Consider the following 72,089-nt stretch of genomic DNA (forward strand, 5'->3'; position numbering starts at 1 on the left):
CTCTGCTCTTAGTGTTCAAACTGTAATCACGTTTATGTGACAAAGACAGGAAAATAACAAACAAACAGAATATCTTTTCAGAAAGAACACTGACATTTGGCCCACTATCAGCAGAGGGACACGGTCAGAAGTGCTGCTGGTCTTGGTTACAGTAGAAAACACTGCTTTCCTTCCAGTGATTTTTCACAGATACTTGCAGTAGTAGTGTGATATTCTGGTGATATCTCAAACCCCACCCTCTGTCTCCTATCTCAAATCCCACCCTCTGTCCCCTATCTCAAACCCCACCCCCTGTCCCCTATCTCAAACCCCACCCTCTGTCTCCTACAGTATCTCAAACCCCTCCCTCTGTCCCCTATCTCAAACCCCACCCTCTGTCCCCTATCTCAAACCCCTCCCTCTGTCTCCTACAGTATCTCAAACCCCTCCCTCTGTCCCCTATCTCAAACCCCACCCTCTGTCCCCTATCTCAAACCCCACCCCCTGTCCCCTGTCTCAAACCCTACCTTCTGTCCCCTATCTCAAACCCCACCCTCTGTCCCCTATCTCAAACCCCTCCCTCTGTCTCCTACAGTATCTCAAACCCCACCTTCTGTCTCCTATCTCAAACCCCTCCCTCTGTCTCCTATCTCAAACCCCACCCTCTGTCTCCTATCTCAAACCCCTCCCTCTGTCCCCTATCTCAAACCCCACCCGCTGTCCCCTATCTCAAACCCCTCCCTCTGTCTCCTATCTCAAACCCCACCCTCTGTCTCCTATCTCAAACCCCTCCCTCTGTCTCCTATCTCAAACACCACCCTCTGTCCCCTATCTCAAACCCCTCCCTCTGCCTCCTATCTCGAACCCCACCCGCTGTCCCCTATCTCAAACCCCACCCTCTGTCTCCTATCTCAAACCCCACCCTCTGTCTCCTATCTCAAACCCCACCCTCTGTCCCCTATCTCAAACCCCACCCTATGTCTCCTATCTCAAACCCCACCATCTGTCCCCTATCTCAAACCCCACCTTCTGTCTCCTATCTCAAACCCCACCATCTGTCCCCTATCTCAAACCCCACCCTCTGTCTCCTATCTCAAACCACACCCTCTGTCTCCTATCTCAAACCACACCCTCTGTCTCCTATCTCAAACCCCTCCCTCTGTCCCCTATCTCAAACCCCACCCTCTGTCCCCTATCTCAAACCCCTCCCTCTGTCCCCTATATCAAACCCCACCGTCTGTCTCCTATCTCAAACCACACCCTCTGTCCCCTAATCCTCTCAGCACAACTGTTTGCTTCCCTCCGCGGCCAGGGGGCGTGTCCAGCCGAGTGTTCTATCCTAACGCCATGGCAACAATACCCCTTCGTACTAGCAGTGGGTGATGGAGAGGAGTCTATAAATAAAGTAAACACATGAAAGAGTTTCACAAAGACCAGGACCTCCGTACATATTTACAGCGTATGGACTTATTTACAACATAAGACATTCATTAAATCAACACCGTAGGCTATTCATTCTTTAATTTCACATGCGTACAAAAAGCAAACTTTTTTTTCTTTTTAATTATAAAAACGTTGAAAGTGCAGCTAGATTATTAAACAGAACGACGTTAAACAAAGACAGTGTTTCATCTTTTCCTCCTGATCTCTCACAAGCCGCCCCGGGGGTTAGAGAGCCTGTGTCTCCAGCCATGTGGTGCTGTCCACCTGTCGGTCGGGGGGAAGGGGCGTGGCAGCTGGAAATAGGCGGGATCCCATCAGCCCTTGACACGCAAATCCCGCCGTAAGCCGCAGGTCGCCATGGAGATGCCAGTTATTACCGCGGTAAGACGTGGACAGTCTGGTTAACCTGTATTAATGTGGTCCTTTGGCTCAGGGCTTTGTCATGGCTGCTCTGCCAGTGTCAGGCCTCCTACGTAACGACGCCATGTGCCCTCACCGAAGGAGACGGCAGGGCTCTAACTCACACCATGACAGAATGACCCGCTAACCGGAAATAAACACATGACTATCTGTCCGCTGCAGCCATGCACACAGACCACAGCTTCCTACACAAACCCCCTTTGTGTGTGATAACGTGAATTTATCATTCCTTGTGTAACGGAGGTCCGTGAGTAATATCCACAGTCACGATGGACGTGTGTTGTGTGAAGGGACTGTGGCAGTAAGCGGTACTGCGAGTTAAACTCACTCCCCCCTTATTAAAAGACACATAAGACACGTTACCAAGAAGAAGTGAATTCACCTCTTGGTATAGCGTGTCTATGCTGTCGCCCCGCCCCGCGGCGCGGCCCGACCCCGGGTTCGAAACTCCCTCGGGGGGAATCGACATTTAACACACAACGCAAGAGGAGTCACATACGATCGGTCACACTTGTATGATAAACTAGTCGAAAGTAGTAGACCTCTAAAATATCCCTGTGCAGGTAGAGACACGGCTGGGGCTATGAGGGCTCAGAGGAGAGACAGCTGGGGCTATGAGGGCTCAGAGGAGAGACAGCTGGGGCTATGAGGGGCTATGAGGCTCAGAGGAGAGACAGCTGGGGCTATGAGGGGCTATGAGGGCTCAGAGGAGAGACAGTTGGGGCTATGAGGGGCTATGAGGGCTCAGAGGAGAGACAGCTGGGGCTATGAGGGGCTATGAGGGCTCAGAGGAGAGACAGCTGGGGATATGAGGGGCTATGAGGGCTCAGAGGAGAGACAGCTGGGGATATGAGGGCTCAGAGGAGAGACAGCTGGGGCTATGAGGGGCTATGAGGCTCAGAGGAGAGACAGCTGGGGCTATGAGGGGCTATGAGGGCTCAGAGGAGAGACAGCTGGGGCTATGAGGGCTCAGAGGAGAGACAGCTGGGGCTATGAGGGCTCAGAGGAGAGACAGCTGGGGCTATGAGGGGCTATGAGGGCTCAGAGGAGAGACAGCTGGGGCTATGAGGCTCAGAGGAGAGACAGCTGGGGCTATGAGGGGCTATGAGGGCTCAGAGGAGAGACAGCTGGGGCTATGAGGGGCTATGAGGGCTCAGAGGAGAGACAGCTGGGGCTATGAGGGCTCAGAGGAGAGACAGCTGGGGCTATGAGGGGCTATGAGGGCTCAGAGGAGAGACAGCTGGGGCTATGAGGCTCAGAGGAGAGACAGCTGGGGCTATGAGGGGCTATGAGGGCTCAGAGGAGAGACAGCTGGGGCTATGAGGGCTCAGAGGAGAGACAGCTGGGGCTATGAGGGGCTATGAGGCTCAGAGGAGAGACAGCTGGGGCTATGAGGGGCTATGAGGCTCAGAGGAGAGACAGCTGGGGCTATGAGGCTCAGAGGGGAGACAGCTGGGGCTATGAGGGGCTATGAGGCTCAGAGGAGAGACAGCTGGGGCTATGAGGGGCTATGAGGGCTCAGAGGAGAGACAGCTGGGGATATGAGGGCTCAGAGGAGAGACAGCTGGGGCTATGAGGGGCTATGAGGGCTCAGAGGAGAGACAGCTGGGGCTATGAGGCTCAGAGGAGAGACAGCTAGGGCTATGAGGGGCTATGAGGGCTCAGAGGAGAGACAGCTGGGGCTATGAGGCTCAGAGGAGAGACAGCTGGGGCTATGCGGGGCTATGAGGGCTCAGAGGAGAGACAGTTGGGGCTATGAGGCTCAGAGGAGAGACAGCTGGGGCTATGAGGGGCTATGAGGGCTCAGAGGAGAGACAGCTGGGGCTATGAGGGGCTATGAGGGCTCAGAGGAGAGACAGCTGGGGCTATGAGGGGCTATGAGGGCTCAGAGGAGAGACAGCTGGGGCTATGAGGGCTCAGAGGAGAGACAGCTGGGGCTATGAGGGGCTATGAGGCTCAGAGGGGAGACAGCTGGGGCTATGAGGGCTCAGAGGAGAGACAGCTGGGGCTATGAGGGGCTATGAGGCTCAGAGGGGAGACAGTTGGGGCTATGAGGCTCAGAGGAGAGACAGCTGGGGCTATGAGGGGCTATGAGGGCTCAGAGGAGAGACAGCTGCGGCTATGAGGGGCTATGAGGGCTCAGAGGAGAGACAGCTGGGGCTATGAGGCTCAGAGAGACAGCTGGGGTTCAGAGGAGAGGAGCTGGGGCTATGAGGGCTCAGAGGAACATCCCACAAGTCATCCATTGTCTTCACATACAAAGCAGCAGACAATTGAACCGTCAATATCTTCCAATTCACGCCGATAATGGCTCAGGTTTAGCTCTGCTAGTCCATACTGTCAAGAGTAGGTAGATAGCATCAGAGGAAAAGCTGCTTTATACATCCCATAATGTTCATATTCCTCCAGCACGTAGTTCACAGCACAGACTTCACTAATGCCAATGAAGGTCCAGGGAACAGGGAATCCTATTATGTGTCTTGCAATCCTCAGGGCAACATCAGTCGCGTCCACGCGGCTGGTAAATCTGACCCTGTGTCTGAGTCCTTTGTGTGATAGAGGAGCAGGTAGAGGGAGCAGGTAGAGGAGCAGGTAGAGGGAGCAGGTGAAGGAGCAGGTAGAGGGAGCAGGTAGAGGAGCAGGTGAAGGAGCAGGTAGAGGGAGCAGGTAGAGGGAGCAGGTAGCCCCTCGATTAAATTCAAATACTTGCAATATTTAGCTTTTATTTGTATTTGTTATTTAAAAAAAAACAATCTGTACACCTTTATGGTGCATCATGAACAGACAAGACAACCAGGAAATGTATTAACTTTAAATAAAGAAACTACATGTATTCAAACCGGTAGTTGCCAATATAGGCTACTCATTTATATTCACAATTCTTAGCCGTTATTCTGGTGTTTGATTCTGCACAGATTCAATAACCTTGTAGAGCATTGGATAATGGGATACACTTCCTGCTGGAAGCTTTTTTACCCTTCGTGGAAGAAAGGAAAAACAAGGGATCAAGGGAATGTGAAATCTCCCGTCCATCACTGGGAGTTGGAACCGAACCCCGCTTTGTTTGGCGGCCATTTTTCACTCTGGCGTTTTGGGGGATACCCCCTCGATGGAAGACAACGGCGAGAAGAAAGCATTTCACCTGCAAGCGGACAACCTTTCTCCCTGGACTTGAGAGGCAGCCGTTTTGGCAGGGGATGTAGTAATCCATTCCTGTGGCAACGTTGGGAACTGTAGTTCTCTGAAGGACTCTGAATGTAGTCTTTAGTTGGGAACTGTAGTTCTCTGAAGGACTCTGAATGTAGTCTTTAGATGGGAACTGTAGTTCTCTGAAGGACTCTGAATGTCGTCTTTAGTTGGGAACTGTAGTTCTCTGAAGGACTCTGAATGTAGTCTTTAGTTGCAGGGCTGGAAGGGGGACTTGGTGACCCCCCCGTGCAGCTCCACCGAGGCCTCGGACCAGGACATGACGTCCCCGGCCAGGTGGCCCCCACAGCTGGCCTGGCTGTAGACCTCGTTGGGAGTCAGAACTCTGGACCACACTTGGAGGTCTGACATCTCTCCCACAAAGGACTGGGTGGCGTCGAAACGACCTCCCAGGGTGTCCTGTTTGGATGAAGAAGCAGACGAGTATAAAATAGTTAGTTTAACCTCTTAAACATTGGACGGCCCACGTCGCGGCACTTTGCCCTCGACTGTCGGCTTCGGGCTGCGTTTTTCCCGATCTACCAATACATTGTTGGAAAGTAAAATTTACCGCCGTTCGATCTACACCATACTCGACCTATTGCATGCTTCCAGTCTCGGGTTACAAGACCAAACAACGTCGAGCGTCATTTTACAAGATATTCGGACAAGTGACCACGTCTGGTTTTTGCCTGGACCTGAATGGACCAGTCACCTCTGATAGTGAAAATCATTGACCGCCCTTGTAGCCAATGGCATTCTGCAGCCAACGGTATCCCACGCGAGGGCTGATTGCAACGACAAGGGGGGCAGAAGAAGACCAACAAGTTCTTTGTTTTGACTCACGTGTCTGAATGAATGGCAGCGGACGGCCATTTTGGATAATCATGCCAAATTATTGCCGGTACACACATTACAAAAACATGTGTAAAACACTCATTTTCTGTGGGATTGTTGTTGGACCTGTACTAGATAAGACTTCAGGCTATGGAACCGTTATGTTTTCCAGCTCCTACCTCTGTCATTCTATTACAGTAGCACTCAGAGTGATTCTTGTGGTGGAAGAAAGTTCAGAATGTTTCCTTTCAAACGAGACCAGAGTCACGCATGTGCTATAAGTGCTTCGAAAATAAATTACAAATTACTTTGGGTATGCAATCGTCAGGCGTTTTATGCAAAACTAGACCCATTTTTTGCTGATGGATAAGAGGTTAAAGATTATAAAATTGAGCGGCTTGGTGGCGCAGCGGACATTACGCTCGTCACCAATGCAAGAGACACCGGGTTCGACTCCGGCTGTCAGCGTTGCCTCCGGCTTGGGCCAGCCGTCATACTAACTCAATTGGCAGAGTTAGCGGGTGGAAGTCGATGGGTGGTAATCTGGACGTTGTGGACAGCGACTCCTACAGGTCGGTTGGGGGACGCCTGCACAGCAGAGGCAGGAAATGGCGGGGGTAGTGTGAGCCTCCCACACGTTACACCTCGCCAATGAGAGTCCGCGCTGGCAGGTGAAAAGATGTGACAGGCTGCCTCCTTGTGTATCGGAGGGGACACGTGATGCAAGGCTTCTATCCTCCCTACAACCGGCCAGTGGGGGGCATATGCGAGCAACGAGCAAGACAGGGGAGGGGAGAATTGGCACAGTGGAATTGGGATGGGAGAAAAATAGAAAAAGAGGAGAACAAGTGGATAAAAAAAAAGATTATACAATTGAAGGGGTACAGTACCAATGGGTAAACCATTATATTTATGAAATAGATACTAGATAGAAAATAATACACAGAGCTTTTAGGAAGGTGCGGAATAAAAGTATTGCTTTCCCCCCCAAAAAACGAAAAGAATGAAAGAATTCATAATAAAAAAAAGCACTACATCCCTACCTAATTTGAGCATTTTGTTTGCATTTTGTACTTTAATTTGTACTTTAGTTTGTATATATCCACAATAAAATCAATCAATCAATATTGTATATGTTGTATAGTGTTTGGTCTTTTTACTTGTCTTACTGTATGAAGCACAATCTCAGGAGGCTCATACAGAGCCAAGCATTTCACTGTAATGTACATGTATTTTATACGTGACAAATAAAACACTTGAACTGGAAACTTGAACAATATTATAAAAAAAAAAAAAAAAAAAAAAAAATCGTCTCTCTACCTGCTCCTGACCCAAGAGGAACACCCCCCCAGGTCTGATGGCGTGCCAGGCGGAGAGGTCCCCCCCGGAGCCCTTCTTCACCCCGTCCTGGTAGGCCTCCCACAGGCCGTCCCGCGTCGCCCACGTCACGCACACGTGGTGCCACTTGCTGTCCGTCAGTGTCACCGGCAACGTCACCGCCTATAGACAGGACGTGGTTAGTTAGTGAGGCGTAAGGATGAAGAAGAACACGGTTAGTTAGTTAGTGAGTCAGCTCTATTTTTTATCTTTCAAAATGTTCAGTTGCTATTGCATGCACTTATCTGTGTTTCATTACACATATGAGTGCATGCTTACCAACTGTTTTGCCTATTTTATTGCAACACTACTATCACCAACATCTAAGAAGGGAGATCCCCCCCCTTGAATGGCCCTTCTAAGGTTTCTCTCCTCCACATTGCCTGTGGTGCATTTTTTCCTATTGCTAGGTTTTAGTGAGTTTTTCCTTACCTTCACGTGGGGTATGTCTGGGAGTGTTGTATTTATTTATTTTACATGCATTTATTTAAATTTATTTTGACTTTATGGTGTTTTGTTTTGTTCTTGATTTATTGTGATGTTTCTTCTTGACTTGTTTAACCCTTCTGCCTTGTTAGGTAACTGACAGAGTTATCAGTGCATGAAAAGATTGCATCACGTTCAAGGTAATAAAAAACGTAATTTGTAATATTTCGTTCCAATTCTTTTTTTATGAATACCACTATGAACCTAACTCAACATATCTATCAAAGATTCCAAAGATTTCCAAATTGTAACCCCTTATATTCCCGTTTGTGTTAGGGTTAGGGTTAGGGTTAGGGTTAGGGATAGGGATAGGGATAGGGATAGGGTTAGGGTAGGCTAGCTGTCGATCAGCGTTGGAATTATTCAAAACTACACTTCCTGAAGGGATCTATGGGGTTCAAGGTTCATAGTTTTGTATGAATTTCTTTAATAACTCTTATTATATGGGATAATATACCACAAAACGTAACGTTATTGACAAATATTGAAATGCAGTTAGTTTCTCGTCCCTATTGTTAGCATGCAGCAACAATTAGATCTGAAATTAGTTTCAAAACGGTTGCACCGTGGTGAAAATAAAAAAGTACAGTAGATTACAGTCGATTTCATTATCTGTTCTTATGCACGCCTGGTGATACTAAATCCAATTTGAACTCGGCCATTTGAAAGATAATATATGTATATATAAATGTGTATATATATATAAAATATTAATTTCCTTAGATCTTTTGTACCCATGATCTCAAGAAGGTACTGAACGAGATCAGTGGCAGTTCTCAATGTTTGGTCATCATTAGCATGGTGTTATTCACTGTCAAAGATGCAAAGAAAAATCATAATTCATATTCTCCTTTGTTTCATCACAATTTAAGCAAGCCTAGTAATAGACACAATATTTCTGACACTGGGAATACATTCCCTGAGGTCCATAGATGTCCCTAGATACCAAGAATATGCAAATGGCCTAGTAGAAGTGGAGCAATATTCCATTTACTTATGTATGTATTTTAGGCGGATTTTCAGAAAATAGGCTCCGGGTGGAAGAGGTTAATGGCAATATCGGCCAATAACATCGGTAGGCCGATAATATCGGACATCCCTAGTTGTAAACCATCATCATTTTTACCTTGTCATTGATTAGCAGCTCCATAGGGTTGTGGCCCCATTCGATGAGGACCAACTCGTTGGCCTGTCCCGGGACGGAGTAGGAGAACGGGGTGCCGAGGCCGGGGCTGGACCCTGCCTTCAGCCACAGGCAGATGGTGAGGGCGAAGAGCTCGCTGACCACGCCCCGCTTCATCCGGGCGTGCATGTAGTTGGTCCTCATGGGGAAGCCTATCTGGAAGCCATCAGGACCCGGGGGCTTCTTACTGCTGCTGCCTGCATGGGGAACACAAGAGGAACACCTGTATCATCCACTGCTGCCTGGGGAACCCAAGAGGAACACCTGTATCATCCACTGCTGCCTGGGGAACCCAAGAGGAACACCTGTATCATCCACTGCTGCCTGGGGAACCCAAGAGGAACACCTGTATCATCCACTGCTGCCTGGGGAACCCAATAGGAACACCTGTATCATCCACTGCTGCCTGGGGAACCCAAGAGGAACACAAGAGGAACAGAAGAGGAACCCAAGAGGAACACGAGAGGAACACGATAGGAACACAAGAGGAACACGAGAGGAACACAAGAGGAACACAAGAGGAACACAAGAGGAACACAAGAGGAACACGAGAGGAACACGAGAGGAACACAAGAGGGACAGAAGAGGAACACGAGAGGAACACAAGAGGAACACAAGAGGAACACGAGAGGAACACAAGAGGAACACAAGAGGAACACAAGAGGAACACAAGAGGAAAACGAGAGGAACACGAGAGGAACACAAGAGGAACACAAGAGGAACACAGAGAGGAACACGAGAGGAACACGAGAGGAACAGAAGAGGAACAGAAGAGGAACACGAGAGGAACACAAGAGGAACACGAGAGGAACACAAGAGGAACACAAGAGGAACACGAGAGGAACACAGAGAGGAACACGAGAGGAACACGAGAGGAACAGAAGAGGAACACAAGAGGAACACAAGAGGAACACGAGAGGAACACGAGAGGAACACGAGAGGAACACGAGAGGAACACGAGAGGAACACAAGAGGAACACAAGAGGAACACAAGAGGAACACAAGAGGAACACAAGAGGAACAGAAGAGGAACACAAGAGGATCACAAGAGGAACACGAGAGGAACACAAGAGGAACACAAGAGGAACACCAGAGGAACATGAGAGGAACACAAGAGGAACACAAGAGGAACACGAGAGGAACACAAGAGGAACACAAGAGGAACACAAGAGGAACACAAGAGGAACAGAAGAGGAACACAAGAGGAACACAAGAGGAACAGAAGAGGAACAGAAGAGGAACAGAAGAGGAACACAAGAGGAACACAAGAGGAACACGAGAGGAACAGAAGAGGAACACGAGAGGAACAGAAGAGAAACACGAGAGGAACAGAAGAGGAACAGAAGAGGAACAGAAGAGGAACACGAGAGGAACACGAGAGGAACACGAGAGGAACACAAGAGGAACACAAGAGGAACAGAAGAGGAACAGAAGAGGAACACGAGAGGAACAGAAGAGAAACACAAGAGGAACAGAAGAGGAACAGAAGAGGAACAGAAGAGGAACAGAAGAGGAACAGAAGAGGAACAGAAGAGAAACACGAGAGGAACACAGAGGAACACAGAGGAACACGAGAGGAACAGAAGAGGAACAGAAGAGGAACAGAAGAGGAACAGAAGAGGAACAGAAGAGGAACACAAGAGGAACAGAAGAGGAACACAAGAGAGGAACACAAGAGGAACAGAAGAGGAACAGAAGAGGAACACAAGAGGAACACAAGAGGAAAACGAGAGGAACAGAAGAGGAAAACGAGAGGAACAGAAGAGAAACACGAGAGGAACAGAAGAGGAACAGAAGAGGAACAGAAGAGGAACAGAAGAGGAACACGAGAGGAACACGAGAGGAACACGAGAGGAACACAAGAGGAACACAAGAGGAACAGAAGAGGAACAGAAGAGGAACAGAAGAGGAACAGAAGAGGAACACGAGAGGAACACAAGAGGAACACAAGAGGAACAGAAGAGGAACACAAGAGGAACAGAAGAGAAACACAAGAGGAACAGAAGAGGAACACGAGAGGAACAGAAGAGTAACAGAAGAGGAACAGAAGAGGAACAGAAGAGGAACAGAAGAGGAACACGAGAGGAACACAAGAGGAACACAGAGAGAGAGCGAGAGAGACAGAGAGAGAGAGAGACAGAGAGAGAGAGAGACATAGAGAGACAGAGACAGAGAGAGAGACAGGTAGAGAGAGAGAGAGAGAGAGAGAGAGAGAGAGAGAGAGAGAGAGAGAGAGAGAGAGAGAGAGAGAGAGAGAGAGAGAGAGAGAGAGAGAGAGAGAGAGAGAGAGAGAGAGAGAGAGAGAGAGACACTACATTACCAGTCTCAGGTTTCCTGGGGTGCAGGTGACTGAGCACCGTGTCCAGTTTGCTGCCACCGTGTGGCGCTGCGTGTTTACTGGGCGGCCGGGGAGGAGGATGGTCGCTGCCGTCGTCATGGCCGTCGTCATGGTGACCGGGACCAAGGTGATCGTCGTGGTGATCGTCGTGGTGACCGGGACCAAGGTGATCGTCGTCGTGGTGATCGTCGTGGTGATCGTCATGGTGGTCGTCGTGGTGATCGTCGTGGTAGCCCTCGTGCTGGTCGTGGCTGTAGCGATGATGAGTCCGGTCGTAATGCCGGTCGTAGTGGTGGTTATTGTGACTGTTGTGACGGTTGTATCTGTGGCTGTTGTGGTGGTTACCGCGTCGACCGTCGTGGTGGTCGTCATGGTGGTCGTCATGGCGATCATTGCGATGACTGTTACCACGGTGGTCGTCGTCATGGTGGTCGTCATGGCGATCATTGCGACGACCGTTGCCACGGTGGTCGGCGTGGTGGTCGTCGTCGTGATGGTCGTCGTGATGGTCGTCGTGGTGATCGTCGTGGCGGTCGTCGTGGTGGTCGTCGTGGTGACCCTGTTGGTCGTCATGGTGGTCGTCGTGGTGGTCGTCGTGGTGGTCGTCGTGGCGGTCGTCGTGGTGACCACGCTGGTCCTTGTGGTGTCCGTAGTCGCGGTGTCCTCGGTAGTGGCTGTGGAGCTGCTCCTCTAAGGCGTTGATCTTCCTCTGGAGCAGCTCACGCAGGGAGCTGGAGTATGAGCTGGACGAGTTCCTCGCCTGCAGAGCAGTCGGCACAGCATTACGGCAAACATACCCTAAACAAATCAGCAGCTTAAGCTTATTTTCAATCTTAACATTTTTATTTTCGGCGGAAAAAAAACTGTCAATGAGGTGAGATAATAATTGACTTGTCTCAAGCCCCGCCCTGTTCACTCGATCCTCCAATCACAACTGTTGCCTCCCTCTGACAAACTTTGTTCGGCAAACTTTGTTTGTCCGAGGGAAGCAACAGTTGTGATTGGAGGATCAAGAAAGGAGGGCAGGGCTTGAGGTCAGTTAACTCATTGACTGCCAAAAACAAGTATATTCGTTTTTGGCGCCCATGCGTTGAATGCCAAAAACTAGTATATTTGTTTCATGTTTTAAATTTTTTTATGATACTAGACAGTAGGGGTGGGAATCGCCAGAGACCTCACGATACGATACTATCGCGATACTTGCGTCTGTGGTATGCTTGACTGTGTATTTCATAACAAAAGTGTGTAATAATTAGAAAACCATAATGCAAAAGCCAGGTGTACCTTTTTAACAGCAGAGTGGATTTACAGTGCTAAGTAAGGAAGTGATACTGGTGTTACAGAAACAGTCATTTCAACAAACCCCGACTCTAAACAAATGTACTCAACTGCTTGGAACAGAAGGAAACAGCCACTCAACCCCCACTCGTGTGACTGAGGATTGTATGTAAATGTGGCCACACCCAACAGATTACAGGCAGAGAAACAGAGGTCTGGTCACAGACCTAACTTGCTTTTGCTAAAGGTTCATGAAACTAATTCACAAACAAGATCATATTAATTAAACTGACTTAGTAGATAAAAGGTATTTGAATATAATTTAGAATGTCAAACTGGTTATTTAAGTAATAATGCTATTTCACTCTGGTTGTAAAGCTTGCTAGAACCTAAATCTTAGAACTATTAATTCAGTCTGGAAAAAACAGGCTTGTGATACTTTATATATGAAATCTGGTAGTAAAATATAGACAAACTCCACATTGGGTTAATGCTGAATACATATGTAACTTCTTACATTTAAGGTACAGATTAGAAAATGTTTTAGTGTTAAACTGTCCATTCATCAAAAAGCCACATGAAGACCCCCCGCTGTTGATACTGGAAGAAGACCCAGAGGAGGAAAACAGGGGGGGGGGGGCGGACCGCCCCCCTAGAAGACAAACCTAATTGGACCAAACGTATTATTAGAATGTGCTAGGATTGGTTGAGATCAGAGTATATAACAGAGAACCCATGTTTAGAGAGACAGGCCAGACCCCCACCAGGGGGTTCTGCATCTCTCACTACCGCCCATCCAGAGACTACTGTGAGCTGATTGCATGTGAGTAAATCATGGAAACACCATTGTTGTTTAGGTTAGAGTAACATGTATACAGATATCCATCTGTTGACCAGATTTGTGTAATGTGTAATGCTCAGTAAGATTCTCTATTTCATTGATGATAACCATGACTACTGTTTATGTACATACCAGGTTTGATGTGCAAACCGTATTAAGCCTATGTACAATATGTTTGATGTACTATGAAATAATCCTTGTATGTAAACAACAACCTTCTGAATTCACTCTGAGCCCTGAGGCAAAATAAACGCTTGGAGTTGAACTATAGTTCCTTTTGTCTGGGCTGCATAGTTTATTTCTCTATCAGTAGAGAAGACCATTCTATCATTATGATCCTTCTTCCTTTCCAGATAGCAACCTCATTGTACTGTAAATAACCTGAGTTATGTATAGAATATACGACACGTCATGATACGATAGTATCGCGATACTAAATATATTGCGATACGCTTTTATCAAATTTAATTTATTACCTTTTTTCAACTGCAAAGTAAAACTTTGTCAACATGTTTTATATAATAAAATAAAGTTCAGTCTGTTCATCTCACTTCAATAATTTTTATTGCAGAACATGGTATTTTCTCAAGCAGACAGATGTAAACACTGTAATCTGTGTTGCATGTACCTGACAAACTGAACTGTTTGTATTACAGTCATATTCCAACTTAACTGAATGCACACGTGTGCGTGTGTGTGGACTACTGTACTATTACAGGTATTGAAATGAACAATGCAACTTCCTTATAAAAAAAATATATAATAATTTCCCCCACCCCTACTAGACAGTCCCCCTGACCTTCTGTATGGATTTTGTAACATTGTGATGACGATCGAATCCCGATAGGTGGCAGTCTCGCTTACTTTTTTTTTTTCATTATTATGTTTTTGGTAGATTTTTATTAGTTTATTGGACAAGTCCGGCAGAGAGGAAGTATGAGAGAAGAGATATGGGCAAAGGTCGCCGGGTCCGGGAGTTTGTCTGTATCTGATTTTTTTATGAAAACCTTTTGTTATTAATTAAAAAGCGTTTCTCTAAGATGTTTATATTTTTCACATTTGGTGAGGAAGTGTATCTCTATTTCAGGCTCATTGAGGAACACAGTAGTATAATACTTTTTTATACTACTTTAAATCTTTTTCCTCCTTTCTTTTTTTTCCGTTTTTCTCCGATCCCAATGTTAGTCGTTATGCCAATTTCCAATCCCCTTCCTGGCGCACTCTACCCTCTACCGTCGGTCCGGGAGGGCGGAGACTATCACATGCTTCCTCCGACACATGTGTACCCTATGTAACCTAATGTCGTTCTATTGGATTCTTATTATATTATTATTATTGTATTATGCACAATCGTTGCGGGCAAGACCCCCCCCGCATTTCACTGCCGTGACAAATAAAACTCTTGACTTGACTTGACTTACCCAGCCCACAGCTTCTTTTTACCTAACGTGTGGAAGGTCACACTACCTCTCTTAGATCCTCCCCTTGCTGTGCAGGCGCCCCGACCGAACTGTAGGAGTCGCTGTTTACAACGACCAGGACCCACCCTCGCCGGGTTTCCCACCCTCTAACACTGCCAATTGTGTTAGTATGGACGGTCGGCCAACCCGGAAGCACCACAGCTGGATTCGATCCCACTGTCTCTGTGGTGGTGGGCAGACGCTTAGTCCGCTGCGCCACCCGGCCGCCCAATAATACTACAACTCTGTACATACATCTGATTAGCACTATTACTCAGTAGTACTAATTTATATATTTTATACGCAGTTTAATCACCTGTACATTGTATATTACTATTGCACTTTACTGTTACATTTGTACTCTGATTAGATGTCAATCTTATTTCCGTTGACTGTTCAGTACTTTGTTCAAGTTTGTTTTAATTTGTCACATATAAGGTACATGTACTTTACAGTGAAATGCTTGGTTCTGTATGAGCCTCTGAGAATGAGCTTTATACAGTAAAAAGTAAGTAAAAAAGGAATAACACTATACAATATACAATATACAAACTAAAGTACAACCTAAGTACAATGAGTAAAATGCAGACAATGAGGTACAAAAACGTTAAGGCAAGGTGCAAATGCAAATGAGGTATGAATGTAGTGCAAAATAAATAGATAAATATAATGTAGTGTTAAAGTGTTAAATATTTCAAATGAGCCAAACAGTGACGCTGTAGAAATTCAGATGAATCAATTTGTATATATAAAAATATAGAACATTGTTTATTTCTGTGGCCACAGAGCTCAGTTTACAAACAGACACACGAACGTCTGACCAGAAAGTGAGAAAGAGCTCTGGTCAGAACTTACATAAATACATAATCGACATGATGTACATAAGATACCAGATATGACAAGAAAGGTAAACAAAAATGCCCTAGTGAGAGAAATGAAAACAAATAATGGGTCTATGGCTTTGTTATGTCTTTACACAAAGAACTGGAAAAACTGGACAATAGGCCAAATGTCACATCTCCTAAACCTTGGCTGCTGTTATAAGAACACCGTCAGACTGCCGCCTAGTGTCTTTGAGCTGTAGCTAGTTGATCATATTAACGTTAGGTTATAACTATAACCAAGTTCTGTTAGTAATGGTGACACTCGGCGTTACTCACGCACTGTACCTCGCTTGTGCACGCGCACTGAATAAAATTCCACAATGTACCTTTATCCCAATATTCGTCTGACCACACCCCTCATCAGCTTACCTTCATAAGCAGGTGTGTGGCCACCTACTCGCCTCCTTCCCAAGCTTTCACCACAAGGTGAGATCAAGGGCTGCAGCGGCGTCGGACGCCGAGCGTCACCATTACTAACAGAACTTGGTTATAGTTATAACCTAACGTTCTGTATCGTAACGGCTCTCGCTCGGCGTCACTCACGCACAAGGGAGGCCGAGCGAGAGCCATCGGCCGACAAATATACCCCGCTGAGGCCCCCCACAACCATCAGATCAGGGAGGACCGAGCCCCCCCGACCCCCCCTAATGGAGGGCACCCCCCCTATTGGGGGATCACGGGAGGGCGACGGACCCGACCGTGCGAAGAGGCACTCAAGCAACTCAACGCACAGGGTGAGCAGACCGTGGCCTGACCCCACGACTACCCACACGCACAACCCGCATGCCACCCGGGAACGAACGGAAGGAACGACCTCGTTACTGCCCCCAGAAATCACGGGGTCAAGAGCAAACCCAACCCCGTGGCAAGGCCGTAGCAGCGGAGCGCGAAGGAAGACTCAGACCCACCAAAGGCACTGGACCCCCTGGAAAACGGGGGCCCGGAGAAGTCCATGATGCCAGCATCAAGACCCCACCAGGTGGTCACCTAGTGACCCCGCCCCCCACATCGCCAGCATATTCGGACAAAGGCCCCTCACAAGAGCGGGCCCTGTCCCCCCAATAGCACACCGCCTGGCACACTGACCCTGCGGGACAGGCAGTCAGCATGGCCGTAAGAACCAAAGGCTTACCACGGAAACAGGCAGCGCACCGGGGAAACCAGGCAACAGGCTGTAACCCGAGCCTGGAGTACTGCGGACGAGACAGGCGCCAGAGGGGTCAGCTGAAACAGCCGCCCCGGCGGAAGGGGCGTATGCTGGCGTTGTTGACCACCATGACAAAGCCTCCCTCAATGAGGCAGCGAAGGCTGACACGATTGGCAGACGTCATGAACGTGCAGGGTCACACTCAATCGGGCAACCTGGGAGTTGACACTGCACCAACACACCAGAGAACCAACCACCCAGTCATTACCCTATGCGGTGGTTGGTCCCATAACCCCTCAAGAAAAAACTCCAAAACGTACCTGCGGGCACTACCGCAGTACAAGTGTTTTAGTTTCCAACAGGGTTATCCCAGGCCTACGGGTCGACGAAACATTACTTCGGACCGGGCCCGGCGATACAGGGAGCACAGGGTCCCCCGAGGAGGTCAAAGACCACCCCAACAGGCCCCTCTTCGCCATGCGTAAGAGAAGAGCGAAAAGAATGGAGAACCAGCCCCAAGCACCCCGTACTTGGTATTCCCAGGAGGTCTCCCAACCAAGTACTAACCAAGACCAACCTGCATAGCGGCCGAGATCTGACAAGATCGGGCGTGTACAGGTTGGCACGGACGTAAGCCATTACGACAGTGCAGAGTACAACGTACCCAACAAGGGTCTCCATAGCGCCTAACCCTGTGACACCCGGACCGACCTGGCATTTCTCCCCCTGGAAAAAGCCCAAGTCCCTCAGAGTACCAGAACAGCAGATCTGCATCCCCGGCGGACAACGGGTTCAACTGATCCGGACCAGCGTGACCAGAACCAGTCCCGTGCCCTAACCACGCCGACATGCCAACTCCAGGAGAAGGGGCAGATATGCGTGTTGACCTTAAACATGAAAAGAAGGCGCCACCCAGCCGTTCGGTGCGAACCGTGCCCGGTGGCCCACCCCCAGGGCGTGAGACCCTTCTACGTATGTTCAGATCCATTCCGTCATCATCCCCCTGATATGAGCGAGAATCCGTCGACAACCAACATAGGTCGTCGGAAGAGGAAAAAAACCCCATCCCAGTTGCTTTATAAAAACACTGTTTTAACCCCAAGCAACCAAGGTGCACCAGTCAGTCGCCTGATCTTCAACAGAACACTCCGAGCTAGCACTATGCGTGCGTCGGGACACAACCACATCAATGAACAGGCTATTTAGACCGGTCATTGAATCCCCAGGGCGCTCAGGGGAACGACAAGAGGGGTGTGATGCCTCCTAACTCCAACTCTTTTTAATAAAAAAGAAGGAAGCACCAACAACATGAATCCCAGTCTACACAGCCGGGGGTAATTTTTTTTTACATTTTTACATCCCACCACCCTCCCATAGGGAGGAGATGGAAATCCCCAGAGAGACTTCCCACGCGAGCTGTACAAATTGAAAAGAACATATTGCAACCTTGAGCCATGTACAATTTTGGTTTTAGGGCTCTCCGGGGAGGAGGCACTGAACCCATACACACTCAATCGAATTGAATCGAATACACACACAATAGAGTAGGACTCCTTTTTGAGGTTCCACTCACCTTGACAATCTGAGGAGGAGGCTATGCACTCTGAGGAGGCTCCCTCACATGGAAGGAGAGTCCTAACTCACAGAAGGCCCGAATAGGAGCTTCGTGAGGAGGAGCCCTGACCACCCCCCGAAACAGATCCATCATATGGACCCGAACAGCTCACGGAAGTCCTACCAACAGAGTGACGTACTCTATGGCGGGGGAATTTCTGCGGTGCACACGCCCAATATTCCAGGGCGTGGGACCAGGAAACTCACTCCCCCCCCCCCCCTCTTACCCTGTAACGTGCCGAACAGCAACGTGACAGGAACCTTGAAGGACAGGAGGTCTTAACCCCTGCCCATCAAAGAAGGGGAGAAAAGGATTACCAGTTCACCCCTTTATAACCCCACACCCATGATACGATGTAATGACAAAAAAGAGTATGACGCAGTCATAGTCAGCTCCATGAAGCGTCGAACAGCTTCACACAGCGCATGTGCTAACCTGCTATATGCTTTTTACGAAGGAAAAAACACAGAATAGAGAGGGCCCTCTCAAGAGCCCCGGTACCAGACTTACCAGTGCTTCTGTGGCCAACCCAACCCAGTTGTAGGTCACACGACACACACAACCCATTATCACCTACAAAAAATGGCAAAAACACTCTACAGAGGAACGCCGTTTTTCATAATGAGAGAATACATAATTCTCGATTAGTATCGGCCACAGGCCTTGCTAAGCACACACGAAAATTGACCAAACAATCTTTTCTTTTAGGAAAATACAGTTCCTCAAGCAGTTTTAGCACAACCCCAGCAATCAAGCTAAGGGTTACATCGTATCCCACCACACAGTGACACAATATATTGTAACAACATGTCTGAGAGGAGGGTGAGGACTGAGGAAGTCCCCAGGGAACCGGGGGGAAAACACCCCTCCTACTTTCCCCTTAATACGGCCAGTTGAACAGGTAAACCTGTTTAATATGTGAACACACTGTTCATTGTCATTACAGGCTGAGAAAAGAATTCATTCTTCACTCATATGTCACTAAGCATAGCTTTATAGGTTAGTTTAACCCCCTTAGTTGTGAGTACACGGTACATAAACACACATGATGTTTCTCAACACAACAAACCAGATCATTTTCACATCTGTAACAAACAACCCGATTTGCATGGAGAAGCTAAATACCAGTGACAAGACAATTCACACATAACTCGCATCGTATCCTAAATGTAGTGCAGCAACACTCGTTTTGGAAAACATCGTTATTTACAAAACATTTAGAAGGGAAAGAAAGAAGAAGTGTTCAAGGTCTGGTCAAGACGCTTCCTACCGTGAGCGCAGATCAAGCAAAACTGCAGTCTCTAACAAGGCACCGATAGTAACACAGCATCCCTGTGTGGTCGACATGGGCATCGTCGCCGCTCCATCCCGCCGCTACGGTTCCCCTTGTTGACGCAGTCCTCGCCGGCCGGCCTCAGGGTAGGTTCGACTAACATCCTCTATCAAAGATGACGTCGTAGTAAGAGTGTTTAAAGCATGTTATAGTCTCAGAACGTTCAACAGTGTAGCATTAAGCTAACGGCCACTCTCGGCCGATAGCAGCAAGCTAACGTTACCTAGCCTAGTGACACAACGGGCTAGCGCCTGCAGCTAACAGCTGACTGGCTAACAGGTAGGCCACAACTAGCACGCAAGCTAAGCAGCTATCACCTGAACTTGTACACAACGATATAACAAGCCACACTCAGACAGGCCGCCGTTCTGAAACCCTCCTCACCTTTTAAGAGAGTAGAGAAACGAGATGTTAACACAGTTTTACAACGGTGATTTTACCATCCGGCGGAGCCAGCACAAGTCCCATCTGGGCTGTAGCCGACTTGAACATGGATTTTCCGATAACGATCATCCATGCCCACATTTCCTCGTTTAGGGTATACTCTCATTTGCATATGAAAGACAGGGCCTATACGGTGACAGAGAAGTACCCACGCGTCCAGAGATCCTGGGATCACCAGTTCTACTGGTCGTGGCCCACTAGTTGCTATAATGGGCTTCAAACCAAGATCCTCCGCCGTCGCCTAAAAGGCTGAACAAAGGACCCTAATCTGGGGCCGGTTTTCGTAAACATTGTCAGCTAGCCCCCATAGCACTAACAGACAAGTGGAGCTCGCAAGCAAACATTACTCACCAAACCTGGAACCCACCGCTTCTCACAACAGCGGCGCGTCCTACAGTCCAGCTGTGTCGCTGGAGGGTTTTACCCCAACCAGCCACAGCAAGGAGGACTGCAGTTGGGAGGCATGTAGCGGCGTGAACTCCCAATACGAAAAAACCGGCGGAGGTGTAGAATGATCATCATCTTCCAGACACTCCAGTACGAAGACAATATCGCCGTATTTTCTCGAATATAGTGAGAGAGAAAATAAAGATATGATGTCAACGTATCTTTTGTTTTCCAACTTTCTCCTACTAACAACCTCGTCAAGTGGGGATCTACCGAAGGCACTTTCTTGTGGTGAAGCGAAGAAGGAGGCGAGTAGGTGGCCACACACCTGCTTATGAAGGTAAGCTGATGAGGGGTGTGGTCAGACGAATATTGGGATAAAGGTACATTGTGGAATTTTATTCAGTGCGCGTGCACAAGCGAGGTACAGTGCGTGAGTGACGCCGAGCGAGAGCCGTTACGATACAGAACTAGTCAAGGCTATCGACATAGAATATGTATTTTAACACAGAACTATATGACATGATAATATTTTCCCATCAGTGTCTAAAGTGAGTAAGGTGAGTGTTAAGGTGAGTGTTTGTTAAAGTGAGTGCAATGCATGCATGTGAATGTGTGTGTAATGAGTGTAGATGGGTTGTTACATAGAGTCATTGAGCATCCTGATGGCCTGTGGATAGAAGCTCCTTCTGAGTCTCTCTGTACTGGCCATGAGACTCCGGTAGCGCTTGCCTGACCGCAGCAGTTCAAAGAGGCAGTTGTTTGGGTGACTAGAGTCTTTGATTATTCTCTTAGCCTTGGCCCTGCAACGCTTGGTGTAAATGTCCTGGAGAGTGGGAAGCCCACCTGCGTGAACACTTAAGGTAACGCACTTGTGCTTCCGCATTGCTCTGATTGGCCCACTGACTCCACGTGACGCTACGCTCGTTTTCGCCCGCACGCCCGTTACGCAAGCGAGCCTTGTAATGTTAAGCGACCTACTTGCGGAAATGTAATGTTAATCGGCGGAATGTACATATTTATCAAAACAACTACCAGATTCACTCTACCAGATTCACTCATAAACGTTATATAACATAACGTTATATGCTGTTATTTCGCGTTTTATTCATAACGTTATATGCTGTTATTTCGCGTTTTATTCATAGCGTTATGGGTTTGAATCACTGTACATTGAGGGGGGTTGAATCACTGTTTACACTCCCCACTACATTCGTCACTCAGTTTTAACATCGACGGTTAGCTCAACTCGTTTATCAGCTTGCTGTGGAGCCTATGGTCAGTTGGTGACAAGTTCGAATCACTTCAATTATTTTTCTGCAACATATCCACTCTTGAACAATGAAAAACTCCTTTTTCTTCTATTTACAAATAAGAGCAGCTCTGAAGGCTCACGGAGATTAACGTTATTTCGATTGATATGAATAGCTAGTTACGTTTATATAGAGAGATGATAAATTAATTAAACGTAAAAAAGAAAAAAAATTCAAGTGATTCAAACTTGTCACCAACTGACCATAGGCGAGTTGAGCTAACCGTCAATGTTAAAACTGAGTGACGAATGTATAATTTACAATTGCCTACTTATTATTAAGCTAGGTATTGTGCGAGCGTTGCTAATTAACCTGCGTGGATCTTTCCCACACTAAATCAGACAACTAAATTTAACTTAACAGGTACATATAATAAAAATACATCAGGACCTAGATAGATGGTCGAGCCTTCCTAATTCGTTACAGATTGATTGATTGATTGAATACTTTATTTTGACACAAATCGTATGACAAAAAAAACATTTTAAAAGACAAGACAATAACAGTGTCAATACCGCAGGTCAAAAATGGATAAAACACAATAAAGCCAAGGCTTGTTTCCATTGTGGTCCATACATGGAACATAAAAAGGCACAGAAACACAAATGGACATGTACACTGACAGGACGCATTCTAAAACTTTCAAAACTTCACGACGAGGTAAACAAACTCCAGGCAGCTAATGTTGACGCGGCCATTTTGGTCTTGGGGGATTTCAACAGCGCGCGTCTTAAAAAGGTGCTGCCGAATTTCTATCAGCATGTGACCTGTCCCACCAGAGGCGAGAACATATTAGACCATGTATACTCGCAATTTAAGAATGGGTACAAGTCACAGGCTCTTAGTCCATTCGGTAAAAGCGATCACGCCGCCATCTTTCTTTTGCCGAAGTACAGACAGAGTCTCAAGCGAACGCCGGTGGTCTCGCGAGAGGTTAAGCGTTGGGCCGTGACGTCAGTGGAGTCACTCCAAGCAGTGCTGGGAAGCACAGAATGGAGTGTATTCCGTGATAACACAGCCAATATTAACGAATACACCGAAACGGTGATTGACTATGTCTGTACTCAGGTAGAAGTAATAATCCCCTCCACCAAAATTAATATCTACCCAAATCAAAAGCCCTGGGTAGACAAATCCGTCCGTGAGGCTCTGAAAGTGCGCACATCAGCATACAACACCGGGCTGGTGACAGGCAACATGGAAGAACACAAGATGGCAAGATACAACGTCAGGAGAGCAGTAATAGAGGCAAAACGGCGTTACAAGGATAAAGTTGAACTTCAGTTTGAACAGGCTGACTCTAGAGGCATGTGGCAGGGCCTCAGAACAATGACAGACTACAAAGGAACCCCCCTCAAACTGAACAGTGACATCTCCTTAGCAAATGATCTCAACTCCTTCTATGCGAGGTTTGAGGCTGTGAATAACAACACCAGCCTACAAACCACGGCAATGGGGGGGGGGGGGGTCTGCTGATGGAGACTCAGTGTTCAGGGTAACAGAGCATGAGGTGAGACGGATCTTTAAAAAAGTGGATATCAGGAAGGCAGCAGGACCGGACGGCATCCCCGGCCGCGTCCTAAAAGTCTGTGCCGACCAACTGGCCCCGGTATTCACTGACATCTTCAACCTGTCCTTGGAACAGGCCGTCATCCCCACCTGTCTGAAGAAGTCCACCATCATCCCTGTACCCAAAAAATCTACGCCCGCTTGCCTCAACGACTACCGCCCTGTAGCCCTCACCTCCATAGCCATGAAGTGCTTTGAGAAGCTAGTGAAGGGCTACATCTGTTCCTCCCTCCCCATCAACCTGGACCCTCTGCAATTTGCATATCGCCCCAACAGGTCCACGGAGGACGCCATAGCCCATGTGCTGCACACAGCAGCATCACATCTGGACAAGAGGCAGGGGAACTATGTGAGAATGCTGTTCATCGACTACAGCTCAGCATTCAATACCATAGTCCCCTCCAAACTCATAGCCAAGCTCAGGGACCTGGGCTTGAACTATGACCTGTGCCAGTGGGTCCTGGACTTCCTGACGGGCAGACCCCAGGTGGTAAGAGCCGGCAACTGCACCTCCTCATCCATCACGCTCAACATAGGGGCCCCCCAGGGCTGTGTTCTGAGCCCCCTCCTCTACTCCCTGTACACACATGACTGCGTAGCACAGCGGAACAACAACACCATCATCAAATTTGCTGATGACACAGTAGTGGTGGGCCTGATCTCTGCCAACGACGAAAGGGCCTACCTGGAAGAGGTAGAGAACCTGTCACAGTGGTGTCAGGAGAACTGCCTCTCCCTGAACGTCAGCAAAACAAAAGAGATGATTGTGGACTTCAGGAGGTCGGGGGTCAAGGACTACAGCCCCCTCAGCATCGACGGGGCACCAGTTGAGAGAGTGAACAGTTTCAAGTACCTCGGAGCCCACATATCCGAGGACTTGACATGGACCACACACATTGACAGTGTTGTGAAGAAGGCACGACAACGCCTCTACTTCCTCAGGCGCCTAAGGAAGTTCCAAGTCAGTCAGAAGATCCTTAGGAACTTCTACTCATGTACAATAGAGAGCATCCTGACCGGCAACATCACCTCCTGGTTTGGGAATAGCACTGCACAAGACCGTAGCAGACTACAAAGAGTGACACGTTCAGCCGAACGCACAATTAGAGGGGGGCTTCCCACCCTCCAGAACATTTACAACAAGCGGTGCAAGGGGAAGGCTAAGAGAATTATTAAGGACTCGAGCCACCCGAACAACTGCCTCTTTGAACTGCTGCCGTCAGGCAAGCGATACCGGAGTCTTATGGCGAGCACAGAAAGACTCAGAAGGAGCTTCTATCCCCAGGCCATCAGGCTGCTAAACGAACAATAATCGCTAAACGAACAATAATCACTATGCAACAACCATCAAATGCACACAGCACACACACCCACACGCACACACTCACTCAAACAACAACACACTGCAGCACCCACTCTCCACACTTTAGATCACACAAACACACTTACACTTTATATTTATTGATAAAGGATTTGCACTACAACTCGTACACCTACTGTGAATTGTACCTAAACTGCACCTCGTCCATTTATGCCTTGCACTATATAGTATTGTATATTAGCACACTGCACAGTATTGTATATTGTATGGTAACTACGTCTACGAACATTGTACATATGTCTAAACTGAACACTGTGACCTCTTTTTTACTTCTAATTTTTACTATGTTTTTATTTCATACTTACCTTGTCATGCACAGTCTCTGGAGCGCAACAGTAAGAAGCATTTTGTACAAAAGTATTCTGTACTTCTGTATGACAACTATTAAAGAAACTTGAAACTTGAAAAAAAAAATTATAAAAACACCTAACCTGACAACTCATACAGTTAACTAATGTTAAAAGAAAATCCGCAAACCCTTAAAAGCAACTCATGATAGGCGGTTAGGTGGTCGAGCGGAGATTGCGTTCGTCACCAGCCCCGGAGCTGTGAGCTTGGTTCGCCTGTTCGAATCCAGCTCACAGCTCCGGGGTTGTCACCAGCTTGGCTGGCCGTCTGCACTGATACAATTGGCTGTATCAGAGGGTGGGAGAAGCTGGCGGGGTGGGTCCGGGTCGTTGTAAACAGCGACTCCTACAGTTCGGTCGGGGCGCCTGCTAAGCGCGGATTGGACGTGAGGGGGATTGTGTGGTCCTCCCACACGCTACGCCCTCTCAATGAGAATCCGCGCTGCCAGGTGAAAAGAAGCGGTGATTGGCTGGACGTGTGTCGGAGGAAGCACGTGGTAGCCTCCACTCTCCCAAATGATCTGACTGTGGGGGGTAAAGCGCAGCGACCAGGAAGGGACTGGGTATTGGCATACGACTAACATTGGGATGGGAGAAAATCGCAGGAAAATGGAGGGGGAAAAAAAGACCAATAAAAAAAAAAAAAAGCAACTCATGATAAAAGAAATAAAAGCCAAGTTATGATAAAAGAGATAAAAAAAACATTTTAAGACCAATTTGAGTTGCTGCTGAGCCATGTTTTTAGGGCGGATTTAAATCCGAGAGGGGAGTTCAGGAGTTTTATAAATGTTGGCAGGGCATTCCACATTACCGTAGCCGAGTAAAAAAATTCATCTTTCCCCATGCATGTCCTGACTCTCGGCGGGACCAGGTCCGTGGGGCTTCCTCTTGTGGCGTGTTTGTGGACATCTCCTACTTTATTAAAATAATTGACTAGGTACTTGGGGACCGTTTCTTTTAGTACTTTAAAAACCAGTAGCATTTTAAGCTGGTGTACTCTTTCTTCAACCCTAAGCCATCCCAGCCTGCTAAAGTGGGCTGGCGTTAGGTGAGTCCTAAAGTGAAGGTTGTGCAGGCCCAAGCATCCATAATTAAAATTAACATACTACATAGGATACATTTGGTCAGCTCAATGCTTCCCCTTCCTCCTCCAATAGACCACTGGCGTAAGACTCAAACTATGATATCCAAATTCATTTGGAATAATAAATGCCTGTGAATCAAAATAACTACTACTCAACGTAGGAAACAGGATGGGGGCTTGGCAATCCCAGATCTTAAGTTATATTTCTAATGCTTCTCGCTGAGGCCCCTGATAAACTGGCTGTACCCTAAATGCCTGTGGCACCTCGACTCTCCAATTTTTCATAACCAGCAACTACTTGTTGGGCACAAACCTGTTAATATTCCTCAATGGGAGAGGAGGGGAGTTCATACTCTGGAAGATATATATGATAAAAACGGTCTTTGAGCGTTTCAGAACCTAAAAGAGTTTTATGATATACCTGGCGAATCATTCTTCCTTTACCTACAACTAAGGTCGGCGCTCAGGGCGCCTGTACGTTAATGCCAAGCAAGCAGTGCAAAAATGCTTCCGCATTCGTCACCGCACGCTAGTGCGGTAAAGCGCCCTTCTTTTCAGACAAATGCTACCGTGCGTGCACCGGCGGCGGCGTGCTCGCTCAGGTGCGTGCGTGCGCCGGCGTGCTCGCGCGAGGTGCCCGCGCATGCGCATGAGATCCCGCCTTGGTTGGAGCTCAATATATATAAGTCACCGCCTCTTATTCACTATCTGGCACTAGCTCAATTGGCAAGGACACATGGCTGTGGATCCTATGGCTTGTTTGCTGGCGAGTTCGAATCCCATCGAAAATATTTTTTAACGTGATTTTTTTTTAACGTGTATTCTTTCGCCGGTTAAGGTTAGGCATTGTTTCGGAGTTGGTTAAGGTTAGAACGGTTAAGTTTAGGCGCTGTTAAGGAGCTGGTTAAGGTTAGAGTTTGTCAAAGAGAATGGCAATATAATTTCTATGGTTAAGGTTAGGCATTGTTTCGGAGTTGGTTAAGGTTAGAACGGTTAAGTTTAGGCGTTGTTAAGGAGCTGGTTAAGGTTAGAGTTTGTCAAAGAGAATGGCAATAGACAGCCTATTTCCGCGCGACCTGGGCGCTGGGCGGCGGAAAATGAAAGGCGCATTACTGCATGCCACTACGGTAAGTTTTTGCACTGCTTGCTTGGCATAAAGCTACACGCGCTCAGGGCCCACGGTGTACCATGGGCTCAGGCGTTGCACCCACACCCTTTTGTCAGGCATATTGGTGACAGGGCAACCACAAGAGGGTTTGTCTCAGATTTGTATATACGTTTAATCAAATCCACATATAAAAAATTAACATTAGATACAGTCTGGCGAGGGGACATCCCAGAGTTAGACCCTGAGTTTGACTGGGACGACGTTTGGACAAATGCTATATTAGCCTCCTGCAACCCTAATCACCAACAAATTCATTATAATTATATTATATTCATAGGACGTATCTCACACCTATAGGAAACTTTGCTATGGGACTGGTGGCAGACTCCCGGTGCACTTTATGCTTTCTAAGTGCCACCGGCACATAATTATATGCATATGGTCTGGGATTGCCCACCAGTAGCCTATTTCTGGAAATATATAGGAGCTAGACTCTCGGGCAACTGTAACATATCGATTCCACTCACGGCAGCAACATTACTTCTAAACGATATATCTTCACTACCAACATCCTTACAACAGAAAATAATTATTCTGGCAGGCATTACAGCAGCCAAAAAGCGTATTGCTATGAGATGGAAAGAACCTGAGAATCTCACGGTAATTCACTGGTCCCTGACATTGCTGGATGTTATTTATTTGGAGATCTCGCTGCGGAGTGGGGGTGGGGTGTTGGTGCTGGGGGATCCGGCGGTCTTGGGGGGGGGGGGGGGGGGGGGGGGTTGGGGGAGGAAGTGTGAAATGTCTAATGTCTACTCTAGTGTCTAAGCGCTTTTGTGTTTTGTGTTGTTTGTGTTGTTTATATTGTTGTTGATTTTGTACTCTATTACTCTATTATATATATTCTATATTTTACATTTGGTTATTCATTACTTAACAAGTGTTAAGTCTGTATTTATAATTTTTATTGTCTTGTCATTATTATTATTATAATTATAATTATTATTGTTGATGTCAATGTTGTGTTTGTTGTTGTAAAAAAGAAAATAAATTGGAAAAAAAAGTTGATACAAAAACAAAAGATATTATATCAGGCCTATAAATGACCTTATTATAGCCAACTTGCACATCTATGGATCGGGCCAAATCTACTCTTTCCAATGCCAGAGTTCAATTAGGATTTAGTATCACCAGGTGTGCAGGAAGAACCAAGAATAAAATCTACTGTATGTACAGTTCCATTCTTATAATGGATACCTACACTGTAGCACTCAACACTTTGATGAACATTGTTACTCAGCTGATAGAGTTGTGCCCTTCCTGATGACTTGTCGTACAGAACTTGTAAGTCGCTTTGGATAAAAGCGTCAGCTAAATGACTAAATGTAAAATGTAAATGTATAATGGATATGGCTCCGCCATTTTGGATTGGATTACAACAGGGATTGTTGCTAAATGTTCACAGAAGGGAGACACACTAACTGCGCTCCAATCTATGCCAATAGCGTCAGTTTTGTGGTAGATAATCCAGAGAAATAAGAGAAATAAAAAATTATAATCAGGAAGTCATTTGCTTGAAGGAAGCTGGAATCGGCTGGGAAAGGTCGTTTAAAAAAAAATGTCAACGCTCATTGAAAGCTCTGGATGCCCTCTCCTCAAATGACTACAAAACCTTTGGCTACGCTAATTCAAAATGGTGAATATTCACTCAATTATAAAGACATTCCATAAACTAAAATCTCACTAATAACACTTTAACCTATTGGTAAACAAACATATTGCTGAAAATATACACTATCACTGCTGGTGTGACATGGTTAGGGTCTTTACTCTTGGATATATTTGAAAAAAAGGCAACGGCGGACCGCACAGGCTAAAAAGGTTAAGGATCTTCTGACTAACTTTGAACTTCCTTAGGCGCCTAAGGAAGTAGAGGCGCTGCCGTGCCTTCTTCACTACACTGTCAATGTGTGTGGTCCATGTCAAGTCCTCGGATATGTGGACTCCGAGGTACTTAAAACTGTTCACTCTCTCTACCCTTGTGCTGTATGATTAGGTTAGTCAGGGTCAGGGTTAACTGAGGCAGCAGGGCTTGGCACGCAGGCCACCCCAGGCAGCCCCCCCCCCCCCTGCAGCACCAGACCCCCCCCAGCCTCGACTCAGACAGCCAGCCAGCAGGTAGGTACAATAGGTGGGCCGGTGGTGGCTAGAGACCTTGAATGACGCACAAAATGACCCACTTAAGTCAAATTATAGGCTTTGGTCGGCTCCTTCAACCAGCCCTTCCAAACACATTATAGAGACAGACATAATGTGTGTGTGTGTGTGTGTGTGTTCATCCTACACTCTAAGCATTAGGGGTAAAGTGGTGTTCATCCTACACTGTGAGCTACATGGCTAGAGTGGTGTTTCTTTGTTTAGCCAGGTGAGCTTGGTTGTGTCTTATGGCACTTATGATTATTTGTGAGTGAGATGGTGAGATCTCACCATGTTTTGAAAACAGTGTGCATACAGTAGCCAGTATGTGCTACATACAGTTTTCACGGTTTGATGGACTCGGCCTTTCATCATGCAGGCCTTGTTTGCCAGGGTGAGGTGACATATAGCCTCCGGTGATCCTGTGGTTATGCCCAGGGACGGCCCGGTGCGGCTTCTAGGTTGCTTTGTTTATATGCCTTGGGGAAGTACTGTGTGTCCATTTTCCTTTTTGAAATTTGACTCAATATAGTGCGCTGGTGTTTGCTGCATCGGCGGGCTGGATTTTGGATTATATATGCATTTCAGAATTCCCAGCATAACATTTTGGGTAGGGATTGGACCCTAATGGCCTGATGTACCCGCTGCATGTGGGTGACGTCACTGCACGTCTATTTTACATACATGCATTGTTGTGCACATTGTTGTACATGTGCATAATTCAATTGTTATGTTGTCTGTGTTTTCCAGAACGACCATCCTGGAGCACGGTGTTCGTGTTGGGAGTGCGGTCTCCCTTAAAGCAATACGCATGTCAGTGTCCGGTGGCGATGAGGGAGGTAGTGAGAGGAGAGGCTCTGTGCACCCTGGACAAGGGGCTAGCTGAGCCTAGCCATGGTCCCTGGAGCTCTCCTTGCCTTCTGGCTCCCAATGCTAATGTGTCTCTCCGTTTTCTGTACTACAGGAGGGTGAACGTAATAACGGTGCCTGAATTGTTCCCGTTGTCCAGGATGGGGCCCCATCATGGCCTTCGGGATAAGGAATGCACCGGCCACGTTCCGACGGCTGATGCGTCTGGTGTTGGGTGATGTGCCTAGGGGCATTGTGTGTGTGTTTTGGGTGAGGTGGTGGTCGACCGTGTGGGCCCGGAGCGGGGCCTGTGTGGTGCTGATGTAGCCCATTTGGTGGGTGATTTTGTGGAGGGAGAATTTTTTTTGTTTTTTCTGTTCTCCCTGGTATGTGGTACTAACCTCATGTTGGTAATAGGTAATAATGTTTTGCTAACCCTACAGGTTCGCTCTTATGGGGGGAGGTGTGACGTACGTGGGTTGGTCATTACCATTATTACTGTATTTATGACACCATCTGAACATCAGGTTAGTATATGTAAATATGTTATGTTTTGGATGTGATGTGTGTGTGTGTTTGAATGATAGCTAATGCTGTCTCTTTTTCTCTATCAGGTGCCGCCCGTCCCTACACTGAAGAGTGCTGATTGCCTAATGGGTGACAGCTGATGGCAATCACCTCGGGAGGGACGGGTGGACAGATATACCAGACAGCACACACTCCTCCGGGCGCCTCTCTGTGTCAGTTACCAGTGACCAGGCTGTTGGAGGTTGCCACTGTTTTGCCATTTACCACCGTGTGTGGACAATTGTATATTGTGTTGGCCTTGTGTGTTCCACTTCCACGGTTAGGTGGTAAGTTAATTTGGGTTCACACTGTTGTTTTGGTACTGTAGTTTCACTGTATTATACTGCCCTTTGTTTTCACTTTTGTGTGAGTTTATATGTGTAGTTGGCCTCTGGGCCTATTCTCTCTTCCATGTTAAGGGATTACTACACATACTGTTGGCTTTTAGGCCATTGTTGCCACTGTTTCCCCGTGGGAACTATATTACTCACTTTTGTGTGAGTTTGTATGTGTAGTTGGCCTCTGGGCCTATTCTCTCTTCCCTGTTAAGGGATTACTACACATACTGTTGGTTTTTGCCATTGTTGCCACTGTTTCCCCGTGGGAACTATATTACCTGTGTTGGCTCTTGTGCCTTACTCTTATTATATTACTTGTTTGTTCGCCCCTTACCCTTTTCCCCTGTTAATTGTTTGTGGGTTGTTTTTTCCCTTTGTTAAATACTCATATTACAGGTGGAGGTTTGAATTCCTGCCACAGATAATAAATATAATTTACCTTTTGAAAGCGCGTTTGTGTTGTTTTACTATCTGCCGGGACCTTGCTTTAAAAGCATCTACTGAGGGGGTTGTTTTTGTTCATGTGCAGCCTGCCTCAGTTTCTATTCTATGTGGTCATTAGACCTTGGTACATGACAGTGTGTGTGTGTGTGTGTGTGTGTGTGTGTGCGTGTGTGTGTGTGTAGGTGTGTGTGTGTGTGTGTGTGTGTGTGTGTGTGTGTGTGTGTGTGTGTGTGTGTGTGTGTGTGTGTGTGTGTGTGTCTTGTACCTCTTCCATCTCATTGTGTTGATAAATGTACTGTGGCATCTTCCTCAGAGAGAGGAGCTGGACCCTCCGCCCCAAATCAGGCCAAGAACATTTACTTAGAAAGAACTGTTGAAGGGCGGTTAGGTGGTCGAGCGGAGATTGCGTTCGTCACCAGCCCCGGAGCTGTGAGCTTGGTTCGCCTGTTCGAATCCAGCTCACAGCTCCGGGGTTGTCACCAGCTTGGCTGGCCGTCTGCACTGATACAATTGGCTGTATCAGAGGGTGGGAGAAGCTGGCGGGGTGGGTCCGGGTCGTTGTAAACAGCGACTCCTACAGTTCGGTCGGGGCGCCTGCTAAGCGCGGATTGGACGTGAGGGGGATAGTGTGGTCCTCCCACACGCTACGCCCTCTCAATGAGAATCCGCGCTGCCAGGTGAAAATAAGCGGTGATTGGCTGGACGTGTGTCGGAGGAAGCACGTGGTAGCCTCCACTCTCCCAAATGATCTGACTGTGGGGGGTAAAGCGCAGCGACCAGGAAGGGACTGGGAATTGGCATACGACTAACATTGGGATGGGAGAAAATCGGAGGAAAATGGAGGGGGAAAAAGACCAAAAAAAAAAAAAAAAAAAAAAGAAAGAACTGTTGAATAGTTTCGGTCACCAAACTCCAAGCCTGTATAGAACCCTGTGGTAATGAATGAAACCAACAACTCTACGTAGCTCTCAGACACAATATCTTTTTTTTCTTCTCTTTTTGCCTTTCTCTCTTTCCTCCCATCCCCCAATTTACTCATTCTGCCAATTTCCTTCCTGGTTGTTGCCGCATTGCCCCACTGTCCATCTGGGGAGGGTGTAGACTACCAAATGCTGCCCTACTGTCGGTCTGGGGAGGGTGTAGACTACCACATGCTGCCCTACTGTCGGTCTGGGGAGGGTGTAGACTACCACATGCTGCTCTACTGTCGGTCTGGGGAGGGTGTAGACTACCACATGCTGCCCTACTGTCGGTCTGGGGAGGGTGTAGACTACCACATGCTGCCCTACTGTCGGTCTGGGGAGGGTGTAGACTACCACATGCTACCCGACTGTCTGTATGGGGAGGGTGTAGACTACCACATTCTGCCCTACTGTCAGTATGGGGAGGGTGTAGACTATCACATGCTGCCCCATTGTCGGTATGGGGAGGGTGTAGACTACCACATGCCTCCTCCGATACATGTGGTGTCGCCAGCCGCTTCTTTTCACCTGACAGGTGAGGAATTTCACTGGGAGAACATAACGCGTGCCGAGGTTGACGCTATTTCCCCCCAGATCCCCTCCCTGCTGAACAGGCACCCCGACCGACCAGTAGGAGTCGCTGTTTGCAACGACCAGGACGCGTGTATGCTTTTACCAACGCATTTGTGTTTCCGGGTTCCCGTTTTGCGCTCTGATTGGCCACTGACCTACACGCGTACACCCCCCCTCGCTATCGCCTTTGGGGCATGAGATATGAAGACAGATTTGCCTGGGTATAGGAAGGAAGTACCATACGAGCCGCAAATTGAACATGCAGTGAGTCTGCGACAACAACCCAATAATAAACACTCGAAACAGCTATTACCAGACAATTACAACAGCAGTGGTGCCTGCTTCAAATGTCACGTATTATAGGCTATAAGCCTGTGTAGATCTATTCGGAATAATAAACATATACACCCTCTAGCAAAACATGACACACTGTGATCCTATCTCCGATAGAGCGGCTGGTCGCAGAGACACGAGTTGAACGAACACATCGGGAGGAGAATGAATGAATGAATGAACCTGATGTAAACAAGACAAAAGTCTTTCTCTGGTCTGCATCCCCTTAACAATTGTGTGTATTGAGCCATACTGTTTTGTACCCATTCTGCAATCTGTTAAATAAAGTTTTCATTCATTCATTCATTCTCCTCCCGATGTGTTCGTTCAACTCGCGTCTCTGCGACCAGCCGCTCTATCGGAGATAGGATCACATTGTGTCATGTTTTGCTAGAGGGTGTATATGTTTATTATTCCGAATAGATCTACACGGGCTTATAGCCTATAATACGTGACATTTGAAGCAGGCACCACTGCTGTTGTAATTGTCTGGTAATAGCTGTTTCGATTTATTATTGGGTTGTTGTCGCAGACTCACTGCATGTTCAATTTGCGGCTCGTATGGTAGCACCTTCCTATACCTAGGCAAATCTGTCTTCATATCTCACGCCCAAAAGGCGATAGCAAAGGGGGCGTACGCGTGTAGGTCAGTGGCCAATCAGAGCGCAAAACGGGAACCCGGAAACACAAATGCGTTGGTAAAAGCATACACGCGACCAGGACTCATACCCCATCGGCTTCCCACCCGCGAACACTGACAATTGTGTCCGTAGGGACGACTGACCAAGCCGGAGGTACCGCTGACAGCTGGATTCAAACCCAGAGTCTCTGCCGGTGGTCGGTGAGTGCTTAGACCTCCACGCTACCCAGCCGCCCTCTCAGACACACGTGTTTGACCTCTTTATAAGTTACGTGGGACTGAAGAAGAGCCTCTCTCTTGGTTCTACTCTGGAGCTCACCTGTCGGTTCCCTTGGTTCTACTCTGCAGCTCACCTGTAGGTTCTCCAGCCTCTCCTTCAGCGTCTGCAGCGTCTTGCCGGTCTGCTCTGCCGAGAAGGAGCCGTGCTTGCCGTACGACGGGGTCTTCCTGGCATGGTGGTCCGACCGCTGGCCGCCGTGGGGGTTGTTGTGGTGGTCGCCGCCGGGGTGGTAGGGCCCGTGGTGGGACGACGACGGGTGATGGCTACGGTGTCCATGGTGGTCGTCGTTGTCGTGGCCGTCGTGGTGGTCGTCGTGGTCGTTGTCGTGGTGGTCGTCGTGGTGACCCCCGCCGTGGTGACCCCCGAAGCCCTCGCACAGCGTGAGCTTGGCGGTGAGCTCCCTGATGGTCTCCCGCTGGTCCAGGATCGTCTCCTTCTGCCTCACCAGGCTCTCGCGGAGATGCAAGATGGTGGCCTTGGCTTCTTCTGACATCACGCTTCTCCGACTGCTGCCGTTATGTCCAGTACCGTGTCCAGTACTGTGTCCATTGCTGTGTACATTACTGTGTCCATTGCTGTGTACATTACTGTGTCCAGTGCCATGTCCATTACTGGGTCCATGGGGCACGACGGGGGCTGAGAAACAGCTGGGGTCGGCCTCTGGCGGGATCGGGGTGCAAACGAATTTGGGGCTGATGCCGTAGTCATATTCTATACCCGGCACGCCGCTGGCAGCGGCAGTACAGGACACGAGGGAGTAAAGAAGGAAGGAATACAGGTGGAGTGATGGGATGATGAAACCGGGCAGGTTACCGCGCCAACGCCGGTGCCCTGCGGAGAAGGCCAGGAGGCTCAGAGGACTAGTGTCTCTGGCCATAGTTGGTTAATGTCCACTTTATACCACGTCGAGTGACCGTCCTGCCAGGCTTTAGTTTGGGCGTGACGTACACCGCGAGCGGAGGTCATTTGGGATGGATTGGGAGCTGTCACCGCAAAGCATGTCAACAAAGAAGGCCCGTTAAGATGTCGTCCGGCTCCTGAGGCGTGTCAGGGCAGGGCAATTAGCACAGACTCCTATACGCTGTTGTACCAGATCCTTTAACTCCTCCTCCCCCGGTGCGCGCCGTGGGATCATACCGAGGGTGTTGGCTCCATGTTGAGCCAGACGGCACTCAGGGAAGCAAAGGGTCGGTCAACAACCAGCTGATCCTTCCTGGCTGCTCAGCAGCTAATCCCTTTAACTTAAAGCCTCTCGTCTGTAAGAAGGGAGGGGCACAACATTAGTTAATGATCGACAACAATGTTGATAATAAATATAAATGAACTGATATTTAAACAAATAATATGACTGATGGTATGACATCATTAGATAATATGACTTTCTTTTGTTAGAATGAGAAACTAATTACATACTGGTGGTGTTCAGGCTCGGCACGGTTCAAAACAAACAAATTCAAATGTCCACGCAGATGAAAATTCAATCAATAAAATATATTTATTGAATAGAAGCAAAAATAGTCCGATGGGCAATTAGAGTAGTCGGATAACAGTCCAAGGTCAAAACACGTATCAGGCTCTCGTACAAAAAAGGGAATGTTCAACAGCAAGTTGCACCTTACTTAAAATTCATTATGAATTTGAAATGGGGGACCCTGACCCTGACTTTTGTCTTGTTTACATCAGGGTCTCCCATTTTCAATTCATTTTTTTGATCCACTTTTTCTCCCATTTTTCTATATTTTCTCCCATCCCAATTTCGTATTATCCAATTCAACCCTCCCCTGTCACGAACGCTGTTTCTTGCCTCCCACAAGCTGGCTGCAATGTGGACTAAGTCATACATAGCACAAGTCCCCTCCGGTACTTGAGGTAACAGCAGTCGCATCTTTTCACCTGCGCAGCTCGATCTCTCAGTGGCGAGGAGTAACGTGTGGGAGGCTCACGCTGCCCCCGACACTTCCTGATTCTACTGCGCAGGCGCACCAACCGACCTGTAGGAGTCGCTGTCCACAACGCCCGATCCCCACCCATCAGTTTCCCACCCCCTAATACGGCCAATGTGTATTAGTATGAACGACCAGCTAAACTGAAAGCAATGTGGAGCGCTGGGCTCGAACAGGCGAGCCCAGCGTCTCCGCATTCGTGGCAAGCGCCTTGCCCACTACGCCACGTAGCCGCCCTAACCCATTTTCAATTCATAATGAATTTTAAGTAAGGGTGCAACTTGCTCCGTGCAATCCATTCTTTGTGGATCTAGCCCTCAGGGTTTGTCTTCCGGCCCAGGTTCAGTTTCACGAGGGGGTTTCTCAGCCAGTCCAGGGTCCAGTACCACAAACACCTTCTCGCTTTCTCCTCTCCTTACAACTACCTCTCACCTCACAAACTCTGTATCTCGCTCTCTCTCTCTCTGCACTCTGCTCCTTCCTCACCTCCACTCAACTCTACTCTGTCTTTCCTAGGGTTTTATGTTATGTGTGTCTCTCTGTGTGTGTGTGTGTGTGTGTGTGTGTGTGGGATGTGGGTGGTCACGTGGTGCACACAGGTGTGTTCTATCAGTCCTAATCAGCTCCCTAATTGACTCTCCTCTGCCCGTGGCAGTAGTATCTCCCTTCCTCCACGTAGCCATGGGACGGGGGATGATATCTGCCACAATACATTATCATCAACTCATTAAAACAAACCTTGTTGTGATCATATGATTCATTCAAAACTGATTATAACTGACCCTCGGTCATAATCAAACATAAACACAATAAACACACACCGTCATGATAGATCATGCAGGTCAGAGGTCAGCTCTACTGGGAACATGCAGGTCAGTGTAAACACATTACACACCACCTCCTAATAGACAGTCTCCTCCCCACCGCATGTATATATTCCCTCCCCGCCGTATGTATATTTCTCTCCCACCCACCAACCCCCTCCTAATGTACAGTCCCCTCCCCATCATATATACTCTGTCAGGATCGAGGGGTAACAGTACTGTATATTTGAATACCGTTTATGTCACAAATGTATCAGTACTAAATACCTATATGTCCCTATACCATAAATGTCATGTATGTTGTGTATGTCATAAATGTCTATATGAATTGAAAATGGGGGACCCTGATGGAAACAAGACAAACGTCATTCTCAGGTCTGCATCCCCTTAACAATTGTATGTATTGAGCCGTACTGTATTGTACCCATTCTGCAATCTGTTAAATAAAGTTTTCATTCATTCATTCATTCACAACTAACATACTGTCCCAAACTACTATCCAGCAATCCAGATGATAACTGATTCATTTTCATTTTTAATCTGGTAGGCCGTCATCATCAGAGAGATAATGATAATGAACACGATTGTTGAGCCAATATAGTGTAGAACAGGATAACTACACTCTACTGTCTGTTGAACTACACCTCCCATGTGAACAGGAGAACTACACTCTCTACTGTCTGTTGAACTACACCTCCCATGTGAACAGGAGAACTACACTCTCTACTGTGTGTTGAACTACACCTCCCATGTGAACAGGAGAACTACACTCTCTACTGTGTGTTGAACTACACCTCCCATGTGAACAGGAGAACTACACTCTCTACTGTGTGTTGAACTACACCTCCCATGTGAACAGGAGGACTACACTCTCTACTGTGTGTTGAACTACACCTCCCATGTGAACAGGAGGACTACACTCTACTGTGTGTTGAACTACACCTCCCATGTGAACAGGAGGACTACACTCTACTGTGTGTTGAACTACACCTCCCATGTGGTGTGAACAGGATAACTACACTCTATGGTAGATGGTAAATGGTAGATGGTAGATGGTCGATGGTCGATGGTCGATGGTCGATGGTAAATGGTAAATTGACTGTGCAGAACCCGTGCGATACACTTAAAGTAATAATCTTGAACATGTTCATTTAAATAAATGTCTACTTTATCATTCTCTATCGTCTATTGATATGACACAATAGTGATTCTACCTATACTCCATTCATGAATACCTTTACATTTGCTGTTGTTGGCTGTTCTAAACACTGGTGTCTGGTAGGACATTCCCAGCAGTTTGTTTGTAATGAATAGAAGACTGACTCAGTTGTCAAGTCAATACAGAGCAAAAATGCAAAAGCAATTATCACCAATAGATGTCATCAAAACAAACTAAAATTACGATCTTGCTGATTACCACTTTAAGTGTACTAAAAGCCTACATGCAACAAATGGACACAACTGAAACAAACTTATGATTTGACAAACCCTCACTTTCTGAGACTCAACAACAGCGAAAAGAAGTCTGACAGATCACAACGTGTAACTAACAAATGTGTTGATATTATTTTATTTCCCTTTAGAATGAACCGTTCATAAATCCGTCTGGTATTTTCCGCTTTATAGTGCTTCTAGTGAGAGGATGGTCTCTATATAGTGAGAAGATAATAATAATAATTCATTACATTTATATAGCGCTTTTCTAGTCACTCAAAGCGCTCTCCACAATCTAGGGTGGAAATTGCCTCCTTCACCAGCACTGGTAGCACCCAACCTTGGGGCTACGCAGGCTCAATGGCTGCCATACACTGGCACCAGGCACACATCACACCACACAACGGCTGAACGGCTCAGGAGACAGGGATTGATATCAGCCAATTAAGGGGAAGGGATGATTAGGTGGCCTTGATGTCAGAGACCTGATTGGGAATTTGGCCAGGCACGTCAACATAAACACAATAAACACACACCGTCATGATAGATAATGCAGGTCAGAGGTCAGCTCTACTGGGAACATGCAGGTCAGTGTAAACACATTACAACTAACATACTGTCCCAAACTACTATCCAGCAATCCAGATGATAACTGATTCATTTTCATTTTTAATCTGGTAGGCCGTCATCATCAGAGATAATGATAATGAACACGATTGTTGAGCCAATATAGTGTAGAACAGGAGAACTACACTCTACTGTCTGTTGAACTACACCTCCCATGTGAACAGGAGAACTACACTCTCTACTGTCTGTTGAACTACACCTCCCATGTGAACAGGAGAACTACACTCTCTACTGTGTGTTGAACTACACCTCCCATGTGAACAGGAGAACTACACTCTCTACTGTGTGTTGAACTACACCTCCCATGTGAACAGGAGGACTACACTCTACTGTGTGTTGAACTACACCTCCCATGTGAACAGGAGGACTACACTCTACTGTGTGTTGAACTACACCTCCCATGTGGTGTGAACAGGATAACTACACTCTATGGTAGATGGTAAATAGTAGATGGTAGATGGTAGATGGTAGATGGTAGATGGTAGATGGTAAATGGTAGATGGTAAATGGTGAATGGTAAATGGTAAATGTTAGATGGTAGATGGTCGATGGTCGATGGTCGATGGTAAATGGTAAATTGACTGTGCAGAACCCTTGCGATACACTTAAAGTAATAATCTTGAACATTTTCATTTAAATAAATGTCTACTTTATCATTCTCTATCGTCTATTGATATGACACAATAGTGATTCTACCTATACTCCATTCATGAATACCTTTACATTTGCTGTTGTTGGCTGTTCTAAACACTGGTGTCTGGTAGGACATTCCCAGCAGTTTGTTTGTAATGAATAGAAGACTGACTCAGTTGTCAAGTCAATACAGAGCAAAAATGCAAAAGCAATTATCACCAATAGATGTCATCAAAACAAACTAAAATTACGATCTTGCTGATTACCACTATACTAAAAGCCTACATGCAACAAATGGACACAACTGAAACAAACTTTGATTGGCAAACCCTCACTTTCTGAGACTCAACAACAGCGAAAAGAAGTCTGACAGATCACAACGTGTAACCAGTGTTGTGCTAGTTACTGAAAAATAGTAACTCAGTTACTTTACTAGTTACTTAATTTCAAAGTAACTTCGTTACTGTACTAGTTACTTACACCCAAAAGTAATGAGTTACTGTGAAAAGTAACTATTTAGTTATTTAAAAAAAAAATAAAAAATAAATGCTCAAGTCCCATGCCCCATATACTCAAAATCGGTTGATCAACTTGACAGTTTCCATTCACATCACCGAACTCTGCTAAGCAATGTGGTCTAGAGCGTTTCATTATATATTCCCTCCCCGCTGTATGTATATTTCTCTCCCACCCACCCACCCCCTCCTAATGTACAGTCCCCTCCCCATCATATGTATATACTCTGTCAGGATCTAGGGGTAACAGTACTGTATATTTGAATACCGCTTATGTCACAAATGTATCAGTACTAAATACCTATATGTCCCTATGCCATAAATGTCATGTATGTTGGGTATGTCATAAATGTCTATATGAATTGAAAATGGGGGACCCTGATGGAAACAAGACAAACGTCTTTCTCAGGTCTGCATCCCCTTAACAATTGTATGTATTGAGCCGTACTGTATTGTACCCATTCTGCAATCTGTTAAATAAAGTTTTCATTCATTCATTCATTCATCCATTCATTAATTCATTCATAACCATCTTGCAGCGTTGTTTAAGATATCAATCAAAGCATTGCAACGTTAGAATAGTTAGGATATCAATTGTGCATGAAAGGACTATATTTATATTGTTTGATTAGTATTATGAGATTCCCTGGCAGATTTCGTACAGTCAAAATCCGTTGATCTTGAGTTTCAGTGAACACATTGCACTCACCGTCACCAGTCTGCGGTGGTCGAGATGTAACGTTAGTCCAGTTGACTCCAGCAGCCCTTCAAACATGTTCTTTATCTCGTTTCCATGTTGTATATTAATTATCTCTCCAAGTAGTTGCTAAATGGTTTGTTAGTTCGTTATTATTACTGCGTTCTTATTATGTAGATTCATAGCGAGCGTCCTCTTGTTGTTTACTGTAGAGAGCGTCTATTTCTTTCAGAACGTCAGTGGCCAATCAGAAGTGCGAAAACCAGAATGAGGCTACGGAAAGAAATAATAATAATAATAATACTTCGTTTTATATAGCGCCTTTCAGTCTACAGTAAACAAAACAAACGCAGGCGAAATAAGGACGCTCGCTATGAATCTACATAAAAAGAACGCAGTAACGAACTAACAAACCATTCAGTAACGTAAGTAGCGTTACAGAATTTCAAAAGTAATGCGTTAGAGTACTAGTTGCGGCAAAAAGTTACTTCGTTTCTGTAACGCGTTACTTTGTAACGCGTTAGTCCCAACACTGCGTGTAACTAACAAATGTGTTGATATTATTTTATTTCCCTTTAGAATGAACCGTTCATAAATCCGTCTGGTATTTTCCGCTTTATAGTGCTTCTAGTGAGAGGATGGTCTCTATATAGTGAGAAGATAATAATAATAATTCATTACATTTATATAGCGCTTTTCTAGTCACTCAAAGCGCTCTCCACAATCTAGGGTGGAAATTGCTTCCTTCACCAGCACTGGTAGCACCCAACCTTGGGGCTACGCAGGCTCAATGGCTGCCATACACTGGCACCAGGCACACATCACACCACACAACGGCTGAACGGCTCAGGAGACAGGGATTGATATCAGCCAATTAAGGGGAAGGGATGATTAGGTGGCCTTGATGTCAGAGACCTGATTGGGAATTTGGCCAGGCACGTCAACTCTACTCTTTGTGATAAGCGCCCTGGGTTCTTTAACGATCTAGTACCAAACAGCATACTATAGGACTTCTTCTTATTTAATAAAAGTTTGTTAATAGCTAACCCCGTTCCCCGTACCTGGCTAACTGAGTTAGCCGGATAATTTCCAGGATAGCCTGACTTAAGCCGGACCTTCCTGTTCCCCGACGCTCGATTGTCTAAATCACCATGACAACAGATCAAAAAGTTTGAGCCTGGTCGAGAGCAGGGTTAACTTCAGTTAGCCGGATGAACCATGGCCACGCCCCCGCAAATAAATGACAGCTCGCTTCCTGAAATGATTCTCACAGTCTAGAGATCCCATTTATACCATTCTGAATTATGTTTCTGTGCTTCGTTTTCCTAGAGGGGGCTTTTGAAATGTATAATAATAGAACTAAATGCTGATAATAAATCATATTCAGCCTATAGATTTACTTTGTCCTAAATAAAATAATGCACGTCATATACGTTCATTTTTAATGAATGAAACCTATCGGCCGTTTGGCTCTGATTAGTTTCATATATTCTCCGCTGTAGATTTGCTTAACGGAGCGCCCGGATTGTGTTTCATTCAAGCATAAAATTGAAGTGTCTATGCGTGGATTGTGGTTTTTGTGTGATATTGTAACTGGGATTAAAATGTCTGATGAGATGCGCTGTTTGACGGATTTGAGAAATTGAATGAGCCGTTGACGTCACATTAATGCATTTGAGAATAAAGAGATAAAACTTCATTCAAAAGAAAAATATTCTAAACACGGGTCTCTCGTCCATTAATGGATAAACAATGAATATATCCCGTCTGGCACAGTGGCGCAGCGGCTAGTGCACAATCCTGTCAACCGGGCGACCGGAGTTTGAAACCCAGCGTTGCCAATATAATTTTTTTGGAATATAATATTAATGATTATACGCAAAAGTAGCCTAGTTTTAAGTTAAAATATTATAAATCTACATGCATTGAGGATGTCATTCTTTATATAGCTCTCAACGTGCACCAAATTGAATTATTCCTACATTGCAAAAAGAAGAAAAAGACTAGAAGAAGTGGGATTCGAACCCGGGCCGTCTGCGTGAAAGTCAAAACCATAAACGGTCACACCACAGTGCAGATAAGTAAAATATCCACCATACATCAATCAATGGGTAAGAGAGCCGTATCCTTATTCTGTATAACAGTTGAACTAATTATTTTCGCTAGCAAGATCTCATTCGATTATCCATTCCATAAACCTACCGCCAGCAGGCAAGTTTAAAGAAATATAATCTGATTGATTGGGGTAATGAGGGACTTAAAATTAGCCTATAGATTATGCATTTAACTTGTCGGCGAGGCTATTGAGCCGTACTGCAATCTGTTAATAAAGTTTTAAATCAATTAATCAATCAATGCCGTTAGAGAATCAGGATTTCTGCTCTCGATACTTGCTGGCTTTTCAACTGAAGCGGCCGCACGCACTTATCCTGGGTCTCAAGTCTGGTTCGAGTTAACGAGACTGAATCCACCTTCGAGGAACAGGAAAATCCCGGCTTCAAACATCGGGTTAATTGAATCTGGATAATGGGACTCTTGATCGACTTAGTTGAACCAGGTACGGGGAATAGGGCCGGACAGCATCCACATGAGTCTGTAAAGCATACTGAATTTGTTGGATATCAGACTTAGAGGAATAAATCACTGTATCGTCAGCGTATAATTGAGTAAGACAGTCAGATGGTATCTGGGTGAGATCATTAACAAATATAGAAAATAATAATGGTCCTAAAGATGAACCTTGAAAAACACCCTTGTCCATAATCAAAAAGTCAGACTGTTTACCCTGATATGATACACACTGGCATCTAGGGTGGAGATATGAATTGAACCAAAGTAAAGAATTATTAGAGACACCAATAGCACACAGCTTGTCAAGAAGAAGATAATGATCAACCAAATCAAAGGCCTTTGTGAGATCTATAAATATTGCACCAGTGACCATGTTATTGTCCATTGCTGAGTGAACATCATTGGTCAACTTAAGAAGGGCTGTAGTTGTGGAGTAGTAAGGTCTGAAACCAGATTGGCATGGGGATAAAATATGAGATTCATTAACATAATGGGATAATTGATTAAATAAATCAGACAAAGGATATGATAATACATGAGAGGCAAGTTTGATGAACTTGATCTCCATACCATCTGAACCACAGCTAGTACCCAATCTTAATTAATCAAAGACCTTCTGAACATCAAGCGGACGAATACTTCTAAAGGAAAAAGAGCTGTTGCATCTGGTGTTATTAAGAGGCACATCAGAGTAGGAAGCGTCATACAATTGTAGTCTGCAGACAGAATCAAAGTGCTGATTAAAGGCAAGTGCAATTGATGAGGGATCATTGACAACTTCATTATTAATTCTAATATGAGTGGGACTTTGATTGATTGATTGAACATTTTATTAACAGATTGCAGAATGGGTACAACACAGTACAGCTCAATACACACAATTGTTAAGGGGATGCAGACCAGAGAAATACTTTCGTCTTGTTTACATCAGGGTCCCCCATTTTCACTTATAGATGACTTCTTAGTTATACTGTTGATTCTCTTCCAAAACTGTTTTGGATTGCTAAAATCATTGCTCAAACAATCTTTGAATTAGTTGGATTTAGCATTTCTTGTTTTAGTTGTACATAAGTTCCGTATTTGTTTATATGCATTGAAGTCGGCAGAATCCTTTGTCAGGCGATGCATTTCCCAAGCCTTATCTCTTTGTTTAAACAGATTTATAAGTTCACTATTAATCCAGGGCAGGTGTCTACCCTTAACTTTGAGTGTCTTCCATGGAGCATGATTGTCAATAACATTAGTAAGCTCAGTATAGAAGAAATTCCATGCATCTTCAACAAATTGAATTAATTTAAACCTGTCCCAATTTATAGATGTTATATCTTGAATAAAGTGCTCAGTATTCAAATTCCTACATTGTCTTATCCTGATTAATTTTGGTGGTAGACGTGGTAGCTTTATCTTCCAGATGCAGAAGATGATGATAGAGTGGTCGCTGGGTAACACACCAGAGTTTGAGATTCTATCTGGATGTGAGACGAGAATCCAATCTAGGGACTTGAATCTAGTATCAACTCTAGTAGGCTCACTTATGAGTTGAGTTAAGTTGATACTGCCAAATAGGTTTCGAACATTACTAGATGATCGATCTAGCCAGTTGATGTTAAAGTCACCCAAGATAATAATTTCATTTGGACGATCTAAAGAGTTAATGGTGGATAATATATCATTTGGAGATTCATAGGGGGAATCAGGAGGTCTATAAATATTTCCTATGGTCAACTGTTTATTTTCATGTAAAGAAATTTGAATGAAAAGACACTCAAAGTTTATAGGGTTTACCCTTGGCCTGAGGAGCTCAGATGTCAGGTTTGATTTGATATATGTAGCCACTCCTCCACCTCTAGAACCCCTATCAGCTCTGTACAGAACATAGTTGTCAAGTCCAACCTCGTTGTCAGAGATTGCACTATGCAACCATGTCACAGACACAGTAATTACACTGGGATAATTGTAGACAAGCCAAGCTCTCAGTAGATCAATTTTGGGGTACAGACTCCTTATATTCAGGTGGATAACATTTAAACCTTTAGAAGTATTCATCATACCAGAGTTGAATTAAAAGAAAACATTTATTCAAAAACGGGACAGTGGCTAAAGGGCAGGGAGCAGGAGAGCAACATACATTCAAGCACACACCCACACACACAACAGATAACATAAATACATGACAACACAAAACTAAATCCCAGCATGTCCCAGCAGCACCTGGCTCCATAACCAAGGCCATGCCTATGGGAATTCACTATAAACTCAATGCTCTGTCTGTATTAAAAAAAATAATAATAAAAGATTGTAGCCTGAAATTTACAGGCGGCATCGAAGGCTTTAAATATTTAATTCTGTTAAATCTCTACTATGAATTAATGTAACATTAATGAAGCCATGTAGTAGGCTCACGCTAACATTGAGCTCATATTTCCAAATCATAAACATGGCACAAATGAAACAAAACGCATAATGCAGAGGCATCACTTCATATGAAGGAACAAGGGAGAATTAAGACGAAGAGAAGAAACGGCCAATTAATTCGCCAGCTCGGACCATAAGCAGAGCGAGCGAGCACTAGCTCAGCCAGAAACACCATCATTAATACAGCATATTTTCTGGAGAGTTCGGTAAAGATATTAAGACATTTTCAGCAAGCTTGGAACAGTTATATCGTTCTTCTTTGCCATCAATGGTGACGCATAATGTGCATGGATAGCGAACAGAGTACTTGATCTTATGCTCGCGGAGCTTGCGTTTGATGGTGGTGAAGCTCTTGTGCCATCTCGCCAAGTCTGCACCGAGGTCTGGATTGAAGTAGACACGAGACCCGTTTCAACCCGTTACTCTCTCTGGCAAGTGGAAGGATTTTCACCTTGTCTTGGAAGTAGAGCAACTTCATGATGATGGGCCTAGGAGTGCCACGCTCATTCCGACGATTTGTCGGTGAACGATGGGCTCTTTCGATGATTGGAGAGATGGGGAAGATCTCCCGACCCAGGAGTGATGGAATTAAGTGGGACATGAACCCAATCACATCGGTGCCTTTGGCAGACTCAGGGATTCCGATGACGCGAAGGTTCAACCGAGCAAGTAGATTATCGACATTATTCTCGTTTTTGCCGACTCTCTCTTCTATTAACTCGACTTGACCTCCCAACATCTCCACGGAGTTCTGAATACTAGTCAAGCCAGCCTGAATTTTATCCACTTTTGAATCAATGTGTCTCAGCGTTTCAGTCTTGCTCTTCTTGATGACATCCATCAAACTTTGCAGTGTAATAGTTGACATTTTCACGAACAAACTCAAGAAAGATCGGCTACAAACTGCGACAAACAGACAAGCAATTGAGACACAACCTCTCACACTGCAGCCATCTTGATATAGTGATATATATAGTGAGAAGATGGTCTCTATCTAGTGAGAAGATGGTCTCTATCTAGTAAGAAGATGGTCTCTATCTAGTGAGAAGATGGTCTCTATCTAGTAAGAAGATGGTCTCTATCTAGTGAGAAGATGAGATGGTCTCTATCTAGTGAAAAGATGGTCTCTATCTAGTGAGAAGATGGTATCTATCTAGTGAGAAGATGAGATGGTCTCTATCTAGTGAGAAGATGGTCTCTATCTTGTCAGAGGATGGTCTATAACCCTAACCCTAACCCTAGCTCAGATCGTATCTCGTTGTATTGGTTTGCCCTTTTGTGGACAACGCACAATAACACAAAAACAATAAATTAATCATTTTCAAATTTGAATGTAATTGTAATTGTAACAAGCAAGCTGCTTATATTGTACAAATACGATAATTACTGTACAGTGGTGTAGTAGCAGTGGTGCACAAGCCAGTACCGCAGCGGCTGAGCCCGAATGTTCGAACGTTTGTTTGTTACGTTGGCATTCGAATTCTAAATCAAAATTCGAATTTTTTATTTTTAATAAAAACATTTTTTTTTTATATTTAAATTGTGTGTGTCTATTCATTCTGTTTAAACCAATGGGGTTTTTCTTCACAGTTGCAGATAAAGATTAGGCTACAATAATATTATAGTATTAAAAAAAATTAAAGTTATATTCATTAAAGAAAGTTGATTTAATAAAAAAGAAAGACTCATTTAATCAGATTAATCACTTTATTCAAATTGAGGATTTAGTTTGATGATATTTATTTAAAAAAAAATTATTATTATTATTATTTAATAAAAAACATTAAAGAAATTTTTTTTTAATTAAAAACGAAGGTTCGAACATTCGTTTAAAAAACCCTGACGAAGTTCGAATCCCAAAAACAGGCTTCGGGGACAGCCTTCCATGCATGTTATGGGTCTGCGATCAACAGGGAAGGTTCTTGTCACAGCTGAACTGTTTCAACAGGGAAGGTTCTTGTCACAGCTGAACTGTTTCAACAGGGAAGGTTCTTGTCATTCTGTAAAACCATTGTTGAGACAACAATGCAAACACAGGTAAAGGCCATTTTCACAATAAATGTATCTCACTCGATAAAAGTGTCAGCTAAATGACTAAATGTAAATGTAATTTGTCGTGCTGTGAGATGTTACTTATAGCAGGCACACTGTGACGTGTGAGGTCAGAGGTCACATCCCATGCCTAGCACCTCCTGATTGTCAAAAAGAAGATAAAGAAAATATAATTTATAATAATTTTCCTCACTGTGTGAAAAAACTACAGTTGTGTCGGAGGGGAGTGGCTAAGTACTTTGTAAGATAAGATAAGATATTCCTTTATTGATCCCCTTGGGGAAATTCAGGCATCATAGCAGCATGGGGGAAGGCGGGGGGGGGGGGGGGGGGGGTACAGGTAGTAAAAACAACACAAGCAGTGTAAACAAATAGGTTGATATAATTTACTATCTAACTAGCTGAAAAAAATATTCACAGTATTCACAGTGTCACATAAGGTTCAGTATGCATAAGGTAGTGTTATAATTTACTATCTACTGAGTATACATTATTCACAGTATCCACTGAAATATACATTATTCACAGTATCACAGTATCCACATAAGGTGCAGTATGCCTAAGACAGTGTAAATTGTCCTCCTTGGGTTCCTATAAGTCCCAGGTCAATGTCTGGCAGCAGTCGCTGCCCCCTGTTGTGGAGCCTGGAGGCTGCTGGTATGAAGGACTGTCCGAGGCGGTTAGTTGAGTGTCGGGGGGGTATGAGTCTGTCTCAGGTGTCGGAGACGAGACGCACAGAAATGACAGCTGGCACCAAAATCCATTCCGAGACAACGGGCCCAGTACTTTGTTGGCGGTGTGAAAATATCCAGAGAACCATTAATATCTTTGGAACTGTTTGTGTTCTGAATCGGGAGATTATCCTCTCTCCGTCAAAATCGAAAGTGTATCTCTCTGTCGCTTAAAGGCCGGCTGGCAGTGCGAATAATTTACTCCACCGGACTGCTTGCTCATAACGGAGTAGAGAGGCGCAGAGAGGCGGCTCCGCGACTGCTACAATCGCCCCCAAAAGTGGCCAATTTAGTTTTCGTTTTTGAGGACTGCATACTTTTTTTTGCTAACCAAAATACTATACTTTATACTTATAGCACATGCATGAGCCTGGACTCTTTTGAAAGATGACATTCTGACGCTTCTGATACAATAAAGATAATTCACTTTTAGTGCTAATGAAATAGAGTAACATAGGTCTGAACTTGAGTTGTAGAAAAACTTGTTACTCACGTTTTTCTGTAGTAGTTAGTAGTCCAGAAGTAGTATTTACAAAAAAATTGGTATGGCTGAAAAAACAGAAATGAGTGATTAGAAGCGTAGGGCTGTACCCTAAGCTTTTTCACTAGGGGCACAGGTGCCCCTAACCCATTAGGACCCACCGTGACACAGGTGTCACATGTACTTTACATGTTCTGGAAATTTCCATATAAAGCTTTATCCTTGATTTGACCTCATGAAGTCCCAAAGGGACACCGGTGGAACATCCTGGTGGGGTCATGTGACAGATCATGTGATGCTGTGCTCCCATAAACCACCTTTCCACAATGCTGACTGATGGTGGTGACTAAATCACAGAAGTAGCTAGCATTCAAAAGCTAGATTCTTGTTGCTAAAAGGTAAGATTTGCCCATTTAAGAATTATAATGCTTACATAACATGTTCTTTATTATACTGTCTATAACCTGTTGTGAACACATTTCTTGAATAAAATGATAAAGAAAACAATTGATAAAAATCGCTGTGACACATACGTCACACCGGGCATATCACCTTAAAATGTTAATGAAAATTTGCTGTGACATATATGTCACAATACGAACAATTATTATGATCTGCTCAGTTAATTTGTCTGATTCAATGATATTTAGTTAATATATTTTATATTGTTCAATTATTCAAAGCATATTAAAACAAATATCAGTCATATTTCAATGTAGTACCCTGTAGTGCCATGTAGTAGTACCCTGTAGTGCCATGTAGTATCCTGTAGTGCCATGTAGTACCATGTAGTACCCTGTAGTGTCATGTAGTACCCTGTAGTGCCATGTAGTACCATGTAGTACCATGTAGTACCATGTAGTACCCTGTAGTGCCATGTAGTACCCTGTAGTGCCATGTAGTACCATGTAGTACCATGTAGTACCCTGTAGTGCATGTAGTACCATGTAGTACCCTGTAGTGCCATGTAGTACCCTGTAGTGCCATGCAGTACCATGCAGTACCATGTAGTACCATGTAGTGCCATGTAGTACCCTGTAGTACCATGTAGTACCATGTAGTGCCATGTAGTACCCTGTAGTACCCTGTAGTATACTGTAGTATCCTGTAGTACCCTGTAGTATCCTGTAGTATCCTGTAGTACCCTGTATACTAGTATCATGTAGTGCCATGTAGTGCCATGTTGTGCCATGTAGTGCACTACATAGGAATTAGGAATAAGTTTAATGATTAACGCCCAATGTGACATATATGTAACATTTCAGATCTTTGCCATTAGGGGGCGCTATTTTGAAAATAAATTCAGAAATGTGTTCTTTGTAGTCTATTTAGTCAGTCTTATGCCCCTCATAATTTTCCTTGAAGGAGAAATGGGTGTGGGTTCTAATGGGATGAAAAATTTAGGGACACTTTTTTAAATAACAATTTTACCATTAGGCCTATAGTGCAAACAAATATGTTCCTCCTGGCTCATTACTGTGGTCCTTTTATTTAACATTTAAGTGCTTTTGTTTTCAGGTTTGTATCTTTTATAATGAACCAACTGAGAAAGTGTGTACATCACTAATAGAACAAAAACAACAAACTGTGTGTGTGTGTGTGTGTGTGTGTGTGTGTGTGTGTGTGTGTGTGTGTGTGTGTGTGTGTGTGTGTGTGTGTGTGTGTGTGTGTGTGTGTGTGTGTGTGTGTGTGTGTGTGTGTGTGTGTGTGTGTGTGTGTGTGTGTGTGTGTGTGTGTGTGTGTGTGTGTGTGTGTGTGTGTGTGTGTGTGTGTGTGTGCATGCTTGTAGTGCTCCTTGAATGAGATCATCACAACACACACACCATTGCATTAATCAGGAGGACAAGAAACTCAGGAGGACAATGAAAAGTGCTTTAGAAATAAAATGAATTATTATTATTGTAAATAACCCCATGAGAGGTTTATTATTTGTATGGGTAATTACTACTATTAATACCTACTTCATATTTGTGAAGTTACTGGTTTCAGTGTGTGTCTAAAGTGATCAATGTGTTGGGCCGTTTATAGAGATCTATGGCAATTAATGTTTATGTATATCCAGGACTTTTTTTTATAAGAATTGAGAGGCCTACTACGGTATTTGTATATGTGACCTTTATTTTGAAAACCGTGTTGCGACGCAACCTTGTTTACGTTTGTGTTTTTGACAGTGAAATGTTCAGTTCAACTTAGCTCGAAGGAAAGACTCTAATCAAAAATGTTTAATGGACCTGTATGAGGCCATAGCTCTTACGGTGGGACCTTGATTGTTTATAGAAGACGAATGTAATACTATGCAAAACGAGAAATAAACAGTGATTTGACCAGCAGTAAGTTGCAAGCCACTTTCATACGGGGAACCGTGACAACAGTGGAGGTTTCTCTATGACAACACGTGAAACACAAATTCACTCATAATTCATAATTATTATTAATTTACACATATATATATATATATTTTTTTTATTAGAAATGTTTTCCTCTGTAAAAAAAATGCCAGTGCATTTTGTATTTTTTTTAATGGCCAAAATTGACAGCTCTGAGCTCAGGCCTGCACTGCACTACTGCAGTAATGGCTGCAGTAAAAACTGGTGCAGAATTCTGCACGGGTTGACCCGGGATTAAATAAATAATAGCCAATCAAAATAGGCTATTAACGTCATCTAAGCACGGTCCGTGCATTTAAACTCTTGCCATTGAATGGGGGATTGAATGATTGACAGCCTTGAAATCCAATCAGAGAATGTGGCAACTCTGCTGCTCTGCAGCTACACGGAGGTTGAATGATTGACAGCCTTGAGATCCAATCAGAGAATGGGTTCTACTCTGCGGCTCTGCAGCTTTGTTTACAAAATCATTTTATCTCAGTTTAAGAAGCTAACTTGTTGGAGCTAACATAGCTAAAGGGCTACCACCGCAGCTACCAGGCCCAGGGTGGAGTGTTTTGTTATTGTTCATGAACTTATTATGCATTGTTTGATGATATATATATTTTTATCTCAGTTGTTGTAAAACTAAAGCCTGCAGTGCTTAGCCTGGACGCTAAGCCAGCCGAATTGTTTAGAGAACAATACGTGTCCGTAACAGTAGTGTAGTAGTTCTAACTTCACTCGGGAGACAAAAGCCAAACATCAATTTGATGCAACAAGCTGGCTCGCGATGCACATGGCTATTGTTTACATTTTCCATGGGATTAATGCACGCGGCTCGAGTCGGACTCGTCACAAGGAGAAGCTGCACTATTCAACGAAAGATGAGATCGATCGAGATACCGTCTTTATGGGTAAGTGTCTTCTTGGCTTTAGAATGTCAGTAAGTGTAACGTTACTGTAACCGAATTGAAACCGCATCATAACTCCTACACCGACCATGTCACTTTTCAAAAGGCATAAATGAATGAAAACTTTATTTAACAGATTGCAGAATGGGTACAATATACAGTACGGCTCAATACACATAATTATTAAGGAGATGCAGACCAGAGAAAGACTTTCGTCTTGTTTACATCAGGGTCCCCCATTTTCAATTCATAGTGAAATGTATCTTGTGTTATTAGGAGCCCTGCTACATTAACGTTAGCTAAAGTTGGTAGCTAACGTTATATTGATAATGTTTCAATATTATCAGGTTGATATTATTAGGTTGATAATGGTGTCAGTGTTTCACATAGCAAGGTGGAGATATTTGTTAACTAGTAGAGCTTTGGTTGAGATGTTGAGATAGATTACAGTGCTGTCTCTTAAAACTCATAAACAAGTATTGAGCAAGACGAGTTAGTCTGTTGTGTTGTGCGTATTGTATGGGAGGGATATGATGACTGTGTGTAACTAGGAGGGATATGAGGACTGTGTGTATGTGGCACTGAATTGATGTAAACAAGACGAAAGTCTTTCTCTGGTCTGCATCCCCTTAACAATTGTGTGTATTGAGCCGTACTGTATTATACCCATTCTGCAATCTGTTAAATAAAGTTTTCATTCATCATTCATTCATTCATTCATTCATTCATTCATTCATTCATTCATTCATTCATTCATTCATTCATTCATTCATTCATTCATGCATTCATTCATTCATTCATTCATTCATTCATTCATTCATTCATTCATTCATTCATTCATTCATTCATTCATTCATTCATTCATGTGTAGAAAGAAGAACTATAACATTCTCATTCTCAAAGACCACAGTCTTAAACACACGCACACACAAAAGATACATGGACTATTGTTATTGGACACAAGCCACACACATGGACCCTGCACTGCACCATAATACACCTGTGATTATAGTATACTTGTTATTACACACACACACACACACACACACACACACACACACACACACACACACACACACACACACACACACACACACACACACACACACACACACACACACACACACACACACACACACACACACACACACACACACACACACACACACACACACACACACACACACACACACACACTCTCTCTCTCTCATTCAGTTCTGTTGTGTTAATATAAACCCGCCGTGGTCTCTCTCTCTCTCTCTCTCTCATTCTGTTCTGTTGTGTTAATATAAACCCGCCGTGGTCTCTCTCTGTCTCTCTCTCTCATTCTGTTCTGTTGTGTTAATATAAACCCGCCGTGGTCTCTCTCTGTCTCTCTCTCTCATTCTGTTCAGTTGTGTTAATATAAACCCGCCGTGGTCTCTCTCTGTCTCTCTCTCATTCTGTTCTGTTGTGTTAATATAATCCCACGGGACAATGCATTGGGATCTTGTACGCGTCCCCAACACTCCTCCTCTCTCCTCTCCTCTCCTCTCCTCTCCTCTCCTCTCCTCTCCTCTCCTCTCCTCTCCTCTCCTCTCCTCTCCTCTCCTCTCCTCTCCTCTCCTCTCCTCTCCTCTCCTCTCCTCTCCTCTCCTCTCCTCTCCTCTCCTCTCCTTAATCAGAGTTTCCAACGCTATAGGTCTATATGACAGGCGTTGTACTCTTAAACAGTAATGTATATTTGTAGATCTGGTATGTCATAAATGTCTGGATGTAGCAGTACTGTCTATATCTCTGTATGTCATATATAGATGTAGCAGTACTGTCTATCTGTATGTCATGTTATGATGAATTGAAAATGGGGGACCCTGATGTAAACAAGATGAAAGTCTTTCTCTGGTCTGCATCCCCTTAACAATTGTGTGTATTGAGCCGTACTGTATTGTACCCATTCTGCAATCTGTTAAATAAAATGTTCATTCATTCATTCATTCATTCATTCATTCATTCATTCATTCATTCATTCATTCATTCATTCATTCATTCATTCATTGTCCTTGTGTTACATAAAACCCATCTGTGGCCTCGTGCAGAGGAAGGTGGTAAATACATGTTAGATATTCCAATGTTCAGTTTTGCATACCATTGACTCAGAATGGTCTGTTTTATTGAAATCGTCACAGCAGTATAGTTTGTTTATACTTCAGAAGTATGATATTTAAACATGGTCCCCAAAATGAATGGAAGCGAAACAGGAGCCTGACACCTGGGAGGAATGGGGGTGTTGCAGCGTTGGGGATGTTTAAAAAATATAATTTAATATATAATATAATATAATAATTTGTGCTTCACCTAAAAATTTTGTCAGCAGCCTCCACTGCGTGACAATTATTAGTATTATCTTATTTGCATATTGTCTCGTTATTAGATAGATAGATAGGTTGATACTTTATAGATCCCCGGAGGGAAATTTAAGTAGACAGTATTTAAGTAATGAAAAACGTCCTAATAGTGGGCTACTCACCTAATGCATGGCTGACATGCATCACTATGACTGACATCACTATGAATTGAAAATGGGGGACCGTGATATAAACAAGACAAACGTCTTTCTCTGGTCTGCATCCCCTTAACAATTGTGTGTATTGAGCCGTACTGTATTGTACCCATTCTGCAATCTGTTAAATAAAGTTTTCATTCATTCATTCATTCATTCATTCATTCATTCATTCATTCATTCATTCATTCATTCATTCATTCATTCATTCATTCACATTTGTTAGAAGTGTCGTGTCCCCGTCAATCATCACTGCCAGATCCGACTTAATTTTATCGGCTATGGTCTCTTATCATCTCTCCACATCGGACGTGGTTGTCATAAGATGGACTGATATCCGCTCCGTTTTTCTTGCAGAGCAAAATTAGCGGCTTAAACTTATTGAAAGGAAGTTCTTCTTAGGCGATGCAATAGGCCACATTCAGTTTCGTTTCGATTGTTCGCTAGGAATTATGGGATTTGGTGTTGGTTGTATGGACTCTACGCAGACGGGGACATGGTCTTTAATCACACGATAGACTACAACTACCAAGTAGAATAGCGTGGCCCAGATTCACTTCACACGCAAATATTTTTTTCACACACAGGCTATCGCACGCAGTAAATTCATTCATCGCAGACAGATTTTTTCATAGCACCGCGACATTATGTCGCACTATGCTGTAGGGGGGTAATGTTTTAAAAAAGAATTTATCCAATTTGTATGGATTCATTTAGGAGTGAAATACGAATGAAAGGGTTGAAAATCACTACTCGCAAGGTTGCCCCCAAATATAAATTTCCACTCGCACTGGCTATATTTAGGCTCAATATGCACTTTCCTCGTCGCACTGTACAGCCCTGAAGCGGTTTTGGTAAAAGGTGAGAGAGCATAGAAAACGATTTCAATGCATTCGACAGAGAATTCTCTTCCTGTTTTGGCTTGTGACTTTTCACCTAGATACCTGATTCGCTCATTCCCATATGGGGTACCATTGGAAAACCCTACTCATTGCTTACAACCCTGTCCAATAATTTCCGAGATCGCCAAATGATTGACGGAGGTAGAGGCTCGAGAGTTGGGAGTGGTATTTGAAAAAATTTTAAGTCTGCCGTCTACTTCGGCGCACGCCTCACATCGGCATGTAACTCGAGAACCACTGAACAGATTTTATTGCCTGAAACGGCTATCGACAGGCAACAAATAGGGCTTTAATTCGATATATATATACTGTATTAAATAATATGCACACCCGAGCCTCTAGATGTCGCCAATGTGCCGGTGGGCAAATCGTCCTCAAGAGGGCCCACATGTGCATGCTAAGATTATTAATTACCGTAATTTTCTGTTCCTTGTATGTGTAAAACTACTTGGCAATAAAGACCTTTCTGATTCTGATAAATTTACGTGAGAGAGAGAGAGAGAGAGAGAGAGAGAGAGAGAGAGAGAGAGAGAGAGAGAGAGAGAGAGAGAGAGAGAGAGAGAGAGAGAGAGAGAGAGAGAGAGAGAGTGACACACACTCCATAACAAAGCCCTCACCTACAGAGAGACCCTAGACTAGAGAGATGCCCACTCAGCCAGTTGGTTCTGGGACTCTGCTCACAAACACAAGCAGAGCCATTAGACAGAGAGAGAGGATCCTGTCAAAGTCAAGGCACATAAACCTCAGCTAAATAAACCCTTGATGTCACAGGTGAGGCAGAGGTCACGGCCTCAACTTAACCTTTAGGTTGTCGCATTAGGCGGCCGAGCTGGGTGGGAAATACTTGTGAAGTTCAGCTCCGATGTCAAGAGACTGAGTCCACTAATCTGACGACAGGAGGGGGAGGGGCCACAGAGGGAAGAGTCACCTGCTTCCAGAGCCCACAGTGTTTACACACGTTCAGTGGAGGGGGAGAGGCCACAGGGGGAGGGGCCACAAGGGGAGGAGCCACATGGGGAGGAGCCACATGGGGAGGAGTCACCTGCTTCCAGAGCCCAGTGTTTAGAGTCTGACTTTACTGTCAAAAATACATTCAGAAACAAACGAAAACAATGAAAACTTTATAAAATATACATTTATAAAATATATACATTTATAAAACAGACATTTATAAAAACAGACCCTTTGCCCAGGGCCAATAATGGCGTTGGAGCGATACAAACGCTCGGCTTCTATTATATTCTATATGTAACTCTCCATGTGAATCCATGATGAGGAATAATTAGAACACGTGTGAATCTCGTTGAGAGACAACAGGAACAGCAGAGAACAGGAGAGAACAGGAGAGAACAGGAGAGAACAGGAGAGAACAGAAGAGAAACAGCAGATAACAGGAGAGAACAGGAGAGAACAGGAGATAACAGGAGAGAACAGGAGAGAACAGGAGAGAAACAGCAGAGAACAGCAGAGAACAGGAGAGAACATCAGAGAACAGCAGAAAACAGGAGAGAACAGGAGAGAACAGCAGAGAACAGGAGAGAACAGGAGAGAACAGCAGAGAACAGGAGAGAACAGGAGATAACAGGAGAGAAACAGCAGAGAACAGGAGAGAACAGGAGAGAACAGGAGAGAACAGGACTATGGTAGAACACACCGCTCTTACAGTGTAGGGGTCTATGAGCGCTGGTTCTTACAGTGTAGGGGTCTAGGAGCGCTGGTTCGTACAGTGTAGGGGTCTAGGAGCGCTGGTTCTTACAGTGTAGGGGTCTAGGAGCGCTGGCTCTTACAGTGTAGGGGTCTAGGAGCGCTGGTTCTTACAGTGTAGGGGTCTAGGAGCGCTGGTTCTTACAGTGTAGGGGTCTAGGCAGGGCCGGACTGGGGAAATAATTCATACCGGGAGATATAGCGCGAAATATAGCCCCAGACAGGCCACTTTTTAAGCGGGGGGTCTGGGGGTCCCCCACCAGGAACATTTTTGTTACAAAGACTTAATTTCCTGCATTCTGGTGAATTTTAGTGCATGTGAAATTGAATCACAAACTAATGAGCCAACAATTGCTTAGTACAATGTACTGTTATGAACCTCAAATAAAACTGTTGTGGCACTAGCAATGCTACTCTCTCCACCTTCAAAAATAAAAAAGCAAGAGCACAACATATTTTTCTATTTAATATTATAATACAGTTAACCACTCTCTCCACCTATTCAAACAGAGCAAGCGCACAATACCATATTCACTTTACTGATGCACTACCCATCAACAGTTAAAATAGCCCTTTACACAAACATTAAATAACAGACCATTCATTACAATACTATAATAACAGTAGCCACTGCCGAATAGTGACACATGTATCGCGTGTGGTGAGCACACGCATGCATGCACAACGAAGACAGACGATTGCGTTGTCTCAATCATTTTAACTATAAAATTAGCTCAAAGTATGAGCTCACTGACTGAAATTTCCAACAAAAAACATCAATTGTCAAATAATATTGATCACATTAACTAGACTAGATGTTTTTGAGGAAATTAGACAGGGAGCAACAACTTAACCCTTGTGTATGATCAGATTGTTATTTTTTTGATAACTTTGCAGTGATTATGTTTGTAGGTGCGTTCAGCCGAACGCACAATTGGAGGGGGGCTCCCCACCCTCCAGAACATTTACTACAAGCGTTGCAAGGGCAAGGCTAAGAGAATCATTAAAGACTCCAGTCACCCGAACAACTGCCTCTTTGAACTGCTGCGGTCAGGCAAGCGATACCGGAGTCTCAAGGCGAGCACAGAAAGACTCAGAAGTAGCTTCTATCCCCAGGCCATCAGGCTGCTAAACGAACAATGAATGAACACTACACAACAACAACCACCAAACGCACATAGCACACACATCCACACGCACACACTCACTTTAAACAAACACACTGTAGCACCCACTCCACACACTTTATAGCACACACCCACTTTAAACAAACACACTGTAGCACCCACTCCCCACACTTTATATTTATGGATGAAGGATTGCACTACAACTCGTACACCTTACTGTAAATTGTACCTAAAATTGAACCTCATCCCATTTCTGCTTTGCACTAGATAGTACTGTACATTAGTACACTGCATAGTATTGTGTATTGTATATTATATGGTAACTCAGAACATTGTACATATGTCTATACCGAACACTGTGACCTCATTTTCTTCTTCTAAATTCATGCTATATTATGTTATTATGTTATTTGATACTATCTTGTCTAGCACAGTCTCTGGAGCGTAACAGTAAGAAGCATTTTGTATGAAAGTATTCTGTACTTCTGTATGACAACTATTAAAGAACTTGAACTTGAACTTGAGGTGTGTAATCTTTGAATTATATTGGAATTATTTTGACTTTCTCTTTCATAAATTGTTTATTCAACTTCAGCCCCGATCATAACCACCACATATTGTTTTTTTTGTAATGTCAGATTTAACAACTCCTTTCAGAAAGGTGGGAGTATTTAATTTGTAATCTGAAGTTGAATAAAATATTTATGGAAAAGAAAGTGGGAAATTATTTCAACATATAATCTTTTTATGGCGTTTTTCAATTTAGTCCCCTAATATGGTAAGAGTATAACACTTTAGTTTTCAGACACAAGGGTTAAATTATTTATTTGTGGGGCAGCTACGTGGCGTAGTGGGCAAGGCGCTCGCCACGAATGCAGAGACGCTGGGCTTGCCTGTTCAAGCCCAGCGCTCCACATTGCTTTCAGTTTAGCTGGTCGTTCATACTAATACACATTGGCCGTATTAGGGGGTGGGAAACTGATGGGTGGGGATCGGGCGTTGTGGACAGTGACTCCTACAGGTCGGTTGGTGCGCCTGCGCAGTAGAATCAGGAAGTGTCGGGGGCAGAGTGAGCCTCCCACGCGTTACTCCTCGCCACTGAGAGATCGAGCTGCGCAGGTGAAAAGATGCGACTGCTGTTACCTCAAGTACCGGAGGGGACTTGTGCTATGTATGACTTAGTCCACATTGCAGCCGGCTTGTGGGAGGCAAGAAACAGCGTTCGTGACAGGGGAGGGTTGAATTGGATGATACGAAATTGGGATGGGAGAAAATGGAGAAAATGGGAGAAAAAGTGGATAAATTTTTTTTTAATTTATTTGTTTCTTGGCAGATTTAACATTGGGCTTTTGACAGGGGAGATGATGCATTGTATGGTAACGTTAGCTAGCTAACATCCATGTTTATTTTTTATCACTGACTAACCTGCTGGTTCCTTGACCTTGGTGCAAGAAAACATTTGATAAATGTTGCCGGATTTAGCAGCATCTCCTGTAAGGGCCTTTATTTTTCTTTGTTTTATCCCTCTCTGCTCCACCCTTTCTCTTTCTTCCACTGTCCATCTTGACATCAACGTTAATTGACTTTCGCTCTACTGTATCTCTCCCGAGTCCCTCACTACCTGGCTCACTGCCTGGCTGTTATTCTGCATCATTCTGAGTGCCATCTGCCATTCCATTTGCTGCCTCCGCTGTCAATCAGTTGTATCGCCTGGTCCCGCCTCCACCAATCACATGCGGCAGCACGGCTCCATTTGTGTGTGTGTGATCCACGAGAGGGAGAGAGTCAGATAGTTCTCCAACTCTGTCGCAGACAGTGAAATCCTGGTTGTTCCCCACCCACCTAGGCTATCTAACTATCGCGCCGCCACAACTAGAAACAATGGCCTGGCAAAAAAAATATTTATAATAATATACTTTTACATGGTAAAGGAATACCAGACCCCCCCCCCCCCCCCCCCCACACACACACACACACACACACACACACACACACACACACACACACACACACACACACTGTGTATCTGTGTTTATAAACTGTCCAAAATACTACATTTGAGTGGAACTTAATTTGAATAATAATAAACCAATAAGTTGTAAATTGCCGGGACATGGTTCTACAGTAAGATTTAATGACCGTAACTCCATGAAGTACAATGTACACACTACTACAATATGAAGTACAGTGTACACACTACTACAGTATGAAGTACAATGTATACACTACTACAATATGAAGTACAATGTACACACTACTACAATATGAAGTACAATGTACTACTACTACAATATGAAGTACAATGTACTACTACTACAATATGAAGTACAATGTATACACTACTACAATATGAAGTACAATGTATACACTACTACAGTATGAAGTACAATGTATACACTACTAAAATATGAAGTACAATGGACACACTACTACAATATGAAGTATAATGTATACACTACTACAATATGAAGTACAATGGACACACTACTACAATATGAAGTACAATGTATACACTACTACAATATGAAGTACAATGTACTACTACTATTATGAAGTACAATGTATACACTACTAAAATATGAAGTACAATGTACACACTACTACAATATGAAGTACAATGTACTACTACTACAATATGAAGTACAATGTACACACTACTACAATATGAAGTACAATGTATACATTACTACAATATGAAGTACAATGTGTATACACTACTACAATATGAAGTACAATGGACACACTACTACAATATGAAGTACAATGTATACACTACTACAATATGAAGTACAATGTATACACTACTACAATATGAAGTACAATGTATACACTACTACAATATGAAGTACAATGGACACACTACTACAATATGAAGTACAATGTATACACTACTACAATATGAAGTACAATGTATACACTACTACAATATGAAGTACAATGGACACACTACTACAATATGAAGTACAATGTATACATTACTACAATATGAAGTACAATGTGTATACACTACTACTATATGAAGTACAATGGACACACTACTACAATATGAAGTACAATGTATACACTACTACAATATGAAGTACAATGTATACACTACTACAATATGAAGTACAATGTATACACTACTACAATATGAAGTACAATGGACACACTACTACAATATGAAGTACAATGTATACACTACTACAATATGAAGTACAATGTATACACTACTACAATATGAAGTACAATGGACACACTACTACAATATGAAGTACAATGTACAGCCACTGAATGTATTCAAAGGTTTCAAATTAAACATGGTCACAGTTACTGTACTGTACTGTTGGTATTTTTCAGACATTATACACAGTACAATGTAGAAGAACGTTAACACGACTGTATTCAAAAGATACCGTGAAAAGCAAGAACAACGTACATGGAAAATGTATCAGTTCAAAAAAAAATCTGAAATGATAATAAATCATTTCCAACTACACCTCCATTCATATTCATTCATGCATTCATTCACCCTCTATTGTTTCTGTCAGAGATATTCATGATGTAATACAATAACATGGCAGAACCTCTATTGTTTCTGAGAGAAACTAGAAGAAATATCCATGATGTAATAAAACCGTGTTGTGTCTAGGGCTGTACCGAATGCTTCGAAGCTTCGATCATAATGTTGACATTAGAATTCTAAATCAACATTCGAAATATAGAATTAAAAAAAAATCTTTTTTGTATATGTATTCAAGCTGTTTAACCAATGGGGCTTTTCTTCACAGTTGCAGATAAAGTTTAGGCTACACTAATATTATAATATTATACTATAAGACGTCACCATCACTTTCATACCAACCGTGCCCTTATTGGATTATTTATATTTGACGAAACTGATGAGTTATATTCATTAAAGAAAGTTGATTTAATAAAAGAAAATACTAATTTAATCAGATGAATCACTTTATTCAAATAGGGGATTTCGTTTTTTTTTTTTTTTTTTTTATCGATATTTCTTTTTTTTACAGACATTTGAAGCTTCGTTCGAATACTTCAATAGAAGCTTCAAATGTTAAAAAATGACATTCGGTACAGCCCTAGTTGTGTCGCACTGTGGCAGAATAATCTGTTAAACACGACGGTAGTGAAGAACTGCGTCGTTTTAAACTCACTAACTCACTCTTGGCTCTGTTGAGGGCAGGGCTACTGTAATCACCTCCTGGACAGTATAGGATATCAGAGATGAAACACATTCAACGTCTTTTAGATATTTCTGACTGTTTTTACATTTTCTTTTGTTAATTCCACACTAGTTTCCTGAGAGAACAAGGTTTCCTCACCTGCCTGTGAGCTTCCGCGGGTTATTCCATTACAGACTACTGATGAGCTTCAGGAGGATTTACTCTAGGTGGATAATTTTAACTCAATTCCCTCCCTCTCTCTCTCTCTCTCTCTCTCTCTCTCTCTCTCTCTCTCTCTCTCTCTCTCTCTCTCTCTCTCTCTCTCTCTCTCTCTCTCTCTCTCTCTCTCTCTCTCTCTCTCTCTCTCTCTCTCTCTCCCCTCTCTCTCTATATATATATATATATATATATATATATATATAATAAAATATATAATATACACATTATATAACATATATAATATATTTATTATGTAAACATCCAGGGTCTTCTCTGATGAAATACATAATGTGTAGAAGACTATGTGTTTAGTATACATATAAGATAAGATAAGATACGATACGATGAGATAAGATGTTCCTTATTGTTGCCCTATACACTGTACATTTTGGAGGGATATATTCTCTGTTTATTCTCGGTCGCGTTTGTCTGCGTGTCAGCCAGACTGGTGGCGTTTAGGATTCAATGCCTGAAAATCCCAGGGACTTATCTGAAAGTAACTTAAGCTTGTAACTTACTTATATGCTCCTGCAGACTGTCATTAACCTGCTGCCCTCCATACAGACCCACCATCACTAACCTGCTAGACCCACCGACCCTCCACACATCACTAACCTGCTGCCCTCCATACAGACCCACCGATCCACCACACATCACTAACCTGCTGCCCTCCATACAGACCCACCGACCCTCCACACATCACTAACCTGCTGCCCTCCATATACAGACCCACCGACCCTCCACACATCACTAACCTGCTGCCCCTCCATACAGACCCACCGACCCTCCACACATCACTAACCTGCTTCCCTCCATACAGACCCACCGACCCTCCACACATCACTAACCTGCTGCCCTCCATACAGACCCACTGACCCTCACACATCACTAACCTGCTGCCCTCCATACAGACCCACCGACCCTCCACACATCACTAACCTGCTGCCCTCCATACAGACCCACCGACCCTCCACACATCACTAACCTGCTGCCCTCCATACAGACCCACCGACCCTCCACACATCACTACCTGCTGCCCCCATACAGACCCACCGATCCACCACACATCACTAACCTGCTGCCCTCCATACAGACCCACCGACCCACCACACATCACTAACCTGCTGCCCTCCATACCGACCCACTGACCCTCCACACATCACTAACCTGCTGCCCTCCATACAGACCCACCGACCCTCCACACATCACTAACCTGCTGCCCTCCATACAGACCCACTGACCCTCCACACATCACTAACCTGCTGCCCTCCATACCGACCCACCGACCCTCCACACATCACTAACCTGCTGCCCTCCATACAGACCCACCGACCCTCCACACATCACTAACCTGCTGCCCTCCATACAGACCCACCGACCCACCACACATCACTAACCTGCTGCCCTCCATACAGACCCACCGACCCTCCACACATCACTAACCTGCTGCCCTCCATACAGACCCACCGACCCTCCACACATCACTAACCTGCTGCCCTCCATACAGACCCACCGACCCTCCACACATCACTAACCTGCTGCCCTCCATACAGACCCACCGACCCTCCACACATCACTAACCTGCTGCCCTCCATACAGACCCACCGACCCTCCACACATCACTAACTAGGGTGACCATATTGTGATTTCCAAAAAAGAGGACACTCTTTGCCCCAGCCTCAGATACTTAAATGATACTCAAAGTATACTCAAAGATGCCTTATAATTGTTATATATTTAAAGTACGCCTCCTCTCTGGCACGTGCACAGGACTTTATAGGGGCAGGTGCTCAAAGGCTGAAAAGGGCACTGTGTGCGTGCGAAGCGAGTGATACGAGCGTGCAAAGCCTGCCATCCGATATTTTTTTGCCCTATTTGGGCGGCGGGGGGGGGGGGGGGGGGGGTATATGCTTTTTGGTGATAAAATATTTAATATTGAACTATAAAAATCAGTGCAGGAACTTGGCATAAAAAGGGCACATTTTTTATGAGGCAAAAAAGGGCAGGTGCTCGAGCACCCTTTGGGCTCTATGTGTGCACGTGCCTGCTTCCTCTGCATGGATTGAAAGTATTATTTATATTATTTTATATAACAAAATAATATCTCTCTATAAGTTTACTTAACTTTTATTCAACATGCTTACTCAACATGCTTTATTATGCCTAAAGTAATCTATCTGAAAAATCTCTAAAAATCAACCTATAACAAAATAATAGCTATTTTCAAGTCTTACTGGACAAAATAAATAAGAAAAAATATGAATTCATGTTCTAAATAATAACTTCTTCTGTATTAGAACATTTAAAAATATAATATATCTATCTTGTATCTTTTCAATGTAATGTAATTATAAAACAGTAACCTCGCAAAGATACAAATTAATAAAGTAACTAATAATAAAGTGCACTATGCAGTTTCGGAGTTGTTTACATTTGCATAACTTGCAATTAGTGTACAAAACTAATTTATTACACACGTAATCCTTAGAATGGTTGTATCATAAGCATCTTATATCATCATAAATCAAACCAAAACATTAATTTTGAGGCATCAAAATAGTTTAAAATGATTTCTTTCTCTCTCTGTAAAGCTGCATACTTCAATCAATTCTGTCAACTTTGCCATCAAACTCTCGCCTCGCACAGCTTTATTAGACACAGAAACATATGGTTAAGCTTTGCACGTGCTGCACTCCGCCTCCCATTTGTCTCTCGACTCTCGACCGGGAATAAATTGGAAATTTTCTCTGCAGTTCATCTGTAATGTACATTCGCTTTGGCATTGTGAGCAGAATCAATGCTGGTCCGATCGGTCCGCTTCCTCATCTGTTTGTGTGTGAGCACAATAGGGAGGTGTAGTGGTTACGTCATTGCCGTTTTTCGTGTTCCACCCTCTGTCCACCCAATACATTTCCCCATTGCCCATTACTAAATCGTCTCGTTTAAAACAAATAAAGCATTAACATTGGCATGGTGTACCTTTCTGTGCTTATTCATCCACAATATAGCTCAACATGAAAATATTGCAATTATCATTAAAAAAATTGCTGAATTTTATTTCGATAAAAAAATGCTTAAACAATAATGTTAGTGATAGAGGGAACTCATTTGTGCAAAGTGGAAGTTTTTTTTAATTCCATGCGGCAGAATTGTTACAATAGCCGATATCCATTTTCCCAATGATAATACTTCACCCAGTAGGTATGGGAGTTAGTTTTGGATTCTGCCACTGTGTACTCTCTGTTTAGGCCAAATAGCATTCCAATTTGCTCTGGTTTTGAGTTGATTATTTCCAATGTGTCAGATAGTTTTGATTTTCTGTCTGGCTCTGCTTGTGTTTGTGAGCAGAGTCCCAGAACCAACTGGCTGAGTGGGCATCTCTCTAGGGTCTCTCTGTAGGTGAGGGCTTTGTTATGGAGTGTGTTGATTGAATTGATTGAAAACTTTATTAACAGATTGCAGAATGGGTACAATACAGTACAGCTCAATACACACAATTGTTAAGGGGATGCAGACCAGAGAAAGACTTTCGTCTTGTTTACACCAGGGTCCCCAGTGTCTGGGTCACTCTCTCTCTCCTCTCTCTCTCTCTCTCTCTCTCTCCTCTCTCTCTCTCTCTCTCCTTCTCTCTCTCTCTCTCTCTCTCTCTTGGGTGAGGATAGGATAAATAAAGGAGTCTTAACCGGGCTTAACCCTCCTGTACGGTCTGCGTGGTGGTGCCATCTACTGGAGAGGTCTGTATACTGCATGGCTACAGCAGTGACTGTAACCCTTTGAGGTGATGTTTCCTCAGAGTTTTCTCTCTGTGTTCTAGAACTGGGTGAAGACAGCTTTTCAATGAGTGCTCGTTGATCATCGGTGTGATTCACTAGTGCTATAGAAATAAGATAATCTTACAATATTCCTTTATTAATCCCTTGGCCTTGGGGAAATTTGGGTTCTAATAGCAGTATGGGGGAGGGGAGGGGGGGGGGGGGGTGTTACGGGTATGAGCAGGGTAATAGTAGAAAGACATAACTATCTTATAAGAAATGTAATCTGAATAAAAAATATGAGAAAATTAAACTCTAACTTCAATTAACTCTGAATATAAGAATATGAGAAAAATAGACAATGTAAATAAAGGTGCGAGGGGATTCTCATCTTGGCTAGCTCCTCATAGAGGGGGTGGGAGGGGTTCTCATCTTGGCTAGCTCCTCATAGAGGGGGTGGGAGGGTTCTCATCTTGGCTAGCTCCTCATAGAGGGGGTGGGAGGGGTTCTCATCTTGGCTAGCTCCTCATAGAGGGGGTGGGAGGGGTTTGGTATTTTAACCTCTTTAGCCTGGGCGGTCCGTCGGCGGACCACAGATGACATGAACATCATAATCCAGCTGTACAGACTGTATGAATACAAGTTGCATTTTTTTCTCCAATGTAGCCAAGAGTAAAGACCTAACCCTTCACAACAGCAGTCATAAGTGAAATATTAGTTTTTCAAATGCATTCATTTACAAGTGAATATCCGCCATTTTGAATGCGAACCGCCATTTAGTTTGATTTGATTGATTTGAAATCTTTATTCGAACATGCAATGAATACAAACAAACAATAACAAAAGCAAAAACAACTCAATCTACATGTTCGAAAGGAGTAGGAAGAAGTATACATTATTTAATCCTACCCCTTTTCCACTACTCAAATGAGTACTATTTTAAAACAATTAAAAAAAAAATATATATATATATATGCACAAATATATATATATATATATATATATATATATATATATATATATATATATGTAAAACATAAGAAATAAATAAAAATGTAAACACCCGTGAATATCAAGTCCCTTCCTCATCCCTGTATCTCGTGAACATCATTTCCTTATACATCAGTTTGAATTGTCTCATGTTTGGACATTGCTTTAGCACCACATTTAGACAGTTCCACAGTTTCACTCCACATATTGAGATGCAGTGTCTTCTCATGGTAGTGCGTACATTAAGCACTTTTAAATTGAGTTCTCCCCTCAGATTATAACCCCCTCCTCCCTATCAAAGAACAGTTCTTTAATGTTTCCTGGAAGTACATGACCTTTTGCTTTATACATTAATTGTGCCATTTTAAATTCCACAAGATCATTTAACTTTAATGTTTTTGACTTTAAAAATTATATGTTTGTGTGATCACGATAACCTGCAATGTGAACTATCCTTATGGCCTTTTTTGGAGTATAAAAAGTGGTTGTAGTGTAGACTTATATTATTTCCCCAGACTTCAGCACAGTAATTTAAATATGTAGTCATATGAGGAGACGAGACCTTGAGCTTTGAATGAGCATTGAAATGTCTAAAAACGACATTACCCAGCTCAAGCCAGTTCCTGTCAATCAAATGACTTGTGGATAAAAAAAAATTATTTCTCTTATTTTTCGGGATTATCTACCACAAAACTGAACGTTATTGGCATGAATTAGAATGCAGTTAGTTTATCTACCTTTCTGTTTAGCAAAAATCCACGTTGCAATCTGATTCAAAATGGCGGAGCAGTTTCCATTATAGAGAGGTAACTGTATTTACAGTAGATTTCATTCACGGTTCTTGCTACACGCCTGGTGATACTAAATCCAGATTGAACTCTGCCATTAAAGAGGAGATTCGGCCTGATCCATAGATGTGCAACTTGGCTATAATAAGGTCATTTATAGGCCTGATATTCTATATTCTATAATTATATTTAGAATCTGTCTGGATGGCAGAATTCAGTAATGTATCTACAAAAACTCACTCTCTTTGTGAGGACAGAGGGAAATAATTAACCCTGTGATGAATGACTTACTGAATGAATGAATGAATGAATGAATGAATGATGAAATGAATGAATGAATGAATGAATGAATGGATGAATGAATGAATGAATGAATGAATGAATGAATGAATGAATGAAATCAGTAATTACAGTATGATACAGTATGTGATTGAAAAAGTATGTTCTTATTCGATGGTGGAGAATTGGGTAGGTTTCATCTGTCCTGACTGTGATGGTTTCATCTGTCCTGACTGTGATGATATCAGCTATCCTGACTGTGATGGTTTCAGCTGTCCTGACTGTAGTGTGTTTCAGCTGTCCTGACTGTGATGGTTTCAGCTGTCCTGACTGTAGTGGTTTCAGCTGTCCTGACTGTGATGGTTTCAGCTGTCCTGACTGTAGTGGTTTCAGCTGTCCTGACTGTGGTGGTTTCAGCTGTCCTGACTGTGGTGTTTCATCTGTCTGTCCTGACTGTGATGGTTTCAGCTGTCTGTCCTGACTGTGATGGTTTCAGCTGTCCTGACTGTGATGGTTTCAGCTGTGCTGACTGTGATGGTTTCAGCTGTCCTGACTGTGATGGTTTCAGCGGTCCTGACTGTGATGGTTTTCAGCTCCTGACTGATGGTTTCAGCTGTCCTGACTGTGATGAGTTTCAGCTGTCCTGACTGTGATGTTTCAGCTGTCTGTCCTGACTGTGATGGTTTCAGCTGTCCTGACTGTGATGGTTCAGCTGTCATGACTGTGGTGGTTTCAGCTGTCTGACTGTGGTGGTTTCAGCTGTGCTGACTGTGATGGTTGCAGCTGTCCTGACTGTGATGTTTCAGCTGTCCTGACTGTGATGGTTTCAGCTCCTGACTGATGGTTTCAGCTGTCCTGACTGTGATGGTTTCAGCTGTCTGTCCTGACTGTGATGGTTTCAGCTGTCCTGACTGTGATGGTTTCAGCTGTCTGTCCTGACTGTGGTGGTTTCAGCTGTCTGTCCTGACTGTGGTGGTTTCAGCTGTCCTGACTGTGATGGTTTCAGATGTCCTGACTGTGGTGGTTTCAGCTCTCCTGATTGTGGTGGTCTCAGCTGTCCTGACTGTGGTGGTTTCAGCTCTCCTGATTGTGGTGGTCTCAGCTGTCCTAATAGTGACCATTGACCTGGAGGTAGGAGGGAGCCGTTCTCCTCGCTGCATGGTATGCCAGGTCAAGGACCTTAAAGCGGATTCTTGCAGCAATGGGAAGCCAGTGCAGCTCTCTAAGAAGTTGGGTGATGTGGGCTGACTTTAGTAGATTGGAGATCAGGTGGACTGCTGCATTCTGTATTATTATTATTATTATTATTATTATTATTATTATTATTATTATTATTATTATTATTATTATTATTATTATTATTATTATTATTATTAGTATTATTATTATTAGTAGTAGTAGTAGTAGTAGTAGTAGTAGTAGTAGTAGTAGTAGTAGTAGTAGTAGTAGTAGTAGTAGTAGTAGTAGACTAGTAGTAGTAGTAGTCCTGGCGGGATGGTGCCAGGAAAACAGCCTCTCCCTGAACGTCAGCAAAACAAAGGAGATGATTGTGGACTTCAGGAGGTCGGGGGTCAAGGACTACAGCCCCCTCAGCATCGACGGGGCACCGGTTGAGAGAGTCAACAGCTTTAAGTACCTCGGAGCCTACATATCCGAGGACTTGACATGGACCACACACATTAACAGTGTTGTGAAGAAGGCACGACAACGCCTCTACTTCCTCAGGCGCCTAAGGAAGTTCCAAGTCAGCCAGAAGATCCTTAAGAACTTCTACTCATGTACAATAGAGAGCATCTTGACCGGCAACATCACCTCCTGGTTTGGGAATAGCACTGCACAAGACCAAAGCAGACTACAAAGAGTGACACGTTCAGCCGAACGCACAATTGGAGGGGGGCTCCCCACCCTCCAGAACATTTACTACAAGCGTTGCAAGGGCAAGGCTAAGAGAATCATTAAAGACTCCAGTCACCCGAACAACTGCCTCTTTGAACTGCTGCCGTCAGGCAAGCGATACAGGAGTCTCAAGGCGAGCACAGAAAGACTCAGAAGAAGCTTCTATCCCCAGGCCATCAGGCTGCTAAACGAACAATGAATGAACACTACACAACAACAACCACCAAACGCACATAGCACACACATCCACACGCACACACTCACTTTAAACAAACACACTGTAGCACCCACTCCACACACTTATAGCACACACCCACTTTAAACAAACACACTGTAGCACCCACTCCCCACACTTTATATTTATGGATGAAGGATTGCACTACAACTCGTACACCTTACTGTAAATTGTACCTAAAATTGTACCTCATCCCATTTCTGCTTTGCACTAGATAGTAACTGTACATTAGTACACTGCATAGTATTGTGTATTGTATATTATATGGTAACTCAGAACATGTACATATGTCTATACCGAACACTGTGACCTCATTTTCTTCTTCTAAATTCATGCTATATTATGTTATTATGTTATTTGATACTATCTTGTCTAGCACAGTCTCTGGAGCGTAACAGTAAGAAGCATTTTGTATGAAAGTATTCTGTACTTCTGTATGACAACTATTAAAGAACTTGAACTTGAACTTGAGTAGTAGTAGTAGTATTAATATAATAATAATAATAATAATAATAAATAATAATAATAATAATAATAATATAATAATAATAATAATAATAATAATAATAATAATAATAATAATAATAATAATAATAATAATAATAATAAATAATAATAATAATAATAATAATAATAATAATAATAATAATAATAGTAATAATAATAA

General features: G+C 44.0%; 1 protein-coding gene across 1 annotated transcript; it reads right to left on the bottom strand.

The window, feature by feature from the left end:
* Nucleotides 1-5,238: 5,238 nt before the first annotated feature.
* Nucleotides 5,239-35,499, bottom strand: LOC311238905 (uncharacterized protein; the record flags this gene model as incomplete). Its single annotated transcript, XM_084327098.1, has 5 exons — nt 5,239-5,448; nt 7,186-7,365; nt 8,855-9,108; nt 11,232-12,009; nt 34,696-35,499. The coding sequence occupies 5 exons, from the start codon at nt 35,497-35,499 to the stop codon at nt 5,239-5,241; spliced, it is 2,226 nt and encodes a 741-aa protein (XP_084183224.1).
* Nucleotides 35,500-72,089: the final 36,590 nt, after the last annotated feature.

Source organism: Notolepis coatsorum (genome assembly GCF_963971535.1).
Source record: "Notolepis coatsorum genome assembly, chromosome: 13".
NCBI classification, from domain to species: Eukaryota; Metazoa; Chordata; class Actinopteri; order Aulopiformes; family Paralepididae; genus Notolepis; species Notolepis coatsorum.